The sequence below is a fragment of the Sinohyriopsis cumingii genome, chromosome 18 (genome assembly GCF_028554795.1).
Source record: "Sinohyriopsis cumingii isolate HCF-2022 chromosome 18, ASM2855479v2, whole genome shotgun sequence".
Classification (NCBI taxonomy): Eukaryota; Metazoa; Mollusca; class Bivalvia; order Unionida; family Unionidae; genus Sinohyriopsis; species Sinohyriopsis cumingii.
Window position 1 is genome coordinate 73,875,682 of NC_142978.1, and position 72,089 is coordinate 73,947,770.

General features: G+C 36.9%; 1 protein-coding gene across 2 annotated transcripts; it reads right to left on the reverse strand.

Annotated features, from left to right (window-relative positions):
- Positions 1 to 2,889: 2,889 nt before the first annotated feature.
- Positions 2,890 to 51,066, reverse strand: LOC149776984 (GTPase Era, mitochondrial-like). Of its 2 annotated transcripts, none has more exons than XM_089941719.1 (11): positions 50,958 to 51,066; positions 46,469 to 46,639; positions 40,289 to 40,416; positions 37,731 to 37,808; positions 32,962 to 33,008; positions 28,299 to 28,360; positions 20,792 to 20,904; positions 17,897 to 18,829; positions 12,389 to 12,538; positions 4,198 to 4,278; positions 2,890 to 3,322 (listed from the first exon to the last, which is right to left on the reverse strand). In XM_089941719.1, the coding sequence occupies exons 1-11, from the start codon at positions 50,971 to 50,973 to the stop codon at positions 3,188 to 3,190; spliced, it is 1,914 nt and encodes a 637-aa protein (XP_089797845.1). In that variant the 5' UTR covers positions 50,974 to 51,066; the 3' UTR covers positions 2,890 to 3,187. The 2 variants fall into 2 exon arrangements, with proteins under 2 accessions (XP_089797845.1, XP_089797846.1); XM_089941720.1 differs by lacking the exon at positions 50,958 to 51,066 and adding an exon at positions 49,672 to 50,692.
- Between the last annotated feature and the right edge of the window lie 21,023 nt (positions 51,067 to 72,089).

A 72,089-nucleotide genomic window follows, 5' to 3' on the forward strand; every position in this document is an offset into this window, starting at 1 on the left:
GTGAAGTAGATGGAGAAAAATATAAATGTTGGTGGCCCACTACACTTGCAGCACATGTAAGTCAGATCCAATTACTTCTAATATGTCACTAAACAGAGTTTCTTGGGAGGCAGGGACTTGAGGGTAAGTGAACAGACATCCCTTAAAAACAGAGGCCCCAAGATGTATATCATATACTGTAAGTATTCTGAGGTACTATTGCAGGCAAGACTGATCCATGAGTGTGTCTAGTGGCTGATATAGTATGATTGTGGAAGGGGCCCACTGCGATCAGCAAGTCCAGTCATGAAAGAACATGGCCATCTAGGCAGGCATGACATAGTCCAGTTCTTGAGGTTGGGACGGGTTACAGAATGTTTGATTCACATATCCAGTCCATAATTCTGATGTGTGAGACTGTAACTGAGGCTTGCTGCTGCTCTTCATCTCGATGCCCATGAATGGGTGCAAGCAATATTTCCATCCTACAAGCTATAACTGACTGGTGTCCATAACAGGCAACCCTGACATTTATTGAAGGAATGGCAATCTAAGTAAATTACACATGCTGAGTGGTTGTTTGACAGGTCTTGCCCATGTCTAAATCCACAACACAAACAAGGCAAAACAGGGCAGACCCTATATATGTTCTAATGGAGGAAGTGTCCTGCTTTGAACTTGCAAGAAACCATGCAGGGTTACGCACTAAAACAACCACCTGTACAGGGGTGTAAATGACCTGTACAGGTAGAAACATATCATCAGTAATAATAATTAGAAGTGGATGCTAAAAAGCAAATCAGGTTGCCAATGACCTGTAGGCATGTAAATTTGATTGCCTCTCCAGAAAGAGGCACTGGAGTGTCACTTGTAGTACTTACATGGACCAAATGGAAAGCAAAAATCATTTCTTATCATTTCTTACAGCTTAAATGAAGGCCAATTGTTTAGATGCATATACCGATAAAAATCATGCAAGTGTCACTTACAGTAACAATGCATGAGGTGGATGCTTCTGACCAGAACAGAGAGGAAGCTATACATATAAATTAAAACTATAGCTAGAACTATTGTGGAGTGGCATAGGTTACAGGTGCAAGTACAACGATACCAGCAAGTAAAGGCAAAGTGTTTTAATGTAAAGGCAGAACTCTGTTGTCATAGGAAGAAAGAAAAGTTGGAATGAAAGAAAGAATGAGTATACTTCCCTTTGATTTGAAGACTCCTCCAACTTGTGAGTGAAGTACTTCCAGAAACTTGGTAGAGGATGTTTGTGAGGTCTCTAGTGGTGAGAGTGTGATTCTCTGCAAGAGCAGAAGTGGTAACTGGTATATTCATGGGATTTGGCACCAATCTGTGTACCAAGAGGAAATCTCTCTGACCCAGCACCACCTTGTTGGGCAAATAACTTTTTGCTCATTTGAGCTAAACTTCTTATCTGGGAAGGCTGAATTTGTGAGGTAGTAGTAGTTCTCCTAAGGTGTTATGATTGGGTAATGTATTTAAAGAAGAAAATCCCATAGAATCTCCTGTTTCTCTGAAGTTGTTTTAACAAAATTTTCAATACTGCAACAATAGTTGTTTGAGAAAAGAAATGAAAATTGCTTCCTACTTTTAAATTGCCTGTATGCCTTTTCTAAATTTAATTTTAAAATACTGCTGAAAGTGGGGTTGACCTGCATGATGCTCGTTTTTGTCTATTCAGCACGTACATTTTGGGTTCAAAATCACTCACTGGTATCTTCAGTAACACTTTACAAGCTCCAATAATCTGATTCAGTTCATAACTTTAAAAATCTTTGTCATTGTCACTATCATCAGCCATTTCTTGTAGAACAAAATTTTCACCTGAAGCTGAACCACACTGGGAATCAGCCATTTAAATGTTATTTAAACACACTGGGCTCTGAGAGTACACCTTATGGATCACTGCCATCTCATCTCTGTGTGGGTTTGAGTCACAGGTTTGGACAATGTGGGTACAAGAGAAAGCTTGCCAGTAGCTTCTTGTGGGTTGGTGGTTCTTCCTCCACCAGTTATTCTGGCTGCCATGTATAGCCTAACGTGGCTGAACAATGACATTAAACCCCACAATAACAACAACAACAATGAACATGCATTCATAAAACTTCCTTGATGCAAGGTTAAAACTATGACAGAATGCTTGTTTCAGGGCCCAACATAACAATCAAATGTAGTTTAACAACCACTCATGGCAAGCCAAGGAACAATGAAAAGAGACATGTGTCACGACAAATGCTATGATACCTCTACATGACTTAAGTTGCAAGAAGCACATTTAAGGGTTAATGGTTAAATAAAAATGGTACACTGTGCAGAGTATACTTTTAAAAATGTGCAACTTTAAACTAATCTGCACAAGTCATTATGCATCACTGCTCTCCAACTGCACAAATGCAAACAAATTTTGAACAAATTACCCCATTCATGCCTCCTGGCAGCATCTGTGTTTAATGCAAGTTGTGGAAAAAATGCAACAAAATGGTCCCCAATTGTTTGTGGTAATTTATTGGTGACCACTGGTTTAATCCAGGGCTCCTGCTAGAAATGAGAGTTCTAGGATGTACCCATATTTTACTGTCATGCATTTATGCACTGAACTCTTTCACTGGACAAATCATCACAGATATTGCATACATAAACAATTCGAGTATTATTTTAAATAACCGTATGACTCCAGACAATACACAGACATTTAAACCAATTTTTATCCCAGTAACACTAGCTGACATTTCAGACAAAGTGGTTCGCTTATTAAGAGGTGATATTTGCTGTCATAGTATCTATTTGTATTTTAGATGACTACTCTCACTTCACAAACATCAGGTTTAAGCAATTAAGTACTGTTAGAAGACTTAACGGGTTTCAATCAAAACTGAATGAACTTCATTTTAATATTAGATTTTATTATTTATTTACTAGTGCATGTTTTGAACCTCCTGTTATGTTGGTTTTTGTACTTTACAGCACACCAACACAAGTAGGTATTTTTGTGTTGGGTTTTAAGTGAAAATATGCTGGTGTGTGGTAACAGGCTAAACTGGCTGCAGATGTAGTGGGCTGAGTTAGTTGCAGATTTATTACTGTGTTTAAACAAGATGATTAAACATTTCCAAGTGTATGAACTCTTAAAAACATACAAAATGTAAAACTTTGACAGAAATTTTTAACATTATTACTAATTATACTATTTTGAATATTTCTGCTTTTGTCTTGCAATTATCTTAAACTTCACATCACATCGGAATGCATTCATAATTTCCTGCTTGGCTTCCTGTGCAATCTTGGTAATGATTTCTCCTCTCTTTTGCAACAAACAGATCTGAAAACAGAAATACATGTCAAACTAATTTCAGGCCCAGATAGCAGATTATATAGATGGAATTTACCTAAGGCAATCAGCCATAGCTGTCTCCATTTTAAGGACCATCTTTGTTCAGTGCGATCAATAATTGGGGTTTCCCACTAGGCACAAAATAATACAAAACTAAACTTCAAGTCACCATATATAAAAATATTTGTGTGCTTAATTATTTAAAAAGAAACTCTTCAATAATATCGTAAGAAAATTACACTACACATAATGCAGTACATGCTTCAAAATCAGGTCATGAACTCTGTGGTTCCATGAACAATAAAGAAAGAGTTTTCAGGTCTTCCAAATGAGATTACTTCAGATGGAAATATTGTCCTACTGATTCCTATTACTCATATTACCAAAACATCTTCAGCTAAAATGGCCTGAAAATTTAATCCAGTTCTTCATATCATACCTGATTTTTACCTATTTTAAGTGAATTTTTACCCATGTTAAGTGAATTTTATGCAATCTTGCTAACAAGCTTTTCAAGAAGGACAGATATATGAACATACAAATGGACATACAGACAGGACTAGATCAAGATGCACTATCTATAAATAGTGACAGCATAGCAAATCCATATCAACAAAGATGTTAGGATGGTTGTAATTTATCCTATACTAAATATATCTTCTAATAGGTTCATCAGGCAAGGCTGCAATAGGCAGTGTGATATACTCTCATTCACTACTGTAATTATTTTGATGCCATTAAGTACATGGAATACATATACCTACCTGTAATATAAATCATCCTACCCACAATGCAACAGTAGAGCTATAGGAAGCATAACAGAAGCCAGATTAATAACATGTATAAACTGTAAATAAACTTACGAGGTCTCTTTTCCGTAACCCTTCCACTTGCATTATGATATTCAGGACACCAGCATCATCCTCTTCCCACATCAGTATCTCCTGGAACAGAAGGAAGAAAAAACATTAAGCCAATGATACAGTGGCATATGACATTTTTTAATATATACATTTAGATAAATCTTTAATGACATGCAAAAAATTGGAAACTTCTCTCCAAACACACTATCCATTAACATTTCTGTGCAGTTTAAATTTCAAAAATTTTGCAATCTGACCACATAACCACTTAACCTACTGCTGTTTAGGGTTTAACGCCATTTTTCAGCACAAGACAGGCCATACATGACAGCCAGAATAAATGGTGGAGGAAGAACCCCGGAAACTCCAGAAAGAACCACTGACCCACAAGAAGCTACTGGCAAGCTTTCTTGTAAAAAGTAAATCTTACTGAATAGAGGATATATAAAAAATTGAAAAGAAATTGAAAAATTAGCAAAAGTATACATACAAATTTCAAGATTTGAAATTCAAAAATGAGAGACAAGCATTTCCCCATATTTTGAAAAAGTGTCAATAAAAATAAAAAGTTTTAATAACAGAAAAGTTTTGGCTCATTAGGATTATCAAGTTCAATTTTAACTACGGTTATAAACTATTCATTACAATTACAAAAATAATATCATTTTAAAGCAGAATATCTGGTTACATCTAAACTTCATTCTGCTCTATTAATTGCTGCTGACCGCAGTGATTACCAGCAATAGAATAATAACTGGTGACCAGTGATTACCAGCAATGGAAATAATAACAGCTAGTGACTAGTATTACCAGCAAAGGAAAGCAAATTTTTCAGTATAAATATGTTTCTCCAACAGTACTTACCCAATCACATTATGTTAGTAATATTAGCCTGCTACCTCACGAATCCAGCCCTCAGGCCTACTAAATGATGAAAATCGTCTTTTCCTATCTCATATACACAATGGGCAATAACTCTTGTCCATTACCTCACCCTACCAATGCTGGGTGTCGCAGGCAAGGATTGCTCACAGAGCAGGATGGTTGGGATGGATTTAAGTAATGTGATTCTGTAAATATTCTTGGAGAAACATACTGAAAAATTTGCATTCTTCTTCAAATGTGTTCCCCAATCACATTATGTTACAAGAAAAGTTAATAGGAGGAGGAAATGCTGAATCTCTACCTTGTTCACCTAATTACATAAGCAACACAGCCTCAGTTCATTTGATCTGTGACCCATACATATGGCTGAAAAGATAACTATTGACATCTAACCTACAAAATTACACTGGCAAATCCAGCAAAGCTGATTGTCCGTGTTGATTATTTTACATGGGTCTGGTGGCTATCTGAGCTGCCACCACTGGACTTAACAGATTCAAAGTTTGCATCCATGAAGCTAGGTCTCAGAGATAAAAACTTGACGTTAACTATGCATGCCAGCTAACAGGTTCTATTATACCTCAGATCAAGACATTATGTTCAAACAAGAAACTCGGCTCGGATGCTGGAGGTTGTGGGTTTGATCCCCAGCCGAGTCATATCAAAGACTAGTAACAATGTTACTAACAGCTGCCTCGCTTGGTGCTCAGCATTAAGAGGTTAGTGTTAGGACTGGTTGGCCTGGTGTTAGGATAATGTGACTGGGTGGGACATCATGCTACATGTCTGCGGCATGATGTCCCAGTGCTAGACATCACTATAAACTGCCACACTGCAGACATCGTAGCGATATAACTGAAAAATTGTTAAATCTAAGTTAAAAATCCAAATCATATAATCACACACAAGAAACTCAAAGAGATTGCTCTATCTCATGAGTGGTAATCTTCATGAGGAGACTCTGATCTTGCGAGACCTCTAAGCATGCTGAATGTATAACCCTTTTCAGCCATAAGACAAAGGTTTGAGGGGTAATATCCTGTTTCCCAGCTTTCACTGGAAAAAAGGGGTGTTTACATATGCCACAACTTGTCTCTGTGCATTTTGAGTAGTGCTTGAGTGTGTGAACAGGATCTTGTATTGCTAAAGTTCCCAACCTATATATGGGAGAGAAAATGATCAAATGATGATTCTTTGGTTACCAACAGATATTAAACAATTTTTGGATACAAAGCCTGGTTGTGTCAAGAGGACCACTGAACCATCCATATCTGAGCTGAAGAAAGGGCATGTAGCTAGGGCAGGTTGACAGAAAGGGCATGTAGCTAGGGCAGGTTGACAGAAAGGGCATGTAGCAAGGGCAGGTTGACAGAAAGGACATGTAGCTAGGGCAGGTTGACAGAAAGGTACCATGTAGCTAGGGCAGGTTGACAGAAAGGTACCATGTAGCTAGGGCAGGTTGACAGAAAGGGCAAGTAGCTAGGGCAGGTTCACAGAAAGGGCATGTAGCTAGCTTACACTGCACGCTGAAGCTAACACTATCAGCAAACATGCTTTGCATGATAGAAACTTCAGCAAAGTGTGGATTCAAGGATCAAATCAAACTGAGCCATGTGAAAACCCAGGACAGATTCCATTTTGGAAACCGGGTGAGGAATTCTGGTTATGAGATCAAAATTGACTAAAGAATCCAGAACCCCTCCCATGTGACTGACAGTGCTTCCACAGCTCAAGCTTCTGGGTCTGGGACTGGAAAGACAAAAGCTGTTGTTGTCGTAGGGTTTAATGCAATTTTTCAGCACAAGATAGGCTATACATGGCAGTCAGTATAACTGGTGGAGGAAGAACCCAGAAAAACACCAGAAAGAACCACTGACCCACGAGAAGATATACGCAAGCTTTCTAAAATATCCAGATTGGCTGAACCCAAGACTCGAACCCATGCACACAGAGGTGAGATGGCAGTGATACGTAACAGTGAGCGCTTTAGACCATTCAGCCACTCGGGGCCCCAAAAAGACAAAAGTGAGCAACTTGTAATTCCACACTGTCTCAAAAGATCGATCACTGGATGCCCCCAAAGGGTGCAGATCCAAGTGCACACTGACTGATGGAGAGACCATTCTCTGTTAAGGACCTGACCTTTATGGGATAGAGTGTCAGCCAAGACACTGAGTCTGCCAGGAATTTGTTTTTTACGCTGATACGGTGACTGCTGCACCATAGAAAATGCCAAATGAGAATACATAGGTCAAGTGATTTAGTGCCTGCCTCTTTGAATTGTTGGACATAATGAGGACCATTTTGCCTGTAAGTTGCTCCTTCCAGAAGAGAAAGATATGATGACAGACTTCTTTTCTAAAAGGCTGACGTGTAGTGGTAGCGCCACTGACAGTAGCAAAGTCAGGCAAAAAGTGGGCACACAGCTGTATATACTGGTGATGGTACATACTGTTATTTCCACTTGGGGATTCATCAGCAGGATCCCCATGGTCAGCCAACCTGGGCTGCACCACTGATGCAGGAATGTTTGCATCTGGGGTGTGATCTTGACTGATTGATTGAGGGGAGAGAAATTGTGCTAGCAATGCCCTTTGTAAAGACAGCCAAGTCCACTGCTGCAATGAATAATACAAGGAGTTGCAAGAACTCACTCACTGAAATCCAAGTCCTGCTGGAAACAGACTTAATGAGTGTGATGATCCCGATTATGCACACATGAAAAAGTTGTACCAGATTCAGGTTGGTAATAAACTCTATACCCAGATGTACAAAATTACATGATGGACAGAGGTCACACTTTTCCCAGTTGATTTGACAGTCTAGATGATCTAAAAGTGAGAAGAGAATGTTCCTGTCCTGGAGTAACTTACCATATGTTTCTGGATGATGTCAACTTGGTAAAAACCCAAACCTAGATGTTAAGGCCAATAGGTAGGATGTTGTACTGATAAACCATGCTGCTGTAAGCAAAACAGAGAAATTCCGTGTCAAGGAGTGGATAGGGACATGAAAATATGCATCAGCCAGATCGAGACCAATGGCATACTTATCCTGTCAGATGGAGAAATGGATTGATCTCGCCATCTCCAGTATGAATGTTGGTGGTACAATGAATTAAATGAGGCAACTAATGTTGATGATGGGTCTCAACTTGCAGTTCACTTTCCAAATAAGAAACAGCCTTGAACAAAACCCCCGAGACTGTGGTTTTTGCATAATCTCTACCAGCTGTTTTTCTAATGGTCACCAAATTTCCTGTTGTAAATAGGACTCCTTCTCCCCATCGGGCAGTATATCCATGAAGTGGGGAGAGAAGGAAAGAAAAAGAGGATGGATAAATTAAACCTGAAGCCCCTCAAAATAGACATGGATCACCCAATCGATTTGAGGGAATAGGGAGATCCAGCAAGCCCCAAAATTGCTAGAGTTGTCTGCCCACAGGTAGGAAGTCTGCAGGCAGTGAGGAGGGTAGGTCAATGTTTAGGGTTAGGAGGCTTGAAGACAAGTTTCTGAACACCTCTGTAGCTCATAGTTTGGTTAGACTGTTGTCACTCGCATTGGGTTGGGATCTGACTAGAAAGATCCCCTGTCCTGAGGCTGCTTAATTTCCCTCTGCACTAGTGGGAATGAATGTTTCCAACTCCCTGTTTGGGCTGAGCAGAGAGATGGAGGGGCAGCTCCTGAGCTGCCTGGCTCCAAATTTCTTCGATTCTTATTCCAGAAAACAACAGTGACACTATCAGATTCATAAGTAAAGGCAGGGTATGATGAGGTTTGAGCAACATGGAGTGTAGACATGTGTCACATCATACTAGGTCTAAGTAGCCTGAAGCAGGCACAACATTGGCCATGGTATGGTAAGCTGCCTGGTAAATGACTCTAGCAATCTGTACATTTCTCCATGCATCTGAAAATTCCCAATGAGACCCAAGCCTCTGTACTTTTAGCCAATTAACGAAGGAGTTAAAAGGACAAAGTCTCTTACTCCACTGAGATCTACCAATGTTTTGGCTTATAGTCTTGAGTACCAGTTGGGGGTGGAGGGCAACACCCTATAAATTTCCCTGACTATAGCCTTTTAGCTAATTTCAGTCCATTTCCAAGGTCGGATCTGAGTATGGTTGACTTAAATTTTTCATCACACTCACTGTGGTGTCAATGACTCAAATCCATCCTCTTTGAAAATTTCACAAGCTCTCCCTTGTGGATAAGCAGTGAACATTCAGAAGTCCAGCACTGCCAGAACTGCCCGCTGGTTTGCCCAACATATGGTCAGCCTGGATGCTGCTATTATAAAAGATGGTCTAGCTATCACCAATACCGGCCAATCCATGGTAAGGGTATGTTGCCAACGGTGCAATTAGACAGATGGATCTGTCACAAAGATCCCCGTAAATCCTAGCTGGACTGTTTCAATTAAAAGTTCCCCATGCTGGGAGAGCCGGATGGCTGGTGACAGCTGGCCTGCTGGTGACAGCTAGACTAATAGTGACAGCAGGATGGCTGGTGATGGTTGGATGGTCAGTAACAGTGTGGTGTTATAATGAATTAGATCAAATGGATCAATACAAACCCCATGTGTCCAAAGGCCAAGCTCAGACATTTGGGGAGACTTGTGCCCACTGGGCTCCTTAGAACTGAGGGATACTCCCCCAAGAAGTCAGAATCAATAGCGAAGAACTTTAGGTTGTCTTGTTGACATCAACATTGTCTTCCTCGACATATTCTGTTTTTCCATCCCTTTGATGCCTTATGTTATGGACTATTGCTTTAAACAATGTATTTCATGCATTTCCGCTGAAATGTCACAGAAAGAGAAAACAGTGCCTAAATCTGCAATTCAAACTAGCTAATACAATAACCCAGACTTTATCTGACCACGTATTGCACACGTTGCATATCACAGACAATATACACTTAATATATACAAACAAGAGTCAGAGTTGATTTCCTTGCTCTGATTTTGAATTTCATCCATTTAGCTAACATTTCTGCTGAAATGACACAAGAAGAGAAGAAAAAAAACATAATGCAGTAATTCATCATGTAACTAACTTGCTAATATATGTCACTGTTACTAATGGAGTAATCGGAAATAGCATTTTATTTGATGCCCTCTGGACGATGTCCGAACTTATGCATTTCTTGCACTTAGCTGACATTTTACTTAAATGACACAAGGGAAAACAAAGCATAAATTAGCAATGCAACGTGTTAATAACTCATTAAAAGCAACCCTTGTTGTTAATGGCGCATGCGAAAATAGTCACTGTCATGCTAACTCATAAATGACAACACAAGGTCAATGATAGTGTGGTGTAATTTTGTCTTAAATAGGCACAGTCCATAAAGGTGACAATGTCATTCAAATTTGGCAGAAATTGTAAAATTAATATATACAATGGTCCCCCCCCCCCCTGAACGGCCCACCTGACCAGTGGCCGCTCGCTTCTTATGACCAAAATCCCTTGGCATCGACGAGTTTGTGTTCAAAAGTACCCCTCAAGATTAGCCAGCCCTCTAACACAAAAATCAGCCAGCATATTATGTAAAATGTTCCCATCACAAGTGGCCACTTTTTATTTCACACGTGTCCAGAACCAATAATTAATTCATATCATAAGGTAAGTAATCAGATTATCTCTATGTCTCCTGATATCAGGTTTCTGTTAATTAAAGAAGTGCTGGTTATTGTGCATGTAACACTAAGATTTATAATATATCATTTTCTATAAAAGCCGATGTTTACAGGAAATGGACTCAACAATGCTGTTACAGAGTTTTGGGCTTCACACATCTATCGAGTTCTTCTCTTTGATGATTACAACCAAACATAACTGTCAAGATCATAACATGGTCAGCATAGGCTAAATATAGATTTTGTGGATTAACACACAGAGAGAAAATAACCCTGAACAAAACAGGGTACCAGACAAAGACAGAAAATTTATATGACAACATGTCTATTGCTTCCTTTATGAAGATGGCATTTCGTCCATTCTACATAAGTTTCTCCGGCATAATTAAATCACATAAAATTAGCAACATCCGAATAAATCATCACCAAACATTAACCTGACATCATGTAAACGGAGACGTATTACTTTAGAAGAAAGTCAGTTATTCTACTCGACAACATCAGGGTAAGTGGGGGGGATTGACTTGCCGAACAATTTTATGTAGAAAAGACTCAAATAAACAATGTCGTAACCGATAAGGAGGTTATCCAGCAGCAGTGGGAAAATGGAGCAAATGGAAAGAGAATTATGTATGTACCAAGATCTAAATGACATTTTTGAATGGTTTTGCAATGTGCATGACAACAATATCCACTCGCATTTCACGCTTAAGTCAAGAATAAGAACCATTAATATATATTCTGCTGAAATAAATATATTCTTCAGACAAGAAGAACCTTTTAATAATTAATGTACTTTTCAATGAAGATATAAATGCTTAGAAGTCTGTAGCATTCTTACTACGTACATTACATATACTGCTCATAAAAAATGAAGTCCCCCTCTGGAAAGGCCACCTGTCTTATAAGGCCACTTTCCTGGTGCAGAAGTGGTGGCTGTATAAGAAGGGGTCCACTGTACAATATGCAGGAGAATGACTGTCCCATACAATAGTGTTCAATGATTCAATTCACGGAGGAAACATGGAGGATGTCATCAGTACAGCAATGAAGCTAAAAACTAGTGACACATGGCGGTGACAAGGGGAAGTGATGTGCAAGAGTTATTGCCCTTTGTCTACATGAGATAGACAGGAAAAGAGGATTTTTATCTTTTTTTAATGGTGGTGAATTCGCAAGGTAGTAGGCTAATATTCCTAATGTAATGTGATTTGGAAAATGTCTGAAGAAGAAATAATAACAGTTGGTGACCAGTGATTACCAGCAATGGAGATAATAACAGCTGGTTACTGGTGATTACCAGTAATGGAAATAATAAAAGCTTGTGACTTGTGATTACCAGCAGTGGAAATAATAACAGCTAACAACTGGTGATTACCAGCTGCAACCATCATCGCATTCACCAGCTAGTGAAACCTGAAGATATATTAAATGAGATTTAAACTGAAAATGTTTTAGGGAACAACATCACCTCTAGGCTAATCATGAGTACAAACGTATTCTTTTTACCCTAAAAGTCCACTGGAACCACTAATTGGCCTGCAAATAGTGTACGTGGTTGCCAAAAATATGCATGTGACCCTGACTGATTTGAAATTCTGTAATCACTAACCTCCCTCCTCTACTGAAATACCCACCCTATCCAACCCCATTTCTACTACTTACTGGATACAATAGGTAGGGCACTTCATCTGGTAGATAGTCAAGGATTTTCTCCCAAACAAATGTCCTGGCAGCTTCCAAGGGGTCTTGGTCAGTCACCAGGCTGCTGTGATAATCCCAATCTCCTGGCCGTGCATTCTCAAGCAAATATTCCTGGCAAAATTCAAAGAAAATTTGAAATGTAACAATCATTAATTTCTTTTTATCGTGCATATTTATTCCCCTGCAGACAAAAAAATAAACAAGTATCCGTTTCCAGGCAATGGCAGAATGGAGTCAACATTAAGATTTTCTGATAAAAATGAAACAGAATCATATCAAGATAATGCATTCTGTAATGCAATCAGTCGAGATGACTCAAACAGCTTTGACAAATCTTTGTTTAAAAAAGTGGGAAAATAATAATGTGCCCTTCAATAACTGAGAAATGAATGTAAAAATATAAAGGAACAAAGATACTTCAGCTGTTGAGGCCTTAAACAGAGACATGCTCCTTACCTATTATCAAGCATCAAGTGCATCTAATTTTCAAGAGTAAGAAAAAAAATATTTCTAAATAATTTTAGTTTATCTCATGAAAGTTAAGTAAAATTTTAATAAAAAGTGAGAAAGAAAGGGAAAACATTTAGTTTTGATTTGTTCTGAGAATGTATAGTTATTACATCCTATATTGAATGTGTGCAATAATTATAGGTTACTGCATTTGAATGGGAAAATATGAATGAGTTTTTTTGGATGGATATACTGCATGACCTTGGAAGTGCAGAATACCCATCTGACAAAATGAGTTCATATTTTCCCATACAAATGCAGTAACCTTTTTATTATATGCTCATTTTCTTATTCTACCTAAGGCTTCATTATATAAACAAAAATAAACTAAAAGAAACAAAGTAAATGAATGTATGTCATATTCCAAACTAAATACACAAGTGAAGATTCATCAGTACACAACAAAAACATTAATAATGAACATATAACTCCACCCAAATAAATTTGAACTTAGTCGTGCGCTAGACATCACTTTCGAAACAAAATGGCATTTTGGTCAACTTTAAATTGAAATTTTGAGTCACACTGAATGAATGCACACTGCAACAACTTTTCCATTTGATCTGGAATGAACAGAGTTTGGTACTTTTGTCAATTCTAAATTTTGTGATAATGACTTGATTTGTCGATTCTACATGAAGTACATCGGATTTCAGCAGCAAGGGAGCATGTTTCTGTTCTGTCATTAAATGTTTGGAATCATAATGCGGGAAAATATGAAGTCTTTCAATTGTAATTATCAAAAAGACGCTATGGAATATAACATTTCTTTCATTTTGAGTGCAGTAAGAAGGATGTAATTGCACTTGGAATAGAGTCAAAATTACAGGACAATTTTGAATGTGTAATCAAGTATTAGAACCCATCACATGGCTCATGTAATTCAGATTTGCAGAACTAAGAAAGTACATTTTGAGGAAATTCAGGATATAAAACTGTAAGTATATTTTTGCCATTCTTATTACCAGCTAAAGAACAAATGTTGATGCCTTGTCACTTGCATGTTATTTGTAGGGACCCAACAATTTTATGACCTGTCTGGCATCTATCGCTAGCCTAAATCCAAAACTTTGCATCAAAAAAGTTAATGTGGAATATTGCAAAGCAGCTGGTATGTGGCAGTCCACTAAACATCTGCTTTAGTTCATTCAGAAACAAATTTAGTCAACCAAACCATAAAGCGTCTACTACATGAGTGTACATGATTTGTTTACAAAGTAGTTCCTAATACACTATTGGGCACACGTGTCATGCACATAAGTATATGCAATATTATCACAATACATATCAAATAAGATTATCATCATACTAACTGTGGTACAACATACTAGACCATGCAAAGATCTAAGTATTATAATAATTTGAAATAAATGAAACTGAGATTAATATAGTTTGTTCAACTCATCATCGTGAATTATAAATGTATCTGTAGCTCAGTGAAGTTTTACAAGAATGTCTTGCCCTGTTTTATGGAATATACGGATGGATAAAAGTAACAAACACTAAATGTAGATCCATCTCATGGATGAACAGATGGACATGGATAATACCATATATCCCTTTTGAATGGATGTACAGATGGACATGGATTATAATATATATCTCTGTTTGATGATGTACAGATGGACAAAAGTAATACTGTATGTCCATTTGATGGATGTACAGATGGACAACGATAATACCATATATCCCTGTTTGATGGATGTACAAATGGACAAGGGGAATACTAAATGTTCCTGTTGAATGGATGTACAGATGGACAAGGGTAACACTAAATGTCCCTGTTTGATAGCTGTACAGATGGACAAGGGTAACTCTATATGTCCCTGATTGATGGATGTACAGATGGACAAGGATAATACCAAATGTTCCTGTTTGATGGATGTACAGATGGACAAGGGTAATAGTAAATGTCCCTATTTTAAGGATGTACAGATGGACATGGATAATACTAAATGTTCCTGTTTGATGGATGTACAGATGGACAAGGGTAATAGTAAATGTCCCTATTTTAAGGATGTACAGATGGACATGGATAATACAAAATGTTCCTGTTTGATGGATGTACAGATGGTCAAGGGTAACTCTATATATCCCTGATTGATGGATGTAAAGATGAACAAGGGTAATACTAAATATCCCTGTTGGATGGATGCACAGATAGACAAGGGTAATACTAAATATCACTGTTTGATGGATGCACAGATAGACAAGGGTAATACTAAATATCCCCGTTTTAAGGATGTACAGATGGACAAGGGTAACTCTATCTGTCCCTATTGGATGGATGTATAGATGGACAAGGGTAATAGTAAATGTCCCTGTTGGATGGATGTACAGATGGACAATGGTAATACTAAATATCCCTGTTTGATGCATGTACAGATGGAGGACAAGGGTAATAGTAAATGTCCCTGTAGCATGGATGTACAGATGGACAATGGTAATACTAAATATCCCTGTTTGATGGATGTACAGATGGACAAGGGTAACTCTGTATGTCCCTGTTGGATGGATGTACAGATGGACAATGGTAATACTAAATATCCCTGTTTTAAGGATGTACAGATGGACAAAAGTAATACTGTATGTCCATTTGATGGATGTACAGATGGACAACGATAATACCATATATCCCTGTTTGATGGATGTACAAATGGACAAGGGGAATACTAAATGTTCCTGTTGAATGGCTGTACAGATGGACAAGGGTAATACTAAATGTCCCTGTTTGATAGCTGTACAGATGGACAAGGGTATCTCTATATGTCCCTGATTGATGGATGTACAGATGGACAAGGATAATACTAAATGTTCCTGTTTGATGGATGTACAGATGGACAAGGGTAACTCTATATGTCCCTGATTGATGGATGTGCAGATGGACGGGGGTAATACTATATGTCCCTGTTTGATGGATGTACAGATGAACAAGGATAATACTAAATGTTCCTGTTTGATGGATGTACAGATGGACAAGGGGAATACTAAATGTTCCTGTTGAATGAATGTACAGATGGACATGGATAATACTATATGTCCCTGATTGATGGATATACAGATGGACAAGGATACTACTAAATGTTCCTGTTTGATTGATGTGCAGATGGTCAAGGGTAATACTAAATATCCCTGTTTGATGGATGTACAGATGGACAAGGGTAACTCTGTATGTCCCTGTTGGATGGATGTACAGATGGACAAGGGTAATAGTAAATGCCCCTGTTGGATGGATGTGCAGATGGACAATGGTAATACTAAATATCCCTGTTTGATGGAAGTACAGATGGACAAGGGTAACACTAAATGTAAATCTCAAGGATGTACAATTGGAAAAAAGTAAGACTAAATGTCCTTGTTGGATGGATGTACAGATGGACAAGGATAATACTAAATGTCCCTGTTGGATGGATATACAGAGACAAGGATAATACTAAATGTCCCTGTTGGATGGATGTACAGATGGACAAGGATAACACTAAATGTCCCTGTTGGATGGATGTACATATAGACAAGGATAATACTAAATGTCCCTGTTGGATGGATGTACAGATGGACAAGGGTAATAGTAAACGTCCCTGTTGGATGGATGGATGTACAGATAGACAAGGGTAATACTAAATGTCCCTGTTGGATGGATGTACAGATGGACAAGGGTAATACTAAATGTCCCTGTTGGATGGATGTACAGATGGACAAGGATAATAGTAAACGTCCCTGTTGGATGGATGGATGTACAGATAGACAAGGGTAATACTAAATGTCCCTGTTGGATGGATGTACAGATGGACAAAGGTAACTCTATATGTCCCTGTTGGATGGATGTACATATAGACAAGGATAATACTAAATGTCCCTGTTGGATGGATGTACAGATGGACAAGGGTAATAGTAAACGTCCCTGTTGGATGGATGGATGTACAGATAGACAAGGGTAATACTAAATGTCCCTGTTGGATGGATGTACAGATGGACAAGGGTAATACTAAATGTCCCTGTTGGATGGATGTACAGATGGACAAGGATAATAGTAAACGTCCCTGTTGGATGGATGGATGTACAGATAGACAAGGGTAATACTAAATGTCCCTGTTGGATGGATGTACAGATGGACAAGGGTAATACTAAATGTCCCTGTTGGATGGATGTACAGATGGACAAGGGGAATACTAAATATCCCTATTTTAAGGATGTACAGATAGACAAGGGTAATAGTAAATGTTCCTGTTTTAAGGATGTAGAGATGGACAAAGGTAATACTAAATGTCCGTGTTGGATGGATGTACAGATAGACAAGGGTACCAATTATATGTCCATTTGATGGATGTATGTGTGGACAAAGGAAACAATTGTATGTCCATTTGATGGAAGTATTTATGGACAATGGTAACAATTATATGTCCATTTGATAGGTGTGTGCATGACAAAGGAAACAATTGTATATCCATTTCATGGAAGGTTTATGGACAATGGTAATAATTACATGTCCATTTGATGGATGTATGTATGGACAAAGTAAACAGTTTTATGTCCATTTGATTTAAGTATTTATGGACAATGGTAACAATTATATGTCCATCTGATAGGTGTGTGCATGACAAAGGAAACAATTGTATATCCATTTAAGTATTTATGGACAATGGTAACAATTATATGTCCATTTGATGGGTGCATGTATGGACAATAGTAATAATATGTAGTTTTGACGGATGTACAAATGGACAAGGGAAACAATTATATGTTGATTGCATCGATATAAAGATGAACAAGAGTAACACTAAATGTTCATTTGATGGATGTACAGATGGACAAAGGTACTAATTATATGTTGATTGCATGTATACACAGATGAACAAGGGTAATAATAAATGTCCCTGTTGGATGGATGTACAGACGGACAAAGTTAAATATATGCTTTTACCACTGTCATCAGGGATGACAACTATCAAATTTTCTCACCTTCAAATCTTCTACCCCATCACCCGTGAGAGCAGAGATCATGAAGACTCTCTTAAAATACGGCCATCCATGGTCCATCTCTTCAAATTCCACTGAAGAATTCATTCTATCATTATTTTTTGTTGTCCAATCCTTTAAGACTTCCATACCACCCAACTTCCGCAACCTAGGCGTCATGTTTTCTAAACCTTTGGTTGCTAAATTAGTTCTGCATGAAGTGTCTTGATTTGATCTTTCTGAGCCATTTGCATGCAGTCTTGTTTCGACTTCTGTACTAAGTCTTTGAGTATCATTCCTTGTTGTTATATTCTCCATAAAATCAGGTTCTACATTCACCTTTTCACTACCAAAACTGCTTTCTACATTGCTATTATTCAGTCTTCTAAAATCACTGTCTTTAATTTGTTTTTTCAGATCTGATGAATTGTTAATTATCATATTTTCACCTTTTGCTTTTGTCACTTTATCCTTCTCTTTCCCTAGATTTGAAATAAAGTTGTTCAGACCTGCCTGAAATTCCGACTCGGTCTTATCCAGCAGACTTTCTTCAGGGTTATTACCAGTAACCTCTTTCTCTTCTGCAATCTGGCTGCTATCTGTCTGTCTCTCAACTTTATACTGTGCAACACATTTCTTTCCTACATCAGTAATTTTTTTAGAAGTAGCACCTAAGGCAGTTTTTGTCTGCAATCTTTCAAAACATTCATCAGTTCTTTCTCTCTGCTTTTTATCATTTTTAATACCACTATCAACGACAAGCATTTGTTCTGATATTTGTTTTTGTTCTAATTTTTCCAGAAATGCAGTGGTGTTTTCTTTCTTCTTCTCAGTCAGTTGTTTTTTCTTAAACTGAATGACTTTCCCATCAATAACACCATCTGTCAGTCGTCTAAGAATATTTAGAAGATCTGGTTTTACCTGCACCAGGTCAACCTGAAAGTGAAAACTGATTTGATAAACAATGGTAATCAAGAGTACCAGTATGTTTTGTTTTAATTATACATGCCTTAATGCATAGATCATTATTTTCTATTTTGTACAAGTCTATTAATGCTTTACCATGCTTTGAGCATTTTCCAAGTTTTGTTGTCATTGTTGCTGTTATTGCTAGACCTATCTATGCAGGAAGCAAACATATGAAGTAGCAATGCTAAATTCATCATCCATATCACATACAGTGGAACTTGTTACACACAAGATGTTGTACAAACCAGTGAACTGATACATGAATATGCAAATTAAAGTTATTTCTAAGGTACATTTACAAACAAGAGTTCTATGGAGGAACTGATGTTCTACTGGCCAAACAAAATTTCCAGGATTCCAAGATTGTTGTTCTTTTTAACTTCTTAGAGCTGAAACCATCTTAAGCGATAAAAACATATTCAAGATTTCAAGATGACTGCCATGTCAGCCATTTTAAATGCAAGATTGGTACCATTTACATTTTGGATCAAGAAGAGTGTGTGTGTGTGTGTGTGTGCGTGAAAATGGAATGCTAACAAACTACAAACATAATTAAGAATGGATCTAAATAAAATGATGCGTGCATTTTGAACAAAACAGAGAACATATATGCGTAACAGAACAAATGATAAGTGAAAGCAAGATGTGAATGCACCTCATACATTTCAATTTTGACTCAAAAGCACTTTCGTATGATTATGCAACACTTTTCAATTTTTCACTCCATGTGACATTTTTGTAGTCGAGGCAGACCAAACTGCCAATAATCTAGTTGAGGCAGACCAAACTGCCAATAATCTAGATGAGGCAGACCAAACTGCCAATAATGTAATGACCATCAGTGGTGGTTGTATCTGCAAAAATTTTATTTCAACAAAACAAATAAATAAATAAAATTTTCTACCAAATACTCTACATTTATAGTTTTACGTTTATTGCAGTTGCGATTACATTTTTATCTACTGTTAATTCAATGACGTCTTTTTGCATTTTATGCATTTGCTATTTTATGAAAGTGCCCTTTGAATAACACATGCAAGGAATATTCCTCTCTCTTTAACAAAGACAGGAGACCTGACTTCAATGAATGCATTTCCATTTCATTCCAAACAAATTAAAACAAAAGAAAACAATAAATGGAGTGTTAAAATTTTTTTTTACAAATTCTGAGACTGCAAATAAAAACTGACATGATAGTAGAAATGCAAACATGAATGGAATGCCAATATGATGAATATGAATTCCAAATGCATTTCAAATGAAATGCTGATTATATATATATATGGTTTAGTGAGGATTGTGAAAAATTATGTCTTTTACAAATGCTTATGTAATGAGAGAGAATGGAATTATGGGAGAAGAATCAGTGAATGTCAATGTACAAGTGCATTGTTTTTCAACATTTAATGAAAAATTAACGTAACAATATACATTCCTTCTGAAAATCACATCATCATATGAATAAATACAGTTGTTCCACATACAAACAGTCATCATCTCAAGAAACATTTAAGGAATGATATTTTCTTAAAACTTTACTACGGGTCCGTTCGATTTATTCATGATATTCAAGTACTCCATATCAATTATATCATTTATAATGTTACCATGCCAAATTCTTTTCCAAGGCTTTGGAAGATTTTATCAGACCAATTATATCCTGTAAGAATATTTAATCCAACATATTTAATCTGACATCCTGACATGCAAGTAAAGACAGACGAGTCATGTCTACTTATATGATTTGTTTCTTTTGAAAATCAACTGAGTGAATCTCACTATCTGAATACCATTTTGTCATTATCCATCTGCAAAATATTACAAGTGAGCCCACCTTTTTTTTTCAAGCTTTTCTTATGTAGACTAAATCAGCAGTATAAAAAAAAACATAATAAAACTGAAGAAAATGTTTTAAATATATCTTTTTACCTTGTTCAGTACGAGAAAGGATGGAATATGTTGGTTTTCTTTCAGAATTTTCAGCAAGTGACTATGGAGACTGTTTCTGGTCCACTTGTTGGCGACATCCACTAAAACTCCCACTAGAATACAGGATTTTAAAAGTTAACAAGGTATGGCAGGCATCCACCACAACCCCCGACTAAAATTTAGGGGTTTAAAGCTAACTCTTAAACAAAAAGCTAGCTCCCTTAAGAATGTTTGGAGTAGGTGACAACATAAAGACTGGTATCATGGAAAATACAAGAGTCTCGAGCATGAAATATAAGTAACAGTGACTTACTATTTGAACAGTCAAGTTAATCACCTCAAGATGCATCTACATATAAATTTTCATGAAAAACAGGTTCAAAGTATTGCGGGTATAATGAATGGATAGCTGAAAATACAAAAGTCTCTCAAGCTTGAAAACTGGAGGACAGTGACCTAATTTTGATCTGGTTGCACTACTCATTTTGATATGTATCCATAATTCATGAGCGTAGGTAAAAGAGGGTCTAAGATACCGAAATTAATGGATAGCTGAAATGACAAAAACTAAAAGTGGGAACATTGGGACAGAATAACCTATTTTTGGTAATGATGAGTTACTTTTGTTGAGATGCATACCTATTTTCATGAGTATGGGTGAAATAGGGTTGAAGATATTGAGAGTGTAATGGATGCTGAACTAAAATACATATGCCATTCACGCATGAAAACTGGCTCACACTGATGATTTTTGGGATGGCTGAATTACAATAAACATACCATTTTTCAAAAGTGTAGGTAAAGCAAGGTCCAAGAAATTGATGGTACATGTATAACAAAAGATAGCTGCAAATACACAAGTTTTTCAAGCATGAAAATCTTGTCACACTGCCCTACTTTTATTAAGGTTGAGTTACTTTTGCTGAGCTGGCAGAATAAATGAATGAGTGAACAAACAAACACACACTAATCTATGAATGAACATACAAGCAAACACATGAACAAATCGGCAAAATGTTATATCCCATCTCAATTTTGTTGGTCTCTTGACAAAAATTTTGAAATTTTATTCTGATAGTACAAATTACCCCCAACCATTTCAGATACTCATATGAGGTAGTCTCTGAGGTGCAGGAAATTGGAAACTCCTGAGGAAACCACCAAGCTTCAGTCAGCAATTACATACCCTAACACATGTTAACAAGAGTCTATCAATAGAACTAATGCTCTACAGCCCAAAAAGAAAGTGTGTGTGATTTGGATTTTTAACGTAGATTTAACAATTTTTCAGTCATATCGCTACGATGTCTACAGTGTGGCAGTTTATAGGTTTATAGTGACGTCTAGCACTGCGGCATCATGCTACAGACATGTAGCATCATGTCCCACACCGTCATATTATCCTGACACCAGGCCAACCAGTCCTAACACTAACCGCTTAATGCTGAGCACCTAGTGAGGTAGCTGTTAGTACCATTTTTATAAGTCTTTGGTATGACTTGGTTGGAGTTCATACCTGTGACCTCCTACATCGAGGTGGATGCTCTAACCACTAGGCCACCAGAGCAGTCCCCAAAAAGAAAGTCCAGGAATTCAAGATAAGACCATTTTTTTCTTTGTGACAGCTAAGTGTTGTGATGGTATATTTTATAATTAACTGGTGTGGTATTCATATTGGATTTAAGATCTTCACTTTTTTTCATTCAGGACAAACTCTACACCATTTAGAAGACTTCTTGTGAATATCACATGCCAGTATGACCATCCATTAACCATTTTCACCAACCAGATATCATAAGAAGTCTTTTGGTGAAAATCCTATGCTGATAGGAGTAGCCATAACAAGATTTTAAAAATGCATATTGGATATCACATCATCATCAGGATCATCATTCATGATCATCATTCAGGAGCAGCTAGATACTATAAGAAGCCTTCTGGTGAAAACCAATCTTGATATTACTTTCCATCTGGAGAAGCCATGACAAGAGTTTCAAGATGGCTGACATGGTGGACATATTGAATGTCAGATCAGCACTATTTTCATTTAGTACCAACCAGACAGCATAAAAAGTCTTCTGCTAAAACTCAATGTCATTATTGCTTTCCATCTAGAAGATGTATCAATCAAATTTTCAAGATGGCTACTTTGGTGGCTATATGTGATATCAGATCAGCAAAAGTTTTATCCAAGACCAACAAAACACCATAAGAAGTCTTATGAAAAAGGCCATGTCAATATCACTTTCCATGCAGGAGGAGGAGCAATAACAAAATATTTTAAGATGGCTGCTGTGCTGTCCATATTTGATGTTAGATCAGCACCATTTTCATTTAGGACCAACTAGACAGCATAAAAAGACTTTCAGTGAAAACCACATGTTGATATGACCATCCATTCTGGAGGAGAAACAATAAATATGACCATCCATTCTTGTTGTTGTTGTTGTTGTTGTAGGGTTTAACAACATTTTTGAGCACACCCAAAAGTAGCAGCTGGCAAGCTTTCTTACATACCCACATTGGCCGAATCCGAGACTCAAACCCACACAGAGGTGAGATGGCAGTGATCCGTAACGGAGAGCACTTTAGAACACTCGTCCACTTGGGGCCCACTCCATTCTAGAGGAGACATAATAAATATGACCATCTGTTCAGGAGGAGAAGCAATAACAATATTTTCAAGATGATTGCCGTGGTTACTGTATTGTATGTCTGAACCATTTTTATTTTGGACCAACTTGACCTTGTGATAAATGCATGCATGTTTCAAGTTTCATGACAATGCTTCAAGTAGTTTAGGAGTAGCAGTAACAAACCTGTGCAAACCAGATGAACGCATGTTGGATGGACGATGGACAAGAGACCATCCAATAAACTCTTCTGGTCTATGAACAGTACAACTAAACTTACCTCTGCAAACTTGGAAAAACATTTATTTTGGTTTTGTTTTCAAATTAATCTGAAATATTCCAAATGAATTTGTGACTTGCTGAAGGACAATATGTGGGCAAGCATTATGTGCAGAAATCATACAGCTATGTGAAGTTGTAAAATGAACTTTTGAAAAATAAAACTGCAGATACATGAAACATTTCTGCATCTCTTGGTCTGTTCCATAATAGCTGGTACAATAAGGGAAAGACAAAAAGTATACCAATTAATACCAGATATTACTTAAAACCACTGAATTTTTTTTTACTCAATGTGAAACAGAAATATTTGAATGGCAAATGCAATTATCTGTTTGTTAAGCTTCCTTAGAAGTGAAAAGTAAATTTGTACACAAATTATGTTTCTCTTAGAATACTTTTAACATTAGGAAATAAACTCTGCTACCCCCAAATACAGACCCCTCTGAAAGATGAACAATGTCTTTCCAGCTACATACTATAAACATGGGGAAGTAACTGTTACTGATAACATTCCCACACCCCACTAGGTTGCCACTCATATCCTGGCTGTTTACCAGTTTATCAGGATGCTCGCATTTGCAGTGAAGGTTGGGAGGGATTGATAGTAATGCGACTGAATAAGTATTCTTGGAGAAACTAACTTACTAAGCTTTCCTTTCTCTGCTCAATACATTAGCTGATCACATTAATATTTGAATATCTACGAAAGAAAACTGAGCATAAAAAAACGGCTACTCATTTTACCCTGCTGAAAAGTACTGAATGAAACCCGTGACCGCCATTTTGGAGAGTGGAGATTACTACCCAGTTACTTTAAATAGCAGATATCAACCAGTGCATAAACAGTGACCACGTGATCTGACGTAATTGTCATTCGCAGAAATGAATGTAGTATCTAATAGGGGGTTTTCCCGGAAGGTGGCGCTACAAAAACCGGCTAAAAATGGCTGATGTTTACAGCAGGTGTCAAAAGGCACTTCCATGCAAATGGAGTAGAGGCGTCCAAAGACGCTTGCATGAGGTAAAGGGTTAACAGTTAAACCACTGTTTTAAAAGTGTGCAAATTCGTATAATACTGTGATTAGTGATTTGTGCAATCATGTAATCTGGTAGCATGTGTTCTATTGGAAAGGAACAATTCAAGCAGCTTGACAAGACTTGCCACTACACTTCTGGATAGTGTATACTCCTATTGCAATAGAGAACATCCTGAATTGAGATATGGCACATGCTGACAAAATCCCAACTTTATGTACCTAGTTGTCAAAAAGCCTCACCTGATCAGGTGTACCTGTAAACATCCAGTATTACGATACCCATTTGTAAATTTGTTCAAGTGTTGCTCTTGAAACACTATTGAAGTTCTGCTGAAATGCTCAAATGACAGAGAAACTACGCCATTTGCAGCGCTGAACCATTTGCCTCCTAAATCTGACTTATTCCATTAACTCTGTTCAAAGAACGTTCCTGGAACATGTGGTTTTTGTAATATCTTTTGACATTGATCTCAGGTCTCACTGGATAGTTTCGTATTTTGACACCCCCCTAATTTTTAAGGTAGAAGGCATGAACCTAATTATCACAAGCCTAGCATTTATAAATTCACACATAAGCTAAATCTATAATGTGGTTTAGATTTATTTTGAGTTAGGCTTGGAAATAGGTTGGCTCGTTGTGACTGCCTGTCACAGTTAGATGAGCACTGGAGATCAAATGCGTAACTTGGGCTGCATATGAGCTGCCGACTTGGCTTACGTATTTATGTGTCTGCTACAGAGGTAAATATCTAAAAATCTAGATGGTTGAGGGGTGATGAAATGTATGCTAATTTGTTATAGTACTAGTGAACTTTATTCATGCATAAGGCAGTGTTGGTTCAGTATAAAAACCACCAGTTGCATCAGGAATTAACCTGATTACTGCAGTCAGAATCTCACATGTATGCTTTCTACAAATATCATTAGTTTGTTTTTATCTGTATCTTCAGTGTAAAATTATTCTCATTTTTCTGTAATTGGTCACTGTCGGATGAAAATTCACCAGATAAACTGTCCAGTGAGACCTCAAGGCAAGAACAAGTTTTACATGTTTCAGGCCAGGAATGTCTTTGTTGCTAATAACAAAAGAAATGTTTCTTCACTTTAAGTGGGGTTTTTTTCTCTGCTGCCCAACATCCTGCACAAAATCAGAAATAAGTAAATACTATATATCAGCTAATTGCAGATGTTACATTCCCTTTAAAAAATTGTATTAATGAAAACAAGGGTTGCTAGGATGGAATTTAAAACAGTCTGTAAAACTCTAATATATGGCATAAAATAAAAGAAAAGTTGACGCAAAATGTGGGAATTTATATCATCAGATCTTCACATGTAGTGGAATAAATTCAATGTGTACCTATATCTGTACATGTAGTGGAATAAATTCAATATGTACAACTAAATCTGTACAAGCAATGGAAATAATTCAATATGTACACCTAAATCTGCACATGTAGTAAAATAAATTAAATACATATCCCTAAATTTGCACATGCAATGGAATAAATTCAATGTGAATACCTATATCTGTACATGTACTGGAATAAATTCAACATATATATCTAAATCTTTACAAGTACAGTAGTCCCCCTCTTGAACGGTCCCCCATGACCTGCGGCCACCCACTCCTTATGGCCAGAATCCGTTGGCACCGACAAGTTTGTGTTCAAAAGTACCCCTCACGAAAGGCCACCCGGCTAACATGACCAGCAGCCAGCATATTAGTGCAATAATATAAAATTTACCCCTCATAAGCGGCCGCATTTTATTTTAATATATATCCAGAACCAGTATTTTATTCATAACGTGTGTTAAGTAATCCGATTTCTGTTTCCCGATGTCAGGTTTTCGTTACTGATACAAGTGTTGACTGAAGTAAATGTACCACTAAGGTTAATATTATATCATTTACGCCTCACAAGAAGCCACATTTAGTCCATAAAGCCAAGAAAGACTCAAATTTTAATCCATACAAAAGGGTAAGTACATCTAATCCAATTAGCCTTACTACTGTGTTATCATAAGATGTCCAGTTTAGTTACTCTGATAATTGTTAAGATTACAATTATTGAACAGTATTAACTGCTGAGAAGTGGCAGCATCGATGTACACTACACAAGTCAGCAACAAAACGGTTTGACAGCCTTTATGGCTTCCCTTAGTAAGACGTTGAGCTTGTTCACTTTGATAATTAGTGGCTATTACTACTGACAATAATTGTCAAAATTACAAATCCTAACGGCCGTGAGGTCAAATATGCGTGACATTAATGGTGCACATCGAAGCTGTTTTGGCTTCACTCACTTAGTGTAAAGAAATGTATAAAAACAATAGGGTACCAGCCTGCGACTAACTAATCACGTGACAACATCACTTCCTTTAAAAACACACGGCAATTTGTTTAGATGCATAAAAAATTGTTTTATCAGTATTGTAGTTGGCAACATGAATAACTTACTGCAAAAAGATCAACATGTCATTGAGGAAAGAAAAGAAAATTTCTCAGTTTAGAAGAGAAAGTGAAAGTAATTCAACTTACCAAGAGGTGGGGGAGGTCGAGGATCCTTGCAGAAAACTAATGTTGGAAAGACTCAGATAAACAATATCGTGAAAGATAAGGAAACAATTCTGCAGAAGTGGGAAGGTGAAATGGATGGAGAAAGGAAAATTGTTTGAGCCAGGACATGTTTGTATCCTGATTTAAATGACAAGAAAAAGCAACAATTTTGTCAGTTGAATTGGGATATGACGACTTTACCACAAGTAAAGGATGGTTGCACAGATTTCAGGTGCGACACAATATTAAGTGTTCTGTCCTTAGTGGAGAATCAACTGATGTTAATAACGAAGTTGTCGAAGATTAGAACAAAAGACTAAACGATATATGCAGGGGATATGACAGCAAGGGGATTTTTAATTGTGACGAGACTGGTTTGTTTTTTAGACTGTTACCAACAAAGTGACAGATGATGTGATCTGTAACATAATTATAAAGACAGTTTTAAAACTATATCAATGGTTATTCATAACATTCTTTTGAAAATGATGAAACAGTTTGTTTTACATTTATTTCACAACATGCATGTGATTTTTTAATGAAAATATTAAATGTTTTAGAATTAAATGTACTTGTGACTTTCTTCATATGTATTTACTATTCGCATTTGCCATCCCCCTTTTGAAAGGCCACCCTCATTATAAGGCCACATCCTAGCTGTAATAGGGGTGGCCTTATATGAGAGGGACTACTGTAGTAAAATAAATTCAATATACCTAAATCTGTACATGTAATAAAAAAAATTCAAAACGTGTACCTAAAAACTGTACATGTAGTGGAATAAATCAATATGTATACCTAAATCTGCACATGTAGAGAAATAAATTCAATGTGTACCTAAATCTGTACATGTAGTGGAATAAATTCAATGCGTACCTAAATCTGTACATGTAGTGTAATAAATTCAATATTTATACCTAAATCTGTACATGTAGTGGAATAAATTCAATATTTATACCTAAATCTGCACATGTAGTGTAATAAATTCAATATACCTATATCTGCTTTCTTAAGGCTTTCTCCTGGATCATGATAAAGACTGGCCTCCAAGTGATGCCTTAAAGAGAAATATCAAAGCAACTTAGAAAATCAAAAGCAGAACAGTTCTGCAAGATATAGAATAAAATTAAATCATACATTCTTAATTACTGACCATTTAATTTGAGGTGGGGCTTAAACAATAGCTTGAAATGAACATTTTTTGCTGATCATTGTACAGAAAAATTATTGTATCAATGACACTAGTGAATGAAATAAATAATTTTAAAGAAAAAAATATCCTAGTTGAAATAAATACTCCCCTCCTTTTGGAATGGTTGGTCCCTTAAGTAAATAACATGATATAGGCATTATTAAAGTTTGATTATTAAGATCAGGGTGAGCTTTTGCAAATGTTTGTAGCTGTCCATAAATGTAATTTATTATACATCGCATCCTTTACGCTAACAGAATACCTTGTACTAGATTAGTTTCTAGCATGTGTCTATTTTCATGTCAAAAACATACAGTAAGACAAAGGACTTAAAATTTATCAAAAGTATCTACTCCCTTTACGTTCCCCTTGCTTCACTCATTTGCCTTCCAAATTATATATAGTTAAATCTACTGAATAAAATATTGCTGGTTCACAACTATCTTGATTGATTCTGCAATCATAAATTTTAGAACTGTATAAACATTTTAAAGGAAGCATTTTACATAAAGAAGTGTCTTGTCTGAAACCTAGAAAAGATCAATACAAAGAAAAAACTTTGTAATCATAGTTTAACAAAAAACTAATACCAGTGTGACATCAGATCTAGAGCCAGTGTGACATCAGATCTAAAACCAGTGTGACATCAGATCCAAAGCCAGTGTGACATAAGATCTAATACCAGTGTGACATCAGATCTAAAGCCAGTGTGACATCAGATCTAAAGCCAGTGTGACATCAGATCTAATGCCAGTGTGACATCAGATCTAAAGCCAGTGTGACATCAGATCTAAAACCAGTGTGACATCAGATCTAATGCCAGTGTGACATCAGATCTAATGCCAGTGTGACATCAGATCTAATGCCAGTGTGACATCAAATACGAAGCCAGTGTGATATTAGATCTAATGCCAGTGTGACACCAGATCCAAAGCCAGGGTGACATCAGATCTAAAACTAGTGTGACATAAAATCTAACACCAGTGTGACATCAAATCTAAAACTAGTGTGACATAAGATCTAATGCCAGTGTGACACAAGATCTAATGCCAGTGTGATACAAGATCTAATGCCAGATTGACATAAGTAATAACAGTGCACAATAGTCGTTCAGGCATAATATACACCAAACAATTGCAACATAATCCATCTTTTCCACCACGAAGAAGAAAAAGACCTTGGATTTAAATAGTATCCATTCTTAACTGCCTTCAAGTCAATGCCCTCATTATGTCATAATAACCTTACCGATGATGCAGTGATTCAATGACATGTCATCACAAATAGCTATGTAAGAAACAGTTAAAGAACCACTGAAGCATAATGATTTCCTCATTTTTTGACATTCAAAAGTTACAGGATTAACATAAAAAATTAAAATACTTATTGATTTTTTAAACATCATCAAATAGTATTTTCAACACCTCAATTTCGTTATAAGGAACTATTCTTTGCATATCTGGCCAGATATTTGTCTGCCATATATGTTTCCCATTTGGAAAGTGTCACTACAGTTACCTCCAAGTCTCTTGTAGTCAGAGTTTAAGTTATTCCACTCACATCAGTATAGGATAAGGCTGTTCTGACTGATATGCCAAACAGCATGGACTATGGCTCCTACTTACGATCATAATCAAATATCACAGACCCTGATATACTGGCACACTATGCAATGGCAGTCAAATACCAGAAATCCTGATCTATGGCACACCATGCATTAACAGTCAAATACCACAAACCCTGATCTACTGGCAGTGGCAGTCAAATACCACAAACCCTGATCTACTGGCACACTATGCAATGACAATCAAATACCATAACCCTGATCAACTGGCACACTATGCAATGGCAGTCACATATCACATACCCATCTAATGACACACAATGGCAGTCAAATATCACAAACCCTGATCTACTGGTACACTATGCAATGGCAATCAAATACCATAACCCTGATCTACTGGCACACTATGCAATAGCAGTCATATATTTCAGACCCCGATCTACTGGCATGCAATGGCAGTCAAATACCACAAACCCTGATCTACTGGCATACTATGCAATGGCTGTCAAATATCACAGACCCTGATCTACTGGCACACTGTGCAATGGCAGTCAAATACCAGATTCTCTGAGTCTGCTGGCACACTATCAAATTGCAGTCAAATACACCACTCCCTCGATAATACGCACCCTGATAACTTGCAAACCCACTTATAATGCGGGGTTTGGCATGGATCCCATTTTTTAAACCAGAAAATACCCATATTTCTTGAACTTGAAGAAAATCTCAATCAAAACTGGTAACTGAAATGCTGATATATCGCTCATTTTATGGTCTAAAATGGTTGATAGGACCTGGAAATTTTAATCAACATTTTGAAATTATCAATTTTTATAAAAAGTCATAAAAACATTTTCTTTCCAAATGACATTCTTAGTACAGCGTAATTAAAGATATTCAAGGAAATTTTGATCAGGGAAAATGTCACTTATGCCTAGTGTAGGCAGTACATTAATATTTAAATGCTAATTAAATGATCTTTATTAAGTGAAATTTGTGTTTTAATTCTATCTTCTCGTTTCTTTTTAAGTGTAATGCAATGTGTATTTAAACATAAAATGTGTCAATCTACCATAGCAGCTATGTCTGCAAGCATTTCCCCGAGAACCTAATTAAATGCTGACCATGTTTTGATAACTGACTTGTGGAAGTATCTGTATTGTTGCACTGCATTTAAAGCAGGCCTCCTTTGTATGATCATGTTAATTACATCTTTTGAATCAAATAAAGGAGGTGGAATAAAAGAAAAGTTAAAAGCATGCAAGTCCTTCATACTTAAATTGTAGCGACTCACGGTAATACATTGGGTGAACTCACTTTAGTTGATCAATCGAACACTGTTATAAATGTTATTGTGTATATACATAATTAAACTACATTAAATTAACCAAGTCATTCATAACTGTGATCAAAAATAGCAAGGCAAACAAGCGAAACAAATACTTCATAAAATAACGAGTTTGATTTCACACATACGGACCATTGTGAGCAAGTGTGTTTCAGAGGATTCCTGAACTGGCACTTAGAGATGTCCTCAAGGATGATAAGAAGTTTCACGATTACTTTCAATGAAATCTCAACATCAATACTGTACTAATTGAACAATACAAAAATTGAGTTTCAATTTACATGATTGTCTCAAGAAATGAATGTCGCTAGTTTTTGAAGAAGAAAAAAAAGGAATCTTGTTTGGTGGTGCATCAACAGTTAGTCTAGTTCCCTGCTACTTTGACTCCTGACTTGACAGTATACTATTAGATAACACCCCAAGAAGCAGACTAATCAACAAACAAAAAGCAGTGACATCATACACAAATCTTTTCGCATACACATGATGGTTGTTGAAATCAGTTAGAACGATCTTTCACATGTTGGAAATTTTGAAAATAAATGTTTTTTATACAGATTAATGAACAACTTCATTAGAAAAAGTGCATTATTAACTATTATTATCGACATGGTTGTAAAACAAGGATTCAGTCATTAAACAGCCCAATTACCTTACCCCACTACAATTTTCTCAATGTCCAACCAAATTTTTTTTCAATTTTTGGAGGACCCTCAGTAACTTGCATCCTCACTTATAGTGCGTCTATGTTTGTGGACCCCATCGTGCGTGAGTTATTGAGGGAGAGGTGTACTACAAACCCTGATCTACTGACACACTCTGAAATTGCAGTCAAATACCAGAGATATGAGTGTACTGGCACACTAAGGCAGTCAAAAACAACAAACCCTGATCAACTTGCACACAATAGCAGTCAAATACCACAGACCCTGATCTACTTGCATACAATGTAGATATGATGTATCTTGTTTTTGCAGGCAAGATAAAAAGCAAATAAAATCAATGTAGCAAATGAACCAAAAAGCTTGAAATGGCTACTGTTGGCCACTAGACAAAAACCATAATCTAGCTGTACAATAGATATAATGGAAAGGGTTTAATGACACACCTGCATAATACAGGCTGTGTGATGCTGACAGTACAGTATCACCTCCATTATCAGAAATTCTCATGAGAAGACTGGATAATTGGGATTACCAATGTCTATCAGATCCGGGAAATGGAAAATCACACCCATGGATCACAATTTGTTGGCAGGAACACTGTTATCCAAAGTTCCTGACCTCAAATTCTAACCCCATGGGTAGAATATCCCCATCCCACACCACAGCATACAACTGATTATATTTCTTCTGTCCCTATGCAGAAAAAAGTGGTAAAAAATGAACAACAGATCACTGGCATGAACCTAAGATAGAAAAACAAAGTTTTTTCTGAACATATCCCCTCACACACAGCATAAAAGAATATTATGCAAACATGGTGGTAGTGGTAGTAGTTGTTATCACTGATAACATTCCAAGTTATTTCTGGCAAGATTATTTAAAAACTCACTTTTTTCTGTCACCAGGGTGTAATATTCCAGGGGTATCAAGAAATACCTACAAAATATATAATATTAAATAAATAGAAATGAATGTTACTGGTCCAAGTTTTTGTTCCACCTTAGAATTTCTGAAAATAAAAGTATCAGGCTGTTTTGTATGATTTCAATAATTCTATAATTTCTCAAGATGTAACAAGCTAGCCAGTTAGATGCAAGGTCATCCCACTATCATGAGTAATCACATTTTTTTACAGAACCTGTCAAAGACATGTACTTTTCAAATTTTTGTGTGAAAAACTATGAATAAAATTAGGTCTTTTCACTTCAGCCAATCAGATACAGGATATTATCATAAAAATGGATCTCACTCACTAATGAGGGAACACAGTTTTTTCAGACACTGGCCCATACTGATTCAAATCCCATTTACCCCAAGGGCCACATTTTTTTCAGACACTGGCCCATACTGATTCAAATCCCATTTACCCCAAAAGCCATATTTGTTTATCATTTGACACACTGACAATGACTGCTGTAATTGAATGGTTGTTTACTCTGCGAGTGATTAGGTTAAAATTTACACTCTGACCATGATCATTTAATCCAATAAGAAATGCAAAAATACTTTTACGGACCCATATTTTCTATGTTTGTCTCTCAAAACAGTTTACACATTACAGAGTACTTTAGCAACATGTGACTTTGTTTACTAAAAACTGAGTCAAAGTTTTGTCCAGGTCTTGATGTTAACCAGTATTCAAACTAGTTTGTAATGTACTTCAGCAACAGTTTTGTATTATTTGTTCACTTAAAAGTTTAATTCAGTTTCACTGAAAACTTGTATCAGGTCCTGGTGTCAACCTGAACTCATTATCAAAATAATTTATGCTTTATATTGCATTGCAATAACAACTGTGTTAGTTTGTTCACTCAAATGTTGATTCCATTTAATTTAAAAGTTTCATATTCTAAACTCGGAATCAGTTTCATCTTAAAAAACAGCACATTTTAAAGCAAATTGTTTCTCCAAAAATACATAATAATAATAATAATAATGAGGACTTTGTATAGCACCTAATCTTTAGAAGCTCTAAGCGCTTTATAAAATTAGACAATACCTGTAACATAAGAAACATCTATAATGATATGATTACAAAAAACAAACACCATGAAATTAGAAAATATAAAAAACATGCTGAAAATATTTAAGGTAGGAAACATTATTAGGTCTTTAAGTTTGTTCTTGCAGTCGATGCCTGATCAAATTAGGTCTTTCCCAGCTGGAGCATATAAAAGGCAATAACCACTGCCCATTACCTCCCTTTAATTCCACCAGATGTTACTGGTGTTAGTCGAGCACATGACCTACTTCAGCTACAATACTAGAACTTGAGGAGTAATGTCATCTTTCCAACCCTGACCAGGATGAAGTCATTTTCTTGTTCCCTGAAATATGTGCTTCTGGTAATGTTTGAGAGCGTGGACAGGATCTTACAAGGATGCGTCACCTGAATATCTATTAAAGAGAGGGAGCCTATGCAAACTTGCTGATTGCCCACGGAAGGCACACTATTCTTCATAACAAAGCCAGGTTGCACCACTCAAATAAAGATATTATCTGAAATGAAGATAGCTCATGTCCAACTGAAAGCACATGTATCTTTCTCACCTTGCATGCCAAAACTAAAGCTATCAACAACAAAAAGTTTTGTATGATAGTACCTTCATCATATGGCCCTGGGACAAGGCTCAAATTTGTCTCAGCTGAGCTTTGTCAGGATGCATGAGAGAATCCATTTTTTAAAAATGAGTGAGGGACTGGTCTATTCAAATCAAAATTGGCTAGAAGGTCTGTTAGATCTTTATCATAATCAATATCTTGTCTACCATGATGCCAGACTGTGTCAGATATCATGGAATTGTAGCCTTTAACTCATTCTGCTCCAATCCCGCCTGAAGGCGTGATGAGGCTGTACCCTACTTCTAAGCTCTGCAGTATCAAGGTCATTTAAGATACACCAAAGTGGATGGTATTACAAAAAAGCAGACAGATATAGCTCTACAATGACACCAAATAATCTAGACGTTCTAGTTGCACCCCAAAATACAGAGGGCAAAACCTAATTTTTTGGACCTGTTCTTTTTCACCCAAAATTTGCCTGTGGTCAGAATCCGATCTTGTGTCCGGATTTTAGACCTTTTGGCCTCAGATCTAAGGCAGACTAGTCTGAACTGAACACAGACAGGTGAACCTTTGCAAAAACTAGGAAAAGGTTGGCATTTGGAATAAAGAGTTTTCTCCATGCGAAAATGATGGGTCCATTAAGCAAAAAAAAAAAAAAATAACTCCAACTTTTACCCTTCTGCTCATGCGCAAGCATAACAAACGATGAAAACGATATTTTTAATACAACTAGGCATTAGGCTAATGGAAAATCTGTTGAAAGTCGATGTATTAGGATGTATTCAGAAATAGCCCCCAAAATGTGTTTCCTACTTGCATTTCTGGCGAAAACAACAAAACCTCCACGGCTGAATGAGGTAATGGTAATTCGGGCCAACCTTTTCTCCTCATTAAACCAGAGTAAAATATTCAGCCATTTCTGATACTTATACCAAACACTCAATATGCACTACTTTCCCTTCTAAATCTTCAAATTGGTGAGCCTTCTTGCTTGTGAGATTGTCTCCACTATCAAAGGTGTGAATTCTTTCCTTCACAATAGCCAGGCATAAAGGTGGAGTTGGTCCAGACAGCGATGGAATGCCTGTGACTGCAGCTTTCTGAAAAGATTCTGCTTCACAGGAATCTTCCTGTGTAGATCTACCACCATTTCAATGACTTGTTTCATCTGACAGGGGCAATCTGTTTACAATTCTGACCACTCAATTTCTGAATGATTTTCTGTACAAAGACGTCCGCTATTGGTTGGAGTGTCCACCTCAGCAGGGGGTCACAGGTTCGAACCTGGCCAAGTCATACCAAAGACTTATAAAAATGGTACTAACAGCTGCATCACTAGGCACTCAGCATCAAGAGTTAGTGTTAGGTCTGGTCGGCCTAGTGTCAGCATAATGCGACCGGGTGGGACATCATGCTACATGTCTGCGGCATGACGCCTCAGTGCTAGACATCACTATAAACTGCCACACTGCAGACAACGTAGCGATGACTGAAAAACTTTTAAAACTACTTTAAAAATCCAAATCACATATGGTACAGAGACTGTGGGCGAGTACAGACACTTCTGAATTAACTAAAAGTGTATCCATGACCCTAGCTAGGCAGTTTGTGATACCATCTGTCACAGATAGGTGGATTATTACAGATACATCGGCCTGGCAGTTTTCAGACTTGACTGATCATGAGTCGGAGGGCACAATGTATGGCTGGATGGATCAGTCAGCAGTCAGGATGGTTATCATACAGTGTCTTAACTGACTGATCATTAAAATTTGTAATAAACCCCATGCACCCTTACTTACTTGCATGGAGGCCATGTTCAGGCCAGTGGAGAGACTTAAGCCAAGTTGGCTTTCAGAAAAGCGGGTACACTCCCCCATAATATTGATGCTTATAATTAAGCAATGAGACTGGTCCAGAGGCAACTTTTGATGATGATGCACATGTAGCTTCAATGATGATCTAGACAACTGAAACTCCTGGCTCCTCCACTTCTACTCATCTTACAACACAATTTCTGATGGAGGGAGGGACTCCAGCAATCTAGCCCACCAAGCTCACTGCTGATCTGATTCCAGACTGAATGCTCAGATTGAGCTGTTTGATGCTGGACGTAGTCTTTATCTGTCCATTTTTCACTGTTTGATGCTGGACATAATCTTTTTCTGTCTGTTTTTCACTGTTTGATCCTGGACGTAGTCTTTATCTGTCTATTTTTCACTGTTTGATGCTGGACGTAGTCTTTATCTATTTTTCACTGTTTAATGCTAGACGTAGTCTTTTTCTATTTTTCACTGTTTGATGCAAGACGTAGTCTTTTTCTGTCTATTTTTCACTGTTTGATGCTAACCATAGTCTTTTTCTGTCTATTTTTCACTGTTTGATGCTGGACATAATCTTTATCTGTCTATTTTTCACAGTTTGATGCTGGACGTAGTCTTTTCTGTCTATTTTTCACTGTCTGATGCTAGACATAGTCTTTTTCTGTCTATTTTTCACTGTTTGATGCTGGATGTAGTCTTTTCTGTCTATTTTTCACTGTTTGATGCTGGATGTAGTCTTTTTCTGTCTATTTTTCACTGTTCTGCATACAATAGTAGACCACATGTCATGGAAACATTGCTTATCCGTGAAGAGGTACACATAAAGCAAATTAAGGCATGAGTCATGGCTATCAACACAGTGAGAAAGAACATGTAGAGAGAATGACTAATGCAAACCACAACAAGCAGCAACGATAAGTAGCTGATGCACACAGGCCAGAATAGGTAAGTTTGACAAAGGTCACAAAATATTTGTTAAAAATGAAAAATTATCACTACCACAAGTGGCTTTTTCTGGAGGTCTCTGCACAACATTCATAGATCAACAGCAAAAGCTGAAGACCAAGTTTTGAGTGCCAAACAGATGAAGAGATCGAAAAGTGATTACATAGTTTAAATAAATCTGAAGGAAATCTGTCTATAGTTTAAATCATACATCTTTTGTTTTTGAAAATAAAAGAATATGACCTTTTTAAACGTTTCACTACATGAGTGAACATAATTATTTTATGAAACTCAATCTTGATATAAAAGAAGTCTTAGTACATACAATCTGTGTGTTTCCTTCAGTAAGAACAGCTCTGGTATTTTTTCTGGTAGTATGCACTTTCTTTGACACAGAGGACACCTGCAAACACAAAGTTTACAATGAGGATATCACTAGAAAATGTCTGATACTTAAGTCATGTGGCCCAGCAGTTTACTGTGTTACATCATTAAAGATGTGCATTGTATGTATGCATGCTTATAATATGATGATGTTGTTGTTGTTGTGGTGTTTAATGCCATTTTTCAGCACACGATAGGCTATATATGGCGGCCAGTATTAATCGTGGAGGAAGAACCCAGTAAAACCCAGGAAAGAACCACAACCCACGAGAAGCTACTGGCAAGCTTTCTCACATACCCACATTGTCCAAATCTGAGACTCGAACCCATGCAGACAGAGGTGAGATGTCAGTGATCCATAACGGAGAGTGCTTTAGACCACAGAGCCACTCGGGGCCCTACTTATAATATGAGTCCAACTGCAAATTGCACAGACCCAGATCTGCCATCGCATAATGCACAGGAAAGTCTGGGGTTGTGCAGTTTCTTAAGAATAATCAGTAGAACAAACAATACAGACCCTGAACTGCAGGCATATTATGGTATGGTAGATCAGAATCTTTGTTGTCTGCAGTTTGACTTGACTCAAAAGCAAGTAGAGACAGTACCTACACATGAAGCTGTCCATGGTATGCCAAGCCCACACCTGAGATAAATTCAAAATCCAACAATGGTGGGATAAAAAGGTATTGAAATAGGCAGAAAGCAACAAGCTTCAAAACTGATTTTAATCAATCATGTGAACAGACATTTGGAAGGACATGAAATCCAGTATGAGATAAACTTCTGCCAAAGCGTTATTGATAAAAAATACTTTAACAAGAGAATAACTGTAATAATACATTAAAAGGCAAAAGGATATCCCACTTGGGTGCTGGGTGCAATGTAATTTTGAAATTTATCAGACCACACGGACAAGAGATAAAGAATCTATGTTGGGGTTTGGGCCGAGACAAGGAAATCCCAGTCAAGGGTTTATATTATTTGTCTCCCCACAAGGCTTGCCTGAGTGGGGAGACATATAATATAAACCCGCAACTGGGATTTCCTGGTCTTGGCCCAAACCCCAACGTACATTATTTTTCTCACCCAATATTTTCCTTTAAAGTAAAAAGAATTATGCACAAGTGTTCACATCCAATGTTTACATGTGGCCCATTAATATAAATGTTAATGAGGGCTGTGGTGTTACCGTTGCATCTGAAGTACACAGTTTATACGCGTGAGCAAAGAAAGATAACAACATAAAATGTTGCATAATAATGAGGTATTATCACATTTAATATATGGATGTCATATGAAATTGACAATAAATAATTAATATTTATTACAAGAAACTGTTTTATTTTCGTCAGTTCCAATTTTGAAAAGTTATATTGTAAATAATAAAATGATATTGGCTACTCAGCTCTACTGTACTGTAGTTATACTTAGTACAACCTGTAACGAAGAGTAACATCTTTCTTTAGATTATTCATGGGTAATTAGAGACCTGTGTCACTATCGTATATAACTATTCTTTTCTTTGGAGGAGGTAAAACTGTTTGTGACATACTTGTGTTGTCCTTATTATTGATTGTAAAATTACCTCTGTGTATAATAGACCCTCCAAAAACCGACTCTAGCGGATAACCATGTGCTAAACTTTCAAGTTCACGGATTCTTTGAAGATTTATTTTTCTGTCTTGGAAATATGGCAAGTGCTACAGTGAAATTTGCTTATGGAATTATGTGATGACAGATAAATGATTCCTTCTGGCTGGTAAGTGTATTATTTGTCATTAAATATTGTCGGTATATTTTTGATTCAACACAATGGAGATGCTTAACAAAATTAGAAAAAAGCATGTTTTATATAACACTTGTCTGGCTGTTACTAAGTTTTCCGTAGTTGTTAAGAGAGTTGGGAGGCTATGAAGTGTATAGGTCTATAGTCTATATGCATGGAGCAGTGTTTTCTATTATTAAATGTAGCTAACAGTATATACTTTGTTTAACACGAAGTATTTAAAACTAGTTAGGTAGCTTTAGCTACATTTAATGATGCTGATTTAAAATTATACTGAGCTAAGACTGCATATAGGATAAAACTGACCATGCTGTGTGGAACGAACAAGCATAAAACCAAAATGCTTGACATCATATGTGTTTGTCTTTGTCTCTCTTGAAATGTTTTTGTATAGTGTGTTCTCAAACATGGATTTAACTTAAGTTACTATGTTTTTGTTATATATTTTTGTTGCTGTTCTTGTTGTTGTTTGACTTTAGTACAACTACGTCAGGCACAGCAGAAGACAACAAGGGTTTCTTCTTTAAAAGTAGTTCTGAGCACGTGGACACCTTGACTGAGACGAGATGACTAGACTGAGACAGGAAAAGTAAGGTTAGCAAAATAAGTAGATTTCTCTGCCGCAGGGGTGAGAAATACTTATGTTGTGCTATCAGCAAATACAGACAACACAAAAAAGAAAGAGATCAAGGAGATAAATCAACATTTACCTTCCAATTCATCAACTGATTGGTGAGTGTAGACTTGCCAGCATTTGGAGATCCAATGATAGAAACATGCAAGATGCGAGGGTCAGAAGGTTGGTCAGGTCTAAGACTGCTTCTTGTGCGCTGATCTTCTGCATAAAGAAAGCAAATTTTTAAGTAAATTATGTTTTTTTTAGAGAATACTTACCCAATCACATTACAAAGGGAATATAAGCCTGCTACCTCATCAATCTAGCCCTACTGAAGATGAAAAATCATCTTTTCCTGTCTGTACCAACAGACTAAGGGCAATAACTCTTGCCCATTACCTCCCCTTGGCACCGCCAGTTGTTGCTAGTTTTTAACTGAGTGAGATACTAATTATGATGCTTGCACGGCATGGTGGTTGGGAGGGTTTTTAAGTAATGTGATTGGGTAAGTATGCTCAGAGGAACATAATCTACTTAAACATTTGTGTGTGTGTGTGTGTGTATGTGATTTGGATTTTTAACGTAGCTTTAACATTTTTTCAGTCATGTCGCTACGATGTCTGTAGTGTGGCAGTTTATAGCGATGTCTAGTACTGGGGCATCATGCTGCAGACACGCAGCATCATGTCCCACCCAGTCACATTATTATCCTGACAGCAGGCCGACCAGTCCTAACACTAACCTCTTAATGCTGATTGCCAAGCAAGGCAGCTATTAGTGTCATTTTTGTAAGTCTTTGGTATGACTCGGCCAGGGATCGAACCCACGACCTCCCGCATCCAAGGTGGATGCTATAACCACTAGGCCACCGGAGCGGTTCTTAAACGTTTGCGTTCTCCTTTAAATAAATTCCACAATCACATTACATTAAGTAATAGGAGGAGGGGATGCTGAGCATTTGACCTCTACCTCGTGTATCCTTCAAGCAAAGAACAGCTGAATTCCCCAATATGAACAATAATTTGTTCTCCTAATTACATCAGCATCACAGTCTGGGATCACCTGACCCATGACCCTATTATATGGTTAAGATGGTAACTGAAATCTTCTTACCTACAAAATTTCACCAGTGATTCCAGCAAATCTAAAAAGGCTGTGCTGATTGATCCAGTTGGGTCTGGTGACTGTCAATACTGCCGCCACTGGACCTACCATATTCGAGGTTGCCTCTGCAATGCCAAATCTCTGAGATGGAAGCTCAAGAACATTGACTCTGCATGCCAAACAACAGCTTATATTATATATCGGATGGTGCATTATGTTCGAATGTGAGGCTCGCAAAGATTGCTCAAAACTTTTGAGCAGTACCCTACATGAAGCAACTCTGACCTGGTTAAAAGTCAGAGTACAATAAGCGAATAACCTACTTCTACCACGAAGAAAGGGCCTGAAGCATGATATCCTGTATATGGGTTCACACCAAAAGAAAAAGGTATTTCTGCGTGCCATGACTTTTCTCTGTGCACTTTAAGTAGTGCTTGAGACTGCAAACAGGATCTTGCATGGCTGCTGTTCTCGACCCATTAATGGAAGAGAGCGAGCGAGTGACAACTCTTTGATTACCGACAGACAGTAACCTATTTTGGGCAATGATACCAAATAACCCTCCGATCTTAACTAAATAGAGTCAACAGCTCTCTTACCCTGCATGCTGATGCTAATTAGGAAACATGACCTGTATGATAGTGACGTTAGCAAAGTTTAGGCTAGAGGTTCGAATAGATTCGAATCAATCAGTGTTAAAACCCAGGATTTGTTCCATCTGGAGACAAAATGAGAAATGCTGGTCAAGTGAGACCAATACTGTCTGAAAGATCTGATAGGTCTCAATCCCGTGCAAAAATCATGTCAATCATGATGCGAGAATGTGTCCAATATCAATGGCGGTAGCCTTTGGTAGCAACTGTGGACCAATTGTTTCTCCTCAAAGAAAAGTTGGCCAGTCAAGGGATTGAGGCATGCAGGGGGACAATGTTGTTAATATGGCACCAGTCCCTGAAAACACTCTACTTTCCCTCATAAGCCTTCTGAGTGGAGGGTCTTTATGCTCTCAACATTCTCTCCACAATTGCAAGTTTGAACCGTTTATCTCACAAGGCTGTCCTGGTAAGAGCCAAGCATGTAAAAGAAAAGAGGATGGTCTGGGCAGGGAAGGACAACCTGTGACAGGGGATGCAGAGAAGATTAATGATCGCTGGAATCTTCCTAGGCATGAGTAGATTGGCAACCCAGGACTATCAGAATCAGGGAAGGACAACCTGTGACAGGGGATGCAGAGAAGATTAATGTTCGCTGGAATCTTCCTAGGCATATCTGTCATTAGCATGAGTATCAGTATCAGGACTATCAGAATCATCCTGCTATTCTGACACCATAACTTCAGGATTATTTTTGGACTCAGCACTATGGGAGGGGAGGCAAATGCCAAAACCCCTCCCAAATGAATGACAGTGCTGGAGCTGGAGAGGTGAAGGTGGGTAGATTGTGATTCCACCTTGTCACCAAGAAGTTGATCAAAGGACACTCCAAAGTGCACAAATCTGAGTAAAGACCAACTGATGTACAGACCATTGTGTGAAGAACTTCTGGATTGAGTCTCGGCCAAGATACAAGAGTCTGCCTGAAATGTGTCTGATTTGCATGTTGATATGGCGATTGTTGCACCAATGTAGAAACTGCCCAATCAGAACAAACAGGTCAGGTGAATTGGTGCCTCCCTGTCTGAGGAGATAGGTCCATCTTTTCATAAATGAAAGACATTGATGACAGCATTCATTTCTAGAATGTTGATGTGTAGAGGCCATTCCCCTAGTTCCCACATGTCACCAACAAAAGTGAAGGTTGGCAACATTTGGGCACCCCCTACCATTGCATTGGTACCTACTGTTATTTCCACTTGGGGCATCTCAAGCGGGAATCCGATGGTCAGGTGATCTGGACTGCATCAACGATGCAGGAATGATCAAATACTGGGCATGATCATGACTGTTTTATTAATGGGACTTCAAAAAGAGTGCCACTATGCTGGCAAGGTCCACATAAAAATTGTCCATCTGCCAAGCAGGATCAAGTATGCTGCCACGTTGAATTAACTGAGGGATTTTGCGTACTCTCTTGCTGAAATCAAAGTCTTCATGGAAATGGATTCTATGAGTTTGACGATTCTAGCAATGTGAACACAAGGAAGCCACACCAGATTCCAATTGGTTAAGAACTCCATACCCAGATGGACAAAGTTCTGTAAAGGATGGAGGTCTGACTTTCTAAGTTCACTAACAAGCCTTGATGATCAAGATCATCGCCATCTTGGATTAGGATAGATCCTACTGTTTCTAACCATGATTGTAAGCTGTCATCGTTGTACATGACGTCGACTGGAACAAGGAGCCATCTCCATCTTGAATTGGTTGAGGTGACTGCAGTCGATGGTGGGTCTCAACTTGCAGTTTGCTTACCAAAAAAAAAAGCATTGAGTAAAACTCCAAGGATTGTTGCCTTTGCACAAGCTCCACTGCCTCTTTTTTTTATGAGTGCCTGTATCTCCTGTTGCAGAAAGGCATCCTTCTACTGATCTGAGGTTAAATTCATGAAGAGTGGAGAGGTGGGGGAGGGAATTGTTAATGAACAAAACCTAAATCCCATACAAATTACCTGGATCACCCCCTTTCCCCATTCTGAGGGAATAGGGAGATCCAGTGAGCTCACAAATCGGTTTCTTACAACCACTGCATGATTGCTTCCAAGGGATTGATGTTGGTGTACATACAACTGAGAAGATCCCCAGTCCCGAGGTTGCTTATAATCCCTTCACAATGACGGGGCCTAAGTGGTTCCAAATGCCCGTGTGGGTTGAGCGGCAAGGTGGAGGGGCAGTTCCTGAGCTGCCTGCCTCCGAATTTCCTCTATCCTTCCTCCCAAGCAATGGTTACCCAAACAGGGTCATCCGGAATGTGAGGGTATAATAAGGTTGGGGAGATGTGGATCATACAAATGCAACATGTCATATCAAGAGTAGATTAGCCAAACCCATCAAGGTATTGCCCACTGTATGGTCAGCAGCCTTGGTCATTGTCCCTAGTAATACTGACCATCGCCTCCTAAGCCATGTAGGTCTACTTGCAGCACTAGAAGACATACCAGGTAGTATGCCCTATGAAAACATCACTATCTCTCCCTTGTGGACAAGCAGTGAACATACAAAAGTCCAGTAATGCTGACTGGTTTACCTGGTGAATGGTCAGCCTGGAAGCTGGCAGCATAGAAGATGGTCCAGCTATCACCGGCCACTCCAAAGGCCTGGTTGTGGAGACTGATTTCTCACTGAAATCTCCATCATATAAATGGCATGACGCCAACGTTTGGATGGACAGATCTGTCACTAAGATCCCTGTAAATCATTGTTGGCTGAACCAATTCAACAAAAAGGTCCATATGTTGGAATGGCTGGACGGTCAGCGATGGTGCAATTTTAATATGCATTAGACAAAATGGATCCAGTGTTAATGTCATCTGGTCGGCCCAGATGTTGGCGATATATAAGACAGTCCAGCAATTACCATTATCGGCCACACCAAATGCCTGGGTGAACAGAAAGATTTCTTATTGCAGTCTCCAGTGTAGTAATGAAAGGATGCATGGCTAGACGGATGGATCTATCACTAAGATCCTCGTATTAACTATCTGGCCAGACCAGTTCAACATAAAGGTCCCCATGCTTGGACAGATGGACTGCCGGTGTTGGCTCATGGTTGGCAATATTGGGACAGCCAGTGATGGCTGGACAGCTGGTAATAGTACGACAGTATTAAGAGTTGGAATCCAATGTCCACTTCTTCCACTGATTAATGGAAAAGTGTACTGCTAGTAGAGCTGGGCACCACAAAAATTGTTACCACAGTATTCAGGATATTTCTGAACATACAGCAATATGTACCACAGTAGACCACAGTTATATTAATACCACAATTTAATGTTCTGGAGCATGAGACTGACGTATTTTCAAATTTCCATCTGTCAACAGCTGGAAAAAATATCTTGCTCTGATTACAGCAAAATTACACAATATTATATCCTTTTTATTATTTGAAACTTTGTTTGATTATCTTAAGATAAAAGAAAACAAAAATCTCATCTAAGAAAGACTGCCTACACCCCACGCCCCAAAAATTAAATGGTCTTATAGTAAATGAATTTAATGTTAATTGTTGCATAAGTTATGATGTAAAACTGTAACTTAATGATTAAGTTTACAATATATGACATCCTATGACAGTGGCACTAGAGTTTGTTGATAAAAAAAATTTTGATCCTCAAGCATATAATCCACTAGCTACACTATCAATATAATGGGCATGGAAACTTTCAGTGGGATGTCAACAGCCAGAAAAGATACTTATCAGAGACGGCCAGTAAACATAAAACACACTTACTCAACAAATGAAAACATATTTAGTGCATTAAGAAATTACATAAAATTCAAACAAAAAAATGCTCTGCTAAAATTCTTTTTAAAAAATCATCAATATATCTATAATATTAAAAAGTAATATAACTGTTTTGTAAGAACAAAAATAATTACACAAATTTTGTCATGAAAATTGAAAGCATGCTGTTAAGATCATTAAATTCATAAAAAAAATGATTACTCAGGAATTTCTGTAAATTCCATAAAAGTAGAGATTCTGAAGTACCAATACAGTGAAAAATTACCACAGGAAAAAAATACCACAGCAAACCAGTACAGAAGTAATACCACGCACCTGTGACTACTAGCTAACAGGCATTCAGTCTGTTTAAAGATGAAACATAATACTATGATCATAGGTTGGTGTGTTGACAAAAGACCAAAATTTGCTAGTCTTGCTTCGTTTGGGGCTAGTGGTATGGACAGTGATTACTTACTCAGATAATGAGTAGCCCACACACAAGGATTAGTGTGGCTTCTTATAGACAGAAATCGCCCAACACTGAATTACAGAATAATATAGGAATAATCCAGGCACCCTGTAAAAGGTACCAAGAGGGACAATCTGAAGACCAAATGTTTGCCACAGAAACAACAAAAAAATCCATTTAACTTTTAAGCTGAAAATTTTAAACATTTTTGGGCATTCACACTGGGAAAAACAATTTCCCAAAATTAATGTTTGGTTATTGCAAGCAATGGAATTTTTTCTACCCCTGCACCAATGATATAATAAGATGAGTATATTACCTGGCATTTTTCCAATGGCTCTCTCAATGTCCTCATTGGTGCGTATGGGCTCAAACTTTGGTTGATCATTGTGTTTACCTCTGCTGCACTGCTTACAGCCACTGACCATTGCTGACCAATACACCCCATGCCACTTCTCAAATACTTGCAGCCGTCTACACCAGGTCAAAGCTATATTAGAGCCAGATATAAAATATTTGTAATAAAACATAGTATGAAATATACATTGTAAGGTTGTTTGATTGTAAGGTGACCTTGGGATGGTTCCGCGACCCATTTGTCAACCTATTACGGGGTTAATAAAAAAAAAAAAATATATATATTGTATGAAATATATATTACTAGTGAGTATTATATAGATCTTCTCGACACAATTTAAATATAAAAGGATTGTCTTTTTTTTATTTTATTGTATTAGCCCATTTATAGAAAAGTTAAAATTTTAAAAGTTCTTAAGAAGAACTGGGTGAGATGGAAGGAAGCAGAATTTCAGCAGGCTAGGAATGAGAATCCCATAAGCATGCAATGTTTAAAAATTACCCCTTGCCAAGTGCGTTTGTCACAAGACCCATTAATGAGGTCAAAATGTCAGTCCTTCGAGCTGACAATTGATCCTGTGTTTAAACACAATGTTTTATGTAATACAGAGTGTATACAACGAAAGTTTAACCATGTAAATTGCATACAATCTTTATTTTCCTAGTTATTTCTAGACTTGGACTTGGGCTGTACATACATCTAAATTTGTAAATCTATTCAGAGTGAATATTGAAATGTAATCAGTTTATGCTAAACCTCTTTCGTGCATACTTGTATTCATTCCATGATTGGACAAAAAATGACAAGTCATCAAAATGGGGTAGATACCACCCAATCAGAACGCTTGACACGTTTTCCCCCCATATCAACTAGTAATCAATTACAACAAGTAAACAACATATGCTGTTGAAATCTTTTTATTTTTTATCTTAACATTCTTATACAATGTGCCATGATGGGCCTACCTTTTACATATGCTGTTAGCCCTTTCTGACATACAGCAAATTATTTCAATCTGAACTCTTAACATGGACACCTATAAATCAGTGTCAAGCTAATTTTAGGATAGTGTTATATGCATCCATCATGCCAGGTTAATAGGTGTGATTGTGTGTGTGTTGTGTGATTTGGATTTTTAATGTAGATTTAACAATTTTCCAGTCATATCACTATGATATCTGCAGTTTGGCAGTTTATAGTAATGTCTAACACTGAGGCATCAGGCTGCAAACATGTAGCATGATGTCCCAAAAAAACTAACTAATTTCTGGTCTGCAATTAATTTTGGAAGGCATTACTGTGTTAAAAAACAGAAGAAATGGTAAAGTTTGCTCAAGCAAGAAAAATCTAAATCAGGTCTAGGTTCACAAGTGGAGACAGTAACAACTGACCTTGTACATCATGCAAACACAAAACAACTGAATCCCTGACCTTGTACATCATGCAAACACAAAACAACTTAATTCCTGACCTTGTACATCATGCAAACACAGTAACAACTGAATCCCTGACACTGTACATCATGCAAACACAAAACAACTGAATCCCTAACACTGTACATCATGCAAACACAGTAACAACTGAATCCCTTACACTGTACATCATGCAAACTCAAAACAACTGAATCCCTGACACTGTACATCATGCAAACACAGTAACAACTGAATCCCTGACACTGTACATCATGCAAACACAGTAACAACTGAATCCCTGACCTTGTACATCATGCAAACACAGTAACAACTGAATCCCTGACACTGTACATCATGCAAACACAGTAACAACTGAATCCCTGACCTTGTACATCATGCAAACACAGTAACAAGTGAATCCCCGACCTTGTACATCATGCAAACACAGTAACAACTGAATCTCTGACACTGTACATCATGCAAACACAGTAACAACTGAATCCCTGACCTTGTACATCATGCAAACACAGTAACAACTGAATCCCTGACCTTGTACATCATGCAAACACAGTAACAACTGAATCCCTGACCTTGTACATCATGCAAACACAGTAACAACTGAATCCCTGACACTGTACATCATGTAAACACAGTAACAACTGAATCCCTGACCTTGTACATCATGCAAACACAGTAACAACTGAATCCCTGACCTTGTACATCATGCAAACACAGTAACAACTGAATCCCTGACACTGTACATCATGCAAACACAAAACAACTGCCATGACAAATAATTATTCATGACTGTTTAAGAATCAGGTAATTTTAATAAGTATCATTTTGTATTGTTTCTTAACATTTTATATCAATATGTGTATTGACATGCAAAAATTACTCATTCAGTGGCAAATCATTTCATCCCTAGTTGACATGATCAGTCTGTGAAAATAGGTCACTATGTACCTTTAAGAAGCATAAACCTGTCTCTTACCTGGCTATATACATACAATACCTATTGTTTTGCCCAAAATATGAAGAAACACACCTGGCAGAACATGTTATTTATTGTAATAAAACATACACGTTTTGTAAATTATGCCGATGGAGTTAGTATCACAGGAGCTTTCAAAATGGTCTGCTTGCTACCTGTATGTATTGATACATATTGCAACACAATGACTTACATCACTATATGATTTTCATGGGCAGGTTTGGTTTTTGGTCTTTGTGGGTTTAATGCCATGTTTCAACACAAGATATGCTATACATGGCAGCCAGAGTTGGTGGTACAAAAAGAACCCAGGAAACCACAAAAACCACTAAATAAGCACAAGCTACTGGGAAACTCTCTCACTTTGTTGTTGTTCTAGGGTTTAACGCCATTTTTCAGCACAAGATAGGCGATACATGGCGGCCAGTATAACTGGTGGAGAAGAACCCTGGAAAACCCACCGACCCACGAGAAGCTACTGGAAGGCTTTTCCACGTTCCCACGCTAGCCGTGCTTTGAACTCGAACCCACGCAGACAGACTCAGAGGTGAGATGGCAGTGATCCGGAACAGTGAGCACTTTAGACCACTCGGCCACTCGGGGCCCCCCTCTCTCACGTACACATATTGGCAGAGCCTGAGATTCAAACCCACATGAAATGACCATTTGATGTTCTCCTCAGAAAGTTTCCATGTGTCATTTGTAGAAAGGTTATCACTTTCACATGTGAATGACTTGTAACAATTTCAATAATTCACCTCTCTGGTCATAGGACATAGTTTGCATTCCTGTATTGGAAAACTTTACGAGCTGCTTTCTTCAATTTCAATGGTCATAGGCTGGTCTATATATAAACTGATTCATCTTCAGCAATTCCTGGTATGATATCACACGTGTTGATTAGTGTTTTGTTGTTTATGAAGAACAGGTCAAGCAGATTTTAATTAAATTCAGTTACACACGTTGCTGCATCCTCAACCTCTTCCAGGAATTGGTCCTTTTTTATATTTAGTAGCTGGTGGCTTTGGGCATTGTTTCTGCCTTGTGGCAGTGGACAGTCATTCTCCCAGTCAATATCTGCCAGGATGAAGTCTCCTCCTAGCCATACATGGACTCTTTGTAGGATTCTTGTTAGGCATGAGTGAAGTTGGTGTAGGTAGTTTGGTTAGGTTAAGGATTGAGGTTTGTATAAGGCTTATGCTCCTTTAACCTTGTTATCATCTGCCTTAAGTTCTGATACTAGGAAACATGCACCGCTCCATGGGATCCTTCTGTACGACCTTTGCAGTAGGACCTGAAGTTTGCTGGAAATACTTCAGATGAATTTATGTTGATGCCTAACATGATTCCATACCAATAACAGTGGTGGCTTTGGTAGAGGAGGTCATATTGCTAAGCAGTCCCTTTTTCCTGGCCCCTTTAAAGACTGACAACTAATGACCAAAGTTCTCATGGGCAAGCCAGTTCTAATTCCAGTGGGACCATATGTTGTTGAGGTGTTCCTCCGCTTTGGTGAAGATTAAGTATCAGCTGGGTTGTTACATTATTCCACCCCAGGTCTGTTGAAAGACAATTGGTACCGTGATACCATAATTTTGTCTTCCCGCCTCCATCTCCAAGTCGATTTTCACCTGTTGTGAAGCGTTGCGCCTAAAATCAACGAAATTATTCGTCTACAATATAAACGATTTATTGTTTTTTTAATCTGCGTAAGAAACATTTGCAGATATCAATCTATAACCAGATGTACTCATAAAATATAAGACATCGAAACTGACATTTATCTTATGCTCGACCCCCAAAACATAAATATCAAGGTCGATGTCTTACATTATAGGACTATAATTAGATGTATATGCAATATAGAGAACACATATGCATCGAAAATATGTTACTTAATAGGTTCAACGATTCGGCGCATATTTCTCATAAGCTAACATTTTATAACCTCATCATGCACCAAAAAAATATGACCAATATCATTTCAACGATGGAGTTATTCAAGACTTGCTCTGATGTGAATTTTTAACTGAAAGAGTCTTACATCTGACAGTCAACATGCTTCTCAAGTCTTGTGTACCTTCGTTGAAGAGACGTAATTGAATTATTTCCCTTACATTGCAAGTAGATATAAATATCAAGTTACCCAATAGCCTTACATGGCTTTTTAATGCTAATATTTCATGATATAAAAATAAATTCTGTCCTACTTTACAGTGTACATCACACACTGTCATAGAGAGCAATATTAGCTTTACAATTTAACGAGGACATAATCATGTAGAATACTTGTCACATTTAAGAGAGATAACTCTGCCGGGACTAAATAAGAACAAAGTTCTCCCGTAAGAAACATGAGATTTTTTACTAATGGTATGATCATTATTTAAAAACTAATAAACAAGATAAATATATAAATTAACTTAATTTCACGTGTTGCCAAGAGATTCAACTTTTTAAATTTGAGAGAAACTACAATTCTTACATATTTCACCAACCACAGCTAATATTTTTCGTTTGTTTGCTTGTTATTTTTGTTATTTGGGTTGGGGGTTGGGTTGGGGGATGTTTTTATTTTGCTTTTATCAATTTCTTAATCCAATGTTCATTCATCTTTACTGGTGTCCGGACAAAACGGTGACGCCAGTATCATATGCCTCTAACTAGTAAAATCTGGTTCTCCAAATAAGTCGTGTAGCATAGTTTGTAGCAGTGAGTATACGTAACAGGGAACCACAGATGGATGCTAACTGTGAGATAATCTGGGTTGAAGCTGAAGAGATTAAAAGATATGCGCTCTGGACTGCAGAAGACTGAAGAACTAGGAAACTCACTGTCAAAACTCCCAAAGAACATCATTTCTAAGAATGTTATCATAGCAGGAGATAGAACTTACCAGGTTTTGCCTTGGAAAAATATTGCACCAAACCAGGATCCTCAGAAACCAAAGACGTCATACAGTACTTGGTATCACAAATAAAGATTTGCTAACTCGGATAAAGAAAATCCCCAACAAAGCTTAACAACAGACTAAATCTCCACGTTACAAATAGCTCATCGCTCGTTAAACATTGTCAGACCATTACAGGAATGTCAGACCAGGATACGATAATTGTTGATGCAGATATTCATCCAATTGATAAGAAGACCAAATCCAGGAACGTTTTCATTTATAAATTAGTTGACTTGAACAAATATAAAGACAGAAGTAACATCATTAAAATGTAGAATCCGTGTGAGAAAGTTTCCGTTTAATAAAGTACTGAACATGATGATGTCATCTCATATAATATCTGTAGAATTTAATCTCTCCTTGATGGAGAAGAACTATAATAATAAAATTATAATAATAAAAAAAGAAACAAAGTCTTATATCAAAAGGGGTAAAATGGCATAATTAACGGAAGAGTAAGAAAACCGTACTGAAAGAACTCAGGAAGGAAGTACTGAACTACGTAGAACAACATCATGAAATTAATTAGAAATAAAAGAATACTAAACCATTTTGGAAATACAAAAGATCCAGAAAATAAGATCATACAGGAATAAAACCAATCAAACACTAATGAAGTATTTACACTGACAGCAATATCGCAGTAGAAATCTTCAAGCAACAGTTCCATCCCATCTCCACAAAAGCAACAGCCCGTATTTTTTTAAAATTCCTACAGCAGGTCATCAGCGTCCAGCATTGGAAATCACTGCAGACTGCTCAGTCAAGTTGCATTTAGTTATTCAGGTGGTCAAAGCTGAAGAGTCTGAAGGAATCCCTGACAGAGTCTTCAAAAATTGTTCAGCACATTGGCAACAGCTCTCACTCTTATTACTTGGAAGTCAATATCCTAAGGCACTCTGCCCAATGCCCGAAAGTCAATATCCTAAGGCACTCTGCCCAATGCACGGAAGTTAATATTATAAGGCACTCTGCCCAATGCACGGAAGTTAATATTATAAGGCACTCTGTCCAATGCACGGAAGAATGCCAACGTCAGGGGCTAGAAAGGGAAATACGACATCTCGCAACTAACTATGGACCAGTTCCCTTTACATGTGAATGTTGTGAATGTCTAGAACCTGTCCTCTGCATGCACGTGCTGAAACATTAGGGAAAGCAGAAGACATATTTTAAAACCTCGAAATGTACATGAATAAAATATAAGACTTACGAGAGCAAATGATGACACTGAAGAAACACTTGAACTGAGTGTTTGAAACATGATTCTAAAGTTCTGGTTATTGGTATTATACAAGGTAGTATTCATGAATTAAGTAAAAGAATCAAATGAACGAGAAATGAAAAACTTATTCGGAATATGGATATAACTTGTCTTGCATTTAGTGCTACAATCGTTGTAGTTAAAAATAGATTAAATCAGATAGAGATAACGTAACTTATGACTCGATGTGCATTGATTTGTGATTTTGGTATTATTCAAGAGTATGTTATATTTTGAGTGAACTTCAATTACGATATTTCAGTTATTGACAAGACAGAATAAGTTCGATTACTGAAACTGATGTTATCTGCAAATATAATAAAATTGTTACATAGTTTCAAAATAAACTACGCTTCAGAAGTTATTTTTCATTTATAGTATTAACCATGTTTGGAATTAATACTAGGATAGTAACTAATAGAAGAATTTCTTCCATGCAACTATCGAAAGGATTAACAGCGATATCAAAATTCCTTTACGACTACGTCACTGGAAATATAATTTTTTATAGGAGCTAACATGATTTAAAAAAAAAGAAAAGCTGGATTCGCCAGGAAGGGGTTCTTGATATTGTGTAAAAAGAAATACAGTGAAACTGACCTCGATTTTTTTTTTTTTCTCAATCCAACGGTTGAATAGATAATGATTACTGTGGAAGTATTACTTAAATTTTTGCCGACGAAGTACAAAAAAATACACAGAATTGAGCAACATTAGTGTTCTTAATATTTACAGGCTACTGTTGTATATGGCTCTATCTTAGAAGTACAGCCACTAACAGATTGTATGTTCAGAAATACCGCGGTATACAGGGGTACAAAATGTCTCGTATTACTCAGTTATACAATTGGCAAGGACAATTTCTGCAACATAGTTCACGTCTTCCAAGGCAAATACCTTTGCATTGATTGCGTCCAGTGCCATTTAATAATTTATATAAGAGTTGTATTCTTTAAATGGAAATATTGTTTATCTAACCTCTCAGCTATGTATCTAACATAGACAGAAGTTTATGCACGTTAGCCTTTATTGGCTGGTAGTTGTTAGGATATCATTCATTAATAATAAATGTTCTAGACCATAAATGGTAATGTTACAAGGCAAGTTATTGTCTCACATGCAGGATATTTTATTACGTGGCATCCTCCGCAGTTTTGAATCAACACGATTTTCATTGGCAAATAAAACTTAGGTAAAATTACTGCATATGAATCGTATTTGTAATCATGCCTTACATCAACTCAAAACAACACCATCTATACTGCGCTATCATTCAAGAATTCTAAATGCATTATAGTATTTGTTTTGAAACTTCTAACCGGCAAAGATTCGTGTAACGTCCTCGAGTATTGACTCTGTGTGTTCCGTATTTTTACATCGAAATAATTCTTAAAAAAAAAATGCCGTCATTTTCCTTACGGTCTTCTATCATTTCCACATATTCTTCATCAGGAAAGATAAAATCATTGTTCTGTATACGTTTGAGAGCCATTAGTGTTTTTATATATTAAGACATGAAAACATCTCTCTCTCTGATTGGTTTATCCTAGATGATCTTCACTCAGAAGGCTACTATATTCGTTGTTGTTTCAATGTCATTATCATCATCATCATCATCATCATCAATCATCATCATCGTCGTCGTCGTCGTCGCAAAATTCATTTGTTTCGTAATAGGTGTTAAGTGGACCAGTCAACGTCAGCGACTTTATTTTTTTCCTTCACAATATCAAATAATGACTTTTCAGGCTTTTACTCATAACATTTGTCAAGTTTCATCGTTGCTGCGCCATGATTATTTGTAAATTGATTAATTTGCTAATATGACCTGAATATGCGTTCGAAAAGTCATAAAACATCTTTGACAAATCTGTATATTGTATATAAGAGAAACAGCGATTTAATCTGTTCTGCAATGTTGCACATCCTCCACTGATCTAATATGACAATACCACAATTTGCTACATCCCAAAATTCTTTCAAAATACTATCTGTATCAATCTGTGAGGTTTCGTCATTTATATATACCGCAGTAATTGTTTAATATAAAGGGAAATATATTTGCTTGGCTTGTGATTGTGAATTAGTAAATTTGAGATTATAGGCACGCTACCAGCTGTAAATTATTGCACATGAAGTTTTACACTCAAACTAATGTGTGCAGTTCATATTAATAGTTTGAATACAATCTATATGAGCCAGAGACTCAAATTACATACTAGAGGGATCAGAGGTTATTCAAGTTAAGTTCATCTCAAAGATTTTATGTGTGCCTTGTACTTGTAACTGACATCAACTTTACATAATCAGATAACTTCTATTTTGTTTCATGACAAACAAACTCAAACATAGACGTCTGCTCAATTATTAACAAAAATAGTATTTTCAGTCAATTAAACTCGAGTATGTAATATTTTGACGGGTATGACACCTTAAGAATCTAAGCCACTGTGAATACTTAACATGTAAAGAAGAAGAAAACAAAATCCTACTTGAAGTTAAGAAGCCGTACGGAAACAAAGATGTGCGCTGTACCCTTACAATTCAGCCTATATAAAAGATACGCCGTTTTTTGAATAACTATTTCAAGACTTATTACATCGGCATGCATATATAGTCATGTGTAATAGTAAGCAAGCATAATCCTAGAATAATAATACTGGCGAGAATCAGTTTGGATAGTTCTTGTATGAAGTCAAGAAATATCCGAATTTTGTCTGAGAAGCAGACACGCCCGAATTACCTCACTGTTTGATTAACTCAAGAACTCATTGGTTTTTTTTTGCGATAGACGCGCAAAATACACTACTTTTCTTGACTTAATACATCACCATAAAGCAGCTGATAAATAACTAAAATCGCGATAAAGAGATTTTATGGTAAGTATTACTATCGATCAGCCTGCTGCTTAGCAAAATCTGTGCTGATTACTTGGAAAATATACTCATTTGTATAGCCTGTGTCTGTAATACAAATCAGCAAAATCTGTGCTGATTATTGGAAAGTATACTCATTTGCATAGGCTGTGTCTGTAATGCCAAAACTGTGCTGATTACTGGAAAGAATACTCATTTGCATAGGCTGTGTCTGTAATACAAATCATGATCATAATAAACATAAACAGTCGTATATACGATGCGAGTTATAATAGCTGTCGTGTCGGTTATTGATATAGGTCAACTGTCTTTTACCCAAGATGACGATCCATTTGCATGGGAGCCTGTTGGAAACTTTCACGAATTATAGTCCAACGGTTGGCATGCATATGCGTGTGTTTTAGGACAACGTCATTGGGCATAAAAGGAGCTGACCTCTGAAAATACCTAGAGAATCAAAATCGCTTGTAATGGTTCTACTATAGCAGGTATCCAATTTTAATTTTTTTTCTTTCTTCATGACATTTTTCGTTTCTCCTGTGACGTACCTTTATTCATCCTTGTCAGCTCTGAAGGAATTTAGCTTACTTCCAAGACCACAAAATTCTTGAATGGAGAAGTACCGTTCATTTCATCTTTGAATAATCCAGCAACGTGTTTAATTATTAGTACTATGCTGTAAACATTGTCTTCTTGTAATCACTGTTATCATAAAATGTAATGCTCTCTTTCACATATTCATAATGGTTATCGGTTTAAACATGAAAGCATAATGAATCTGGGTTCGTCGTTAAAATTTAAACATCAATTATTTTATAGCTAACCCGAATACTTTCGGTCCTCAAAATATTGGTTTCGTTAATTTTATCTTTTCATTAGTCGTACTTACTCAAAATAACTTGTCATTTAATATTGCTCTCATTTGAACAAAGTTTGACCACTTACATCGTGTGTATATTTTCCCTGTTTTGCCAATGCAAATTTATTCACTGACATAAAAAAAAAAACTTTTTATAAAATTAAAAATCATTGGTTGTTAATGTATATAACTCTAGCAAAAGAACTTGATCAAATAAAACTACCTATGTATAATTATGTATCATTAATCTCAGCTGAACGTACAATTTTAAATTTCGATAATGAATTACATATTTATATATTTTTATATTTATTTCGTCTGTTATTGTACATAATAGCTTAGGTCCTATTGGCATTTTTTTTTCTTCAGTCAACTATCAAGATTTTTACACTCATAAATTTATTAAATGATCTCGAATGTAACATATCGTATTCTACATTATTTACAACCTTATTTTCGTCACTGATATCATACTCATGATTTCATTTAGCATATCTATCAAAGTTCGTTCCGCAGTGAATTTTCTGGTTAGCTTCATTGAATGTAGCTAAACGTAACCAGTTCGTTTCGCGCACGAAGTATTTTAACACCGTTCGAATCAACATAGAACGCAACGCATTAAATACATACTAAAACTATGGTCTGTTGACATCAAATGTTTTGACGTCACCATATCCTGTGGAATGGAAGAGTTGATTTGTTTATCAATTATTGTTTTTAAATTTGTTTATTTGTCTATCACGGAGTGATCGGCTTTCCTAGTTGGCTTTATTCAGACAGCGTTTGATTTCTTTGCAGTATCAAGTATGGACTCTTCCAGAGATCACGATGAACACAGCGGATTACGTGTTCACAGACCAGTCTTCTTTCAGCATGTATATAATGAATGGTATTGCGCTGTATGTCAGTACGACTCATGTTTAAATCATTCGTGCAGGAAACGAATATCGTAACTTTAGCTAATTTTGAGAGGCTGACTTGGAAATTCAATCAGAAACGCGGATATCATTCACGATGCTGTGCGGAACGAACTATATATAGATAGCAAAATAATTCTTCTTAAATCAGATTCCATCAATCAAACATCATAATCAGTCAATAACTCTAATTCTTCCTATTTATATCAAGCTAATTAATCTTAAATCATATTACATCAATCAAACATCATAATTAGTCAAGAACTCTAATTCTTCCCATGTTAATTTTAAAGACGTAGTTTATAATTTTGCTTCATAAATATCACACAAAATTAAAGTATCTTTCTTTAATGTAATAGTTCTAAAGATCACCAAGAACTTTTAACTTGAAATGTTCCATGACGTCTGTTTGGCGAAGTGGTTAGTGCATCTTCCTCGGATACGGGAGGTCGCGGTTTCGAACCCGGCCGAGTCATACCAAAGACTAATAAAAATAGTACTAACAGCTGCATCGGTAAGCGCTCAGCATTAAGAGGTTTGTGTTAGGACTGGTCGGCCTGGTGTCAGGATAATGTGACTGGGCGGGAAATCATGCTACATGTCTGTGGCATGATGTCCCAGTGTTAGACATCACTATAAAGTGCCACACTGCAGACACTGGATTGGTATAATAACATAGTTTCATCATGCGACATAACAAAGTACTTATCTTGTATGATTCATGGTGGTACTTTCTCTTTAAACGTTTTTTTCAAATTTGATGTTACCAATTTTATATCCATTCATTTTAGCAAAACACACTATGTTCAGTTAATTCTAGAAAACCACCATAACCTTATCGTACCGACAGCTTTGAGATAGTAAATGGACTATATTTTAATATTACATTCTAACTAATGTAATTTTCATGTTTCATTTCACTGCAGACTGCTAGCATTCTAGAGAGACGTACGTGTCTGGTTTGATTGTGTTAAGCCCGTTTTAAGTCATTTTGCCAAGTGTCATTTTTAAGATTTTTGTTGAGCTTAAGGACATAACATGGCAGCCGACCCAGCCAGGTCTGGGAATCCCCATCCCCACCATCACTCCACCCACATCCGGTACGCATGCGTAGTAATCCAGCAAGCAAGCCATTTATCTATGGCGTCTTAAGTTTATACGACCAGATAGCTTAACAAAATAATTTTCTTCTCGCTGATAAATCCTCAATCACTTTTTGATTACATCTTTGCATTTGATTACCTTTGCTATTGTAATAAATATTTCTGAAAACAAATTTAGATCATTTCAATTTTGTATATAATATGTATCATTTGAAAAGAAATTTGAAACAAATCAGTTTACACGTATATGCAAAACTATCTGGCAAGAGATCACATTTTTGCAGTGAATAAATAACGCAGTAAAAACTTTACTAAATTACAAACTGGAAGCAATTTGCTACTCATTCTTCAATATGTTAATGTGCAAAAGGAATTACAGCAAATTAGCCCGAACTTTCTTCTCTTCTTTATATCGTATTGAATTCCATCACGTGGAATAATTAATGACTAATAAGAAATGAGAGTTTCCGCTGACATTAAAATTGAGGACGGAAAATAAGTTCAAATTTGAACATCGTGTGAAAACTAAAGAAAGAGACGTATTATCATCAGAAAGTTTGTAATTATTCTGCCTCTGTACAAATTGGTGAAATATTTTTGGGAGCTTTTGTTTCTTTAAACAAAAGATGCTATCGCTTGCAATTTTATTGAACGAATCGATAATAAAAGGTTTCCAGGGAACATAATTTTGAGGATCCTTAATTTTATTTTTAATCCATGAGAGTTTTAGTGCTCGACAGAAAGACCGAATATGGGGCATTTGTAAACTTCCAGCTTCATAATTATTTACAAGAATGTATCTTGTTATTTTATCAGCCTGTACAGAGATTTAAAAAGAATACCCTGAAGCTAATGAAATAGATTCATTGACGGGTTCAGATAACACCGTCAAGCAATGGACACACCTGGGCAAAGCTACAGATTTTATCACTCTAATTGTATCTATCAAAGAAAGATTTCTAAAATGCCAATTTGCTAAAAGGTTCCAGATTGCTTTTAATTTCTCTTTGTAATTTAACTAAATTATATTTGGGATGATTACTCTACCACGATATCTTATCCATGCCTTTGTGGTAAAGCAAGTACATTAAAATAAATGGTACAACCGTATTATATTATAATCGTGTGCAAATTCCAGTTTAATTGTAAATGACAATAGGTTCTTTCTCACTTTTGTAGAATTCAATCAGAATTATCGTACCAGTATAAATTTTATCTAATGGTATGGAATTTTTTATGCTGTAACCAGGGCTTGGAAAAATATTATAAAATAATCAGCAAAACCTGGGAGACCTTGTGAACAAATTTCATACTTAGAAAATGTGAAAATGTAAAAAGCGTTTCTTTAAGGTATTCGCAGAGAAATATAGAGGATTTACTTTTTAACTATAGATAAAATGGAATGCTCCAGGAAATCATAACTACCGATAACATGATTAAATATTGATAAATGTACTACCTTTCAGAGTTAAAGATGCTACGGGGATCCTGAGTTTTCAGTTCAAAATCATTCATCACAGACTTGTTACAAATAATAAATTGTTTAAAATGAATATATGATCAACATGTCTTTGCAAATTGTGCAATGAGCAGCCAGAAAGAGAGGAACGTGTATGCAAAACTTACAGTGCTTGATGCTTTCAATAAATATGCATTAATCAGACTTCATGATTTCGGTTAAGTAATTGAAGCAAGCAGAAATGCACGTTTAAAAAGGGTATAAACAATTATCTTTAAAGTGTCGCGTGTCAAACGTCATCAAAAATAAAACATTTTCCACAATAGGATGAAACCAGTAACGTGAAAAGCTCACCAAACAAAAAACAACACCCCTGCAGGTGACACGGGTTGTTGTTGTTGTTGTTGTTCTAGGGTTTAACGCCATTTTTCAGCACAAGATAGGCTATACATGGCGGACAGTATAACTGGTGGAGGAAGAACCCTGGAAAACCCAGGGAAGAACCACCGACCCACGAGAAGCTACTGGCAGGCTTTCCCACGTGCCTACGCTAGCCGAGCCTTGGACTCGAACCCACACAGACAGAGGTGAGATGGTAGTGATCCGTAACGGTGAGCGCTTTAGACCACTCGGCCACTCGGGGCCCCGGTGACACGAGTTCTGAGGAGTCATTGAAGTCTAACATATTTCTAGCACTTTGCGGGTAATTTAGACACAGTAGTATGATAATAGCGGTTAGATATTTTGGTTACTGATCTAGGTTAAAGTTTTCTAACCCCACCCCACCCCACCCCAATGACTTTGTCCTCACGTCATGTGGGGTACTAGATCTGTAACCAAACAAACCACAATTATAATACTACTCGATTATGGGGGGTAGAAGTATTTAACCTAGATCAGTAATCAAAATCTCCAACCGCTATTACCATACAACTCTGTTGTGTGGGTAGAAGTCTTTAACCTAGATCAGTAACCAAAATCTCCAACCGCTATTACCATACAACTCTGTTGTGTGGGTAGAAGTCTTTAACCTAGATCAGTTACCAAAATCTCCAACCACTGTTATCATACTACTGACTTGCTAAATAAACCAAATAATTAAGTGCGACAAAGATGCCGTTAAAGTGGATAGAATTCAGGTAACCAACAAGTCTGCGAACAAACGAGACCAAAGAGATATCAGCCTTGCAAGAATAATTAAAAACAGCAAAAACAATATGGGTTAGTCTTATCAAAACAAAGCAACACTATATACAATATAATACAAAACCGTGAAAAGAAAGACAACGAAAGGCGTGACAGATTTGGCAGAAATGAGAAAAGCGTGGATCAGACCAATCGCGTTCATGGATGAGACAAGCATGTAGTTCTTCGCCTTTCACTGACATGACTGGACGCAAAGACCAGCACTGCCTGACACTATTTGCTATGGAGTTTTCAGACCAAATAGTGTCGGACTATCGGGCGCTCGCTAGTAGTTAATACATTTATTTCGACTCACCTTTGTATGCGGATGGTAAGTAAAATGCCTCTTCTTTTCACCCGTAGAATTAACTCCATCAGAACACTCACATTTTTAGTATTCATCCTCTCAGTCAGAACAGACCACCTGTGTATCCATCGGTTATTGATCTAAAATTCTAAATTTCTGATGCATGCTTAGAAGGCAGCATCACCGCAAGGTAAGATTGTTACGATCTAGGGGCTAAAACTACGTAACAAGAAAGAGTGACAACAAACACGTTTTTATAACTGACAATAAAAAATTTCTTTCCCAACAACAAAAGTGAAAGACTTAAAAATAACTTTCAGTGGTTAATGAATTCTCATTATTCCCAAGACGTTATATCAGTTCCAAGTAATCTTGATATGATCCAAAGGTATTCCGATTGAACAATGTAATGTCCTTTCGTGATAACACCACAGAAGAATCACTTTGCTAAATCCGAATACACTTTAACTAAATTCACGGTAAATGCAAAAGCTATAAGTCAAAAATGTTATATCTTAAATATTGTTCGAAGAACCTATAATTACCTTTATTTTGGTGTATGACTGATGGGTATAATATAGGTTATAGAGTATGCAGCTTGGCCTTACTCCAGATGTGCACCTTTCAAAAACTGCTAGCTCCGTTTGGTCATTTTCACTTCTTGGACTTCAAAGATAAATTGTAAAAAAAGATCCGATAACTTTTTTTTTTACATTTTATATATGCGGTAATTCATCCATTGCACTTCCAGAAGTTGGTATTGTCATTCATTTTCCCTATTTTAATAGGTGCTAAAGATAGTGTAATTAAGACTAATTCAGGCTGATATTTTTAGCATAAGGGAGCAGTAATTTTAGTTAGCAGTGTGCTTATATCATGTACAATTTCCATAAGCACAATATTCAAAGAAATGTCAGCCACATTACATCAAAAGAACATAGAGGTATGTCAATATTCTCTCCACTGTGCATGTTTCAAACGCAAATAACTTCATCTTACACACGTCACTCTCTCAAAAATTCATAATAACTGGTGAGCGCCTCCTAAATCTAAAATGTCCTTAAATGTTTTACGATTAATCCAAAAAATACTGTATATCCGAGTCCTTGAAAAAACGGTACGGTACTGTAGTTCCAAAGAATGATATCAAATTAAATAAATGAATCCTCTCAATACTGTTTCAAGACAAATATTAACTTTAAGAATTAGTGATTCCGCGTCCTTAGTCGCCAATATAGAGAGACATATAAAGCTAAAAATGCAATAGCTAAACAGTTCCGTTCGAGGTTTCAGGAATGTGATTCCATGTTTTATATGAATCATCTTCTATTGTGAAATACCCATTTGCAGTTATAATTTTTTTTTTAGAGTTCTAGTCAGTATGACCTCTTAGCTGTGTAAATGTCCTCGTTGGATTACTAAATTTATCGACCTTGGAATTTATTAATGATATAGTACGACGTATTATACGTGACGCATCTTTACTGTACAATCCATTAGCATTACAAAAAGTCATTGACTAAATGGCTCTTATCAAAATCATTATTTTAAAAATATACATAATATAGATATACATTACAAGAGTAACGGCACGATTTAACCGCAGCTCCGTCTCAAGCATTAGTCTGTTCGTTTGTGATACAGTCCTAGCTAGACGGTCTCCACGCGTTACTCTTATAAGTAATTATTTACAAATATATTTTTTCATTTATATTCGTCATTGATCTAGTAAACAAAAATTGTCATCATAATATTTTCATTTTTACTTTGATTATGCATCTATATGTATATGGTTCTTTATGTCTTCTATTAAATAGTATTAATAATAATAATAATAATAATAATAACAAGAAGAAGAAAAAGAAGAAGAAGAATATTAGCTTTTTTAAATTATAGTCTAAGCACCGACATTTTAAATTATGCTTAATTATGACTTTTCTCAAACTGTTATAGTGGTTTGTGTCTTATACACCGTACATGAACCGACTACCATTTATTAACTGTACGAGCATCCGCGTCATAATCCATGCCTCGTTCGATGTATATTAGGCTGCTCCGTCTACTAAAAATAACATTCCTTTAACACTGCATTCGACGTTCACGACTTATTTTTCAAAGTTAAAATGCTTGCGCTTAGGTTACAAGGTATGGTGTTAAATGTGTACGTCTTAAAGGATTGAATAATTCTCAGTTTGATTATAACAGTATCCAGGTAAATACTTTGGAATACTCATAATAGACTGCAGACAATGAAAGTCGAGAAAGAGTGGTGTGGCAATAACAATGTTTAAAAAAAATAGTGTATATTCTGTAAAAGAATCAGTTTGCGGTCAAGACTGAATCGTCGCAATTAAATTGCATGACCTCATCAATTTCCACTTTTTATAGTTGGCGCTTATCTTCCTGCTAATACAAAATCTTCATTTCTACCGAGAATTATTAATATTCCTGGCCGAGTGGTCTAAAGCGCTCACCGTTACGGATCACTGCCATCTCACCTCTGTCTGCGTGAGTTCGAGTCTCAGGCTCGGCTAACGTGGGTACGTGAGAAAGCTTGCCAGTAGCTTCTCGTGGGTCGGTGGTTCTTTCCGGGGTTTTCCAGGGTTCTTCCTCCACCAATTATACTGGCCGCCATGTATAGCCTATCTTGTGCTGAAAAATGGCGTTAAACCCTACAACAACAACAACAATATTAATATTCCTCAATCTCTGTCATGGTACAAAAGCCAACTGCTGAAAAACTTTATTGAAGAAAAAAATGATTGGCCCTAAATGTAACAAACCTGAACTAATGACTGGCCCGAAATAAGACAAACCTGAACAAAGGTTTGAGTTACACATTTTAGCCTCTTAGCATATATCTTGATTTTATTCTTTTCGGCAAAATTTTAGTTCCACCAGTGGCGTAGCTAGAATATTTGGGTTCCGATGCAAAGTTTTCCAATGGCCACTACCTAATCTATACTGTACAAAAATAATTCGTGGGTCCATATACTTTGCACACTATTGTTATATGGCAGCTACGCCCTTGTCTTTGACTGTGATTTCTTTGGAAAACATGACACATGTTTGTGTTGAGATCACCATGTATTGTACAGCACCCTCTCTGTTCCAGTCATGACGTCCTTTAAATATATCTTCCCATTCTGCTTCCTGGCATACAGCTGACACAGGAAGGTTTAGATCTTACCATCTGACAAATGACTGCTTCCTGGCGTACAGCTGACACTAGAAGGTTTATATCTTATCATTTTGAGGTTGACAAAGGACTGCTTCCTGGCATACAGCTGACCCAGGAAGGTTTATGTTTTACCATCTTGAGATTGACAAAGGGCTGCTTCCTGGCATACAGCTGACACAGGAAGGTTTATATCTTACCATCTTGAAGTTGACAAAAGATTAAACGATTAGGTTCCATTCCACCAGTTCAGAAACAAATTGGAGAATGAAATAAATTCGTGATTCTTATAAAGGGGCTGCATTAAGTACTGTCAATAGGAGACTCGTGCTTCTTATAAAGGGGCTGCATTATGTACTGTCAATAGGAGACATGTGATCCATATACAAACCGTATTAGCCACCTGATGTTTATAAAGCACATGAAAAGGGTGTTGAAGGATTTGGATTGAAAACGGGAGGCCCAGGGCTTATAGTATGTCTAACACTGACAATAGAAGGAGGCCATGATAGAATTTAGGAAACTTCAAGCACAATCTATGAATACATACGAAGAACGTGTGTTTATTGCTTCAGACGAAGCAGTAGAGTTAGGTATTGGATTTTGCTGGAAATTTGTATGATAAACGGCGTAATAGGGGCCGAAACACTAAAAACTGTTTCGAAACACAGTTTGAGGGAGTAGCAGTATGCAATTCACAATAAATAGCTAACTTGTTTGCCAAAGACTTGAAACACATACACACCTCATAGAATAAGTAATTATCCAGCTATACAGATAGGAAAGAAACCAATCTTACAGACCTCGTTTTTAATGAAAACTTTATCTTTACCGAAATAGAAGAATTCATACAAAAACACAGGTTAAGCGCCCGTGATCGATGTTGTTTAGAACGAACATTTAAGATATAGTGACAGGAAATTTATAGAAGTTCTTACAAATCTGCTCAGTAACAGGCTATGAAACTATTATATATCACAGGGCTAGAAAGTCGACCGAACCTATCAATCTACAAGGACAGAGGAACGTGTAAAAAATTATAAGGACAGCTGCAGGGCTGTTTCTTTACTACCTGCTTTGTACAAATTATTTGAAAAAAAATTAATATATAATAGATTTAATCAGAGCTGGATGAACGTTATGAGTGGCATGGGGCTAATAGCGCTACCGTCGCTCAGCTGTTGCTTCAATATGGAATGGAGGGCCTAAAAGAGATCCTACAAAATATGAGGCCCTAAGGCTATAACCAATGGGTTAATCTGATCTTGGATTTTAATACACAATACAAAACTAAAATGTAAACTTTTCAGACTGGTTAACAGCAGGGCTTGCAAAGATGAATGTGCTGGACAAAGGCATCTCCTAACTAACATTAACCTAACCTGGAATTATAATCATGTGCCGCAATTTTGTTTGGACACAGCGAAAGCATTTGACACTCTACGGCATGAGAGACTTCTCATAAAGCTTTTTCCATCCGGAATTATTGTCAAACTATTCAATGTGATTTAGGTAGGAATCATAGTACTGTTGGTACAAATCCACTAAATCTATACTTGTACCATATCAGGCAAGGTTTTCCAAGTTGGGGTGTTTTCTGAGCTTCTATACGAGGAATATATCAATCGTATGCTAAAGTTTCTGGAAGATTCCAAATTGGGATTAACTGAAGGATCAATTTCTTCTGGAAACCCTGCGTTGAGTGATAATATCCCTATTAAAGCGACAACCCCAGTTCGTATGTAAGTCTTGCTTGGTATCGCTCATATGCAATCAATTATTGACATCGCACATAACATCGCTCGAATGCAAGTATTGCTTGATATCGCTCATATGCAATCAATGACTGACATCGCACATGACATCGCTCGTATGCAAGTATTGCTTGGTATCGCTCATATGCAATCAATTACTGACATCGTTAATGACATCGCTCGTATGCAAGTATTGCTTGGTATCGTTCATATGCAATAAATTATTGACATCGCACATGACATCGCTCGTATGCGAGTACTGATTGGTATCGCTCATATGCAATCAATGCTTGATATCGCTCATGACATCGCTCGTATGCAAGTATTGCTCGGTATCACTTGTATGCAATCAATGCTATCGCTCAATTGCATTTGTTAACCTTGAATGAAAATAACAATTGCATCATTGCTTTCAAATGAAACAGACAGAATAAAGAATGCGGTTCAATTGGAAAATTAGTCCAACCATTATTCCTATTTCCTGGACTACTGAACACGTCGGTATCCCAATGAGCTCTGACACGAGCTGTGTAGCAAAAGTAAAAAAGGTATGTTTAAAAGGAAGAAAATCACCATATTCCCTTATCAAGACTGGGAAAATGAAATATAAATTAAACCCCTTAACCACTGCGAGTTTGTATAATAAAGATTGTTATTATAATATCGCTTTATGTTTGCGAAGTGTAGTCAAAGACTGGATAGAAAAACTTTACAAATTAGCACCAGTGCGAAGCACATTCAAGAATTCTCACATTAAGCCAGGCCCGCAGTAGGTGACGCTATGCCTGGACTGAACAGGATTGTCGCTAAAATTCCGTTGCAAATTACACTGGACAACAAATTTTTACAAAAGTCATGTTACTGAAATAAAATTAGTCAATTCTTATCAATTTTTATGTGCTGAACACGAATATGACAGTCAAATTGCAAAATTGGCTCTAGTTTTTTTGTAATCTGCAAGAAATTAATGTTTACATAACGAAATGCATTCCAATAGTAAAAGGTCAACTGTAATAGCCTACCTATAAAAAATCAAGTCATTGACTACATCTTAGATTTCTTCGCCTGTCTCTTGTACAGCTGTTCGGGAGCATCTCTGAGGAGTGTCCAGCAGTAGTCAGCCAGCATTGTAGTGGACCATTTTCCCTGGTATCTTTGTTCCATTGTTGCGATATCTTGATGAAAACGTTCGCCGTGTTCATCACTAACAATACCACAGTTGCTAGGAAAGAAATCCAAATGGGAATGAAGGAAGTGAATCTTTAGAGACATATTGCAGCCAAGTTTCTTATACTTCATCAACATGTCTTCTACTAGTTCCTTATAGTTTTCTGCCCTAACATTTCCGAGGAAGTTTGTAGAAATTAGGCGAAAAGCATTCCATGCTTGTTTCACGTCACCTTCCAGCAAGTTGTTGAACCGGTCATCTTTGAAAAGCTCTCGAATCTGAGGACCCACAAAAACTCCCTCTTTAATCTTTGCTTCGCTGAGTCGAGGGAATTTTTCATGCAGGTATCGGAATGCTGGCAAAGTCCGGTCAATGGCTTTCACGAAGTTCTTCATCAAACCTAGTTTGATGTGAAGGGGTGGTAGCAAGATTTTCTGAGCCTCAACCAGAGCTGGGTGTTGGATATTCTTCTCTCCAATGGCTACATTCTGCCTGTGAGTCCATTCCTTCCTCATGTAGTGCATTTCCCTTGCTCGGCTATCCCACTCGCATAAGAAACACATGTATTTTGTATATCCTTGCTGCAGTCCCATTAAAAGGGCAACTACCTTCAAATCACCACAGAGGTGCCAGCTGTACTTGTTTTACTCAATGGAATTCAGTAGCTGCCTTAAGTTATCGTATGTCTCTTTCATGTGGACAGCATACGCTACTGGAATAGATGGAAGAATGTTTCCATTGTGCAAAAGCACAGCCTTGAGACTCAGTTTCTAAGAGTCCACAAATAGTCTCCATTCTTGTGGGTCATGAGTGATTTTTAAAGCATTCATGAGGCCCTCAATATCGGAACAGAATATCAGATTACTTTCCTTTCTGAAGAAAGGCTCCAATTGCTGGTGGCGCTTTCGATATGCAGTAATTGTGACATCTTCTTCTAGAAGATTCCATTGTTGGAGTCTTGATCCTAGCAATTCTGCCTTGTTCTTTGATAAGTCCAAATCACGAATCAGGTCATTTAGTTCTTCCTGTGTTATTCTGTGTGGGGTTGATGATGCACCACAGTGAAAATCTGGATCACTGCATGCTGATGGACCAGGAGAAGAACAGGTCGACTCACCTTTGTCTTCGTCAGATGAATCAAGAGAATATTCTGCTGGAGGTTCTGGAATAGGAAGTCCCTCACCATGTGGAACTGGTCTCAATGCAGACGGAATGTTTGGGTAGACTATTCTCGACTTCTTTCGCTTCGTTATTCCGCCGGAAAGAGGAGGAACCAAGCAGAAGTAACAGTCATTTAGGTGGTTGCTTGGCTCTCTCCACACCATTGGGACTGCAAACGGCATTGATGACCTTTTGCAATTCAACCACTGTGAAAGCTGTGTTGTACATGTAGCACAGCATATATGCGGAGCCCAAGGCTTGTCTTGGTCACCAACCTTGCATCCGAAGTAAAGATGATATGCCTTCTTCACTTGAGAATTGATACTTTTCTTCTGGTTGGCAAATGTCACTTCCCCACAAATATAGCAAAAATTGTCCGCGGTATTAACACACTTTCGAGGCATTACTGTTCTTTATTGTACGTAAATGGATAAAATAATAAGTTTTATGTAACAGTAGCTTGAACTGTCTCGCACAACGTCTAAAATATTTTAAATGCTGAACCTATCTGATTGGGCTTTATATAGTACACTGCTTACGTCAGCTTCAGCAGCCGCCTGGCATTAGTATAATAGGCCTACACATGTATAGTACACTGCTGACGTCAACTTACTTCAGCAGCCGCATGGCATTAGTATTGCATTGCATCAGAAAATGATGCAATCAACTGTGGATGATGTGAGCATGATGGTATTATGCAATGTTACATCATTATTCCGGATGTTGCTGCAGTCCTACTGGAGAAATTTACACAGTGAAACATAGAAAATGAGGTATATGAATATCTTCAAAACGAGAGCCAATACAAATTTTTCACGGTTATATTCGTGTTCGGCACACCAAAATACTACAGATTAGGGCCTTTTCAAGTCAGTAATGATTTCACTGTTGACCAGTGTTATGTAATGTGTATGACAATACGTTGTCAGAAAGAATATTTGTAATGAAACTTTATACCTTCTTCGCAGGAATGACCGTATGAAACATGCATTCTTCATACGTATATAGAATTTGCCGCAAATATGACTTGAAACAATTAATGGATTTGTTTGAACAAGATAAGACTTTTATGGCTAAGACGGAACGGAAACACGTTATACTGAACACTATCAAATAATGAATACGATAATAATCATTTCAAATGTATGTGTTTGAATGGGTCATCCTTTCAAAGAGTTCAAAATATACACCACTGTATCACACCGCCATTTTGTATCAAATACCCCATTCAAACAAAAAACTTAAACTGGTACAAAGTTTACCTATGTTGCTGGTCATTCCATAATGTACGATGCATCGTTATTGTCCACTTTACAGTGCGCTTACACTGATAATATTGCTCGTCTGCTAATCTCGTATCCAAAAACAAGAATGAGAAACTGGTTTCGGTTGCATGATATCAATAAATTTGATATTCTGCTCGGTGGAGTGAATGACCCCGAAGTCTACAGAAATTTTGAGCTGTCGACATCAATATTTTCCGCAGGAAGCTTACATGAATTTTGCAACTAATCGGAATAGCTTTCTGTGCGCTATGTGTTGTTTTTGTCATTAAGCTTTGTTGTCTTTTGTTGTTGTTGTTGTTTTCTTTTTTAAATTTCTGAAAACGTCAACAAAAGAAACGATGCTAAACAAATAAATTAACTGAAAATGATCCCACAGGATCTGTAGATAACGCTATACAGATTAGGACGCTCTAACACGTGCCGGCGTTTGGCAAATAGAACGGACAATTCTGATCTTAAAATTGGAACTTAATGCCTTCTAAATGAATTGCTTTCTTAGATCCATCGGAATGTGCTCCGTAAGACTGCTTACCCGGTTTGGGTGAGAACAAATATAACAAAATAAATCGTACAGCTTTATTTATAAAAGTTGTTTGTTTTAATTTTAATGACATAGTCAGTGTCAAATGTATCATTCTCACTTATACAATATTCAATAAAAGTATAATATCAATATGTCTATTGCGGAATAGAATGGAATTCTTGATGATATTCCCGGGGATTGGAAGAATATATAATAATAAAAAAATTTTAAACTTGAAGCTCCACTTAAAAAACATTATCAAATACTACGTAAACATGAAAAGCTTTGTCTGTAACATATTCCCCTCGTGTAGAGAATTACCTTTTAAATCTGAAACAAATTAAATGTTGCACTAACTTCCATTCGCCAGTACAACGAATGGAAACTGATAATCACCAGTACCATGAACGGAACCTGATAATCACCAGTACGATGAATGGAAACTGATAATCACCAGTACTATGAATGGAAACTGATATTCACCAGTACCATGAACGGAACCTGATAATCACCAGTACCATGAATGGAAACTAATAATCACCAGTACCATGAACGGAACCTGATAATCACCAGTACCATGAATGGAAACTGATAATCACCAGTACGATGAATGGAAACTAATAATCACCAGTACCATGAACGGAACCTGATAATCACCAGTACCATGAATGGAACCTGATAATCACCAGTACCATGAATGGAAACTGATAATCGCCAGTACAATGAATGGAAACTAATAATCACCAGTACCATGAACGGAACCTGATAATCACCAGTACCATGAATAGAAACTGATAATCGCCAATACGATGAATGGAACTTGATAATCACAAGTGTGATGAATAGAACTGATATTCACCAGTACGATGAATGGAAACTGATATTCACCAGTACGATGAATGGAAACTGATATTCACCAGTACGATGACTGGAGACTGATCAATTTAATACCGTTCAGAGTTAGCGATGATACTGTGGTCATGAATTTCATGTATTAAATAGTCTCTACAAATGTTTGAATATTTAAAATTAAAGTATCAGCATTATGTCTTTACACGATTGATGTACCTTTTTAATACATTTCACATTGCAAATGAGTTATGTAAGTAGACTTAATGGCAAATAATACTCTATTTGGTTTAAGAATTTCTGCTGAATGTGATATTATAAAATTTTTGCCTGT

Coding starts and splice junctions, on each gene's coding strand:
- LOC149776984 (XM_089941720.1), bottom strand. CDS start 49,699: ATGCAAACTATGTCCTATGACCAGAGAG. Junction 46,640..49,671: donor TATGTCCTATGACCAGAGAG/GTGAATTATTGA, acceptor GCTCTAATATAG/CTTTGACCTGGTGTAGACGG. Junction 28,361..32,961: donor CACCCTGGTGACAGAAAAAA/GTGAGTTTTTAA, acceptor TTTCTCTTTAAG/GCATCACTTGGAGGCCAGTC.